We start from the raw sequence: 72,089 nt of genomic DNA, 5'->3' as shown, positions 1-72,089 counted from the left end.
CCTCAGAGGGAAAGCCAGCTTAAGATAAAACAAAAACAAGCAAAAACAGCCTATATTAAACCTATTCACTCTAGCTAAGAACCATGTCCTAATTCTCACCAGGGCACAAGTTTACACTGTCCTAGTTTTGTGCTTATAGTATCATCCAGGGCATATTTCATCAGCACCTCCACTGACTCTGTTTCTCATGGCTCAGCATCATACTTCCTTTGGCACGCCACAGAGGGCAGTTATAAATAATCTTCAGATTCTTTGATCATGCTCCCATAGGAGCAGCCAAAACCCCATATCACCCTGTGTTCTACATATCATATTTATGATTATGTTCAAGAGGTCTGACTCATAATGTGCATATGATCAAGCCAAAATCTTCTTTCTGTACAAAAATATTACACTTTCATAAAAAATAGAATTTTACATAAAAACTCAGATCGGCGTGGGGAGTGATGCAAAAATTTAGAAACCAGTGGTTAATTTCTGTTTTGTTTTGTTTCTGCCCGATTTTAACAGCCAGTTAGTGGAGATAATCTGTACTTTAATAGGCATAATAAATCACAGTAGTGATAAGAAATTTATATAAATAATAGTAGAGATATAGAGATATAAGTGACCTATTTATCTCCTTAAATTTAAATGTCATAACAACAATCACAGTAGGAATAAGAACAGCTACTGTTTACTGGTATTGGGTGTTTATAGTGCTCTGTGCACTCTAGTTTAATCCTCTTATTAAACATATGAGGTAGTAGAATCTATAAAAATATTAAAACATATATTGCATTTCTTAAAATACAAAACAACAGCAAGAAATATTAGCTGCACACATTTTGTAGTCAATCCATTTATTATTTTTTGAATATACTGATCCCTGTGTACACAGGAAAGAATAAAACATTCCTAGTGGCGTCTAGAAGGAGACTGATACACAAACAAACACCAAGCACGTTACAATAGAGTGCAATTCATACACATGTAAAAATCTGCAGACAAAAACAAGCCCCAAAAATGGTACAAAGATTTTGATTTTACTGAGAAGATGAATTAGAATAGTCATTGAGTGCTACCTGGAGTAGAAAAGTTTCATAAACCAGATCATGCTTCAAAATATATTCACTTTCTCCCTTACCCCTGACCTTCACATTGGATGGAGTGCACTTTCTGACCTCTTGACTTTGAGTCTGGCTAAACTGATCTGCTTTGGCCAGTGGTTTTTAGTACGGGTAATCCAAAGAGAAGAGAAATTAAGCTCTTGACTTTCATCAGGAGAAGAGCATGTCTTTGCTAACCCCTGATTTAAAGAGGATACGAGCTGTGTGGCACAGAACCAAATACAACCTGCATCTGGGAGGCAAGCCCAGCTAGTAGAGCCTGAATCAACCAAACCCTAGTGGACCAGCAAATGCATAAGAGACAGATAAATGCTCACAGTGTATGCCAGGTATGGAGCGAATGTTTGTGTTCCCTCAAAATTCATATGGTGAAGCCCTGATATCTAACGTGACGGTGTTTGGAGGTGGGGCCTTTGGAAGGTAATTAGGGTCAGTTTGGTCATGAAGGCAGGGACTTCATGATGAGATTAACACCCTTATAAAAAAAGAAAGATACACAAGATATCTTTCAATGTGTGTATACCAGGGAAAAGCCAGGTAAGGTCCTAAGATGATGGCCTTTTACAAAGACGGCTCTCACCAGATACCAGATGTACCAGCATATTTAACTTAGATTTCCCATCCTCCAGAACTCTGAGAAATTGATGATGTTTGTTAGTTAAGCCATCCAGTCTATGGCATTTTGTTATAACAGCCCAAGCTAAGACAATGCCAATTGGTATTTTTGTGGCTGCCTGTTTCATAGCAAAACCTGGCTGACAGAGTTAACCAGTAGATTAATCATCTTCTCCCAAAACACGTTTAATTTAATAAATCCTTTGTCTTCTAAAGGTATCAGCAGCACCCTTGTAATGCTTTTCATTCCATCTCCATTGTTGCTAATGGGTCCAGATCGTTCTCCTACTATGTAAATAACTCTTAGAATATGCAATGATTCCTTTCTTTTTAGGGTGAAGAAAGAGTTAAAAAAAAGATTCTTGCCCAGATGTAGGGTTGCATGTGTTTCCATCTATAATAAGCAGGGTTAATAAAAATATGGTAAAATATGTAAAGATACATAATCAACAAACGATCTTTTAAGTTAACTTATATAGAAAAGCTCAGCAACTGGCTCTTACAAGATCTGATCACTATGCATACTTTCCAGCTATCACCTCCGCCTAGTACAGAAAATACTTGAGGAAAAGGGGAAAAAAAATAACATTTTTCTAATGCAACTTATGTTTTTAGAGTGAACACATGCTATTTTAAAATTCTTCATTCCAACAGATTTTTATTTTTCAAAAGGCAACAAGAAGTGCCAAGGGACGTAATAAATGAATTTCCCTCCCTCCAACTCTCTTTTCCTGACCTTTATCAAAGTCCACTTTACTCTCCTTTGGGGAAGAAAAAGTGATTCATATCTTCTCCCTCAACCAAGAAAAAAATCTGAAGAAAGAACAAATAAAAGAACCTTTCATCTGGTCATAAAACAATAATTAATTGCACTATTAAGTAACCTATACAAACCTGGGGGAAGTGGGCAAAAAAAAAAAAAAAAGAAATCGCCTTGAGAAATATTCCCAAAGGACTGATGCTAATCAAAGCCTGTGTGATTCAGAGAAAGAATAAAGCAAGGCCTGGGGAAAGGCAGCCCATAAGGAGGCCTCTAGTGCAGTACTCCAAGGGGGTTGAAGGAGAACTTGTTTCAAGAATAGATTCTTTTGTATGGTGGATTTAGTTAATCAGGGCACATGGATGCCTTGTGAATTAACATCAAAATAAAGTTGGCTTGGAGCAATGATTTATTTATTTATTTCTGCTTACATAAGAGATTTGCTTTCAGGGTGAATAACAGAAGGAGTTCAGAAGGAAATGTGTGATTCAGTAGCTTGGAGAACATCACCCCTCTTCCTCATGGTGCATATTCTTAGGTGAATCATTCTGATTTCTGACCGAAGATTTGAGTAATCTGACCACAAACCAATTTGGTTTGGCTTGGTTCTCAGATAATATCCTAGCATTTGAACAGGGACTGGCACTTTGGAGCTACTCAGCATGCAGTGGTGAACTAAGGGATTGCATAGCTACTATTAAAGTGGATGATCTGTTGTTTTCTTCTGAATGATTCTTTTAGTAATAGGTTGAATAGAGAGTCAAGAAGCAGTGGAGACAAGTAAGAGGTTAACTGTAGAAATAAAGCCAAGAGAACCCCAACAATCCTTCAAGGCTTGTCAAAGGCACAAGCAGTGAGGATGGCAAGGAGCTGAGAAAAGGACCTTATAGAAACAGCCCTGTCACCTATCACTGACTTCTTCCTGACCCTTCCCCAGTCTCCTCTTGCTCCTAATAAAACATAAGGAATGCTTACTTGTTCATTTAACCAATGTTTATTGTCTTAGTTTGTGTCACCTCAGAACCAGACCTTGAGATAAATTTTTTATTTGGTGGGTGAAAGAATCACCAGTAAGGTGTTGGGGAAGGGAGGCCACTGTGCATTGTCAGCTTGGAGCCACAGTGGGTGACTGAGGCTGACACCCACTGGGGAATCAAATCATTTTTAAGACCATTTTTTTTTTACCCAAAGTTGAACATTTTATTGCTCTCTCGCTCCCCATCTCAAAATATGTCCAGCCACTTGTGCAATATCGGCTTTTAGAGGTTCCTCAATGAAATCAAATAATAGTATTTTGATTGCTCAATGATACTGACACAGGAAAAGTTCCAAATTTGAACACAAACTCATGCTCATTACGAAATCTCCATGAGCACCATAAAATCCAAAGATTAAATCCCCTTGTAAGTTAAAGCCCAAGATTTCAAAATATCAAAAAATTAAAACTCTAAATTAATGTCTTAGCCTTTTCAACTAAAGGTACAGAACAAAGTCCTCTCCAGTTTCTTGTTTTGCTTATATTCAGCCAAATGTGGATTTTCTGATGGTTGGGCCACCCCTTTCTGGAATGGCTATAGTTCTTTCACAGTATAAGAATTTGTTTTGATTTAATGCCAAGTATTACTTTTAAAACCAAATGAGGTTGTAACACATAGGAAATTATTGTGACCCTGAAGTCCTGATAATGTAATTTTAAAATAAGATGCTCTCCAGAAACTAGAGCAAAATTGTACTTTCAGAACCCAGTATTTGCTATTGCTAAATATCTTGTCAAAGAATTAGTGGTATTTGTGCAAAGCAGAATAGATAAAAGTTTTTTTGTTAGTTTGCTTTGGTCTTTTACCCTTGTCAGGATATTAGTCAATCTATTTCAGGTTTCCAAAATTTATAAACTATAGCCTCTAATTCACTTTTTAAAAATATCTCAGTAGGAGGTTGATTTGGACAGAATGCTCTTACCATATCTATATGGGGAAAGCAACTTAGGCATACTGTTTCTCTTAAACATTGGGAAACTATGGCCCTGCAGGACAACCACCTGTTTTTGTAAGCAAAGTTTTATTGAAACAGTCATATCCACTTATTTACACATTGTAGTTAAGTACTGTATTCAGAGACCTCATATTGTGGTAATACTTATTATCCATCCCTTCAAAAAAAGGTGTGCTGTCTTAATAGCATTAAAAATCTTATTTCTGCATTGAGAACATTGCAGTGTTAGGAGCTCAGGTCACTGAGACAACTGCCCAGATCAGATACTTTTATCTCACATCAAGATTATTTAACACATCGGTTTCCATTTCCTTCCATGTTCTGTGTTTCTCAGATCTCATTTCTTCATTGTGCATAGACTCTGGGTGATGGCATAACCTCTACAATGTTTGATGAGCTGTCTTAGGCCACTACCAGTAACTCTGACCGTAGAGTAGCATTGGCCCATGAAACTGCCTCATCACAAGTGGATTTCAGCTGGGGAACCTTGTTCGCTAGATTCCTGTACTGAACCTGCTAGGTATGTTCCTGAAGTGTGTGCCTTGAAGGGCCAATCAAAGAATAGATCTTCTAAACTCCCTTTAAGACACTGGCTGCCCTCTGTTTTTGGAAGTTCCAGGCATCAGGGAGTGTTTTTCTCCTGTTACATCTCTGTTTTTAACTTTATCATATCAGAATCTCTTCTTTCATTTTACTTCCCCTTTGCTTACTACCCATGGCATTTTAATTTTCACTATAGTCCTCAATTAATAAGTTCTGAGTCTTCCAAAGGAACTCATTGTTCAGACAGAGCCTATCTAGCAACCTGGGTTAGATAATCCAGGGAACGTTTTTTCCATTAGATAAACATCTAACCCAGGCCTGGACAGTTTATTATCAACCAGCATAGCTTGCCATGAATAATTTTCATCTTTGCTTCCTGTTCTAATTTCATAAAGTTTCTAGATGTAAGGATACGTCTGAATGTTAACCTATAACACAAAAGTTTCACTTTGAAGTTAGCCCATAATTCTATGAGGATTCTAAATCAAAATTCCTGATTCTAAACCAAAATTATTCCTTATACAGTTCTCACCTTGCCCTAAATGAAGAATGGAGTCATGGGCCGTCAACCTAGTGCTGCTTACTAAATCCTGGTGTTAATAATTTAAAATGAGACCCTCATGAGTGTTCTTGAGCAGAAGCAAAACTCAGCATCCTATATCTTCTAAGACTCCAAGGCAATACATGCATTAAGACAAGTCCCTGCATAGTTCAAGATCATTCTGTAGCAGCACGTACCCTAAAAACCTTACAATATAGCTAAAGCAAGACATTTTGTTTTTGCTAAAATGCCCTTATAAGCAAAAGTGATTACATACTTTATCAAACTAGAATATTTCCAAAGTGAAAAGCGGAATTGTTATTACTTATGCAGGAGTATTACATATAAACCAGGCTGACCTGGAAAACTAGGATAACTGCTTACTCTACCTGTTGTGGATGCTTTGCCTGAGGTTGAGGCCATTGCTGGGTCCTAAATCTTTGCTGATACCTACATGGTATAATATAAACCCTGATACTTGTAGTACTGTCTTTACAGAAGTAGCCTGATCCCAGTATAAAAAATAGCCTTAGCATTACCACCAATATAGGCATGTAATGTGAAAGGAGGGTGGACCACAGTATAATAAAGTGTCTCCCTGTAAATGTGTTTCATTTTTGATGGATGAACAAGAGTTAGAGGGAATGGTTATTGGGAATGGAATAACATATTCATTCATTAATTTCTTCAAGATAAAACTTGTGAGAAAGAAATTGAGATGAAGCTTAGGAGATGTGCCAACTCAGTCCTGAGTCTGAACTCTGGAGGGACAAGGGCAGACAGTGAAACATTTCTAAGCCTACAGTTGCTATAATTTGATCATAAACAATCTCACTGGCTACAGAGTGGAAAATAAATTGTGCTGGATGAGGCTGGGGCAGAGAAGGTAGTGGGAAAGCCATTGCAGTTGGAAAACTACGGCAGGCACACATTCACAGATAATAAGAGCTTGAATTAATGCAATTGCAGAAGACAGTTAGAAAATAGGGGAAGCTCTTATATCCTAGGAATGGATACAGATTAGTGATAGGATTACAAAGAAAGGATAAGAAATTTTGTTAGATTTCTGGCTTAGTATGCCTAACCGAGAGAAAATATAGGACAAAAATTGATTTTTTTCAGAAGCTGTCAGTGGAGGAATGGGGAAGATATAAAGAAAGAGAAAAAAACAGAGAGATACAAAAGAAATACCTCTTACACTTCATGATTTTGCTAGGTTCTGCCCAACCTAACTTCAATCGTGTAAATATGTGAAGTTCCACTAAGTGATTTCATTGTTCAAAGTGAAACAATATGATTTATTTTTCTGAACTGTTTCGTAGAAATGGGTTAAGATTTTCCTAAGAGCTGGGTTAAGGATTAAGGAAGAAACCTGGGTTTGACTTTTGCTTGACTTTGAAGAATTATTTCACCTATTTAATGTTAGGCTTGATGAGTAAATACTTATAAAGAGATGAGAAAGTGGTTCCAGTGTGTTCACCTTGCTGGTCTTTTGCAGTGTGCACTTCTTTTGACTAGCGTCCAGTGGCCATCAGCAGCAATGCTTCCCTATGGAGAGCTTCCCCCCATGCCAGAGGGAAATACACAACTCTCATTCGTATGACATCTCAGTAAATTTGTGAGCCATGTACATGTCATCTTCAAAGCAGTCTAAATAGCCTCCTAGACTGTTTCTTGATCTAAAAATAGGAAAAACTCTGTCTATTAACCAAAACATACCTGAATTTCCATAGTAGAAAATCAGAGAATCTGACCTAGTAAAACACAAGTTAATTCACAGGCCAAAAAAAAAAAAAATCCCTTGAATGAAGGATAGGACAAGTCCCATTAAGAAAGAATTTTGCACCATTGCCACAAATAAACAACTTAAACTATCCTCTAAATCTTCCCCAAAGGGATTTTTGGCCATTTACTAGAGTGATCATTCATTAAAAAAAGCCCAGATTTAAGGGGAAGTACTAGACACTGGCTCTGAAATCATATTAATGCCTGTGGATTCAAGATTACTTTATGTCCTGCTAATCAAAAGTGGGGCTTCTGGTAGTCAGGTAGTTGATGAAGTCTTACTCACAGTGAGCCCAGTTGGTGCAGAGACCCATCCTGTGGTTATCATCCAGGAATGAAAGAAGGGACATCACTACAGGGTCTACAGACACTGAGACTATAATAACAGAATATGATGAGTACTCTATGATGAAAATTTGAGCAAATTAAAGTCTTTAAGTTTCTTGAAGGTGCTAATTAACAAAATTGACAATAGATGATATTTTAGAATTTATAATAGCCCTGAGTCTATTAAAGAAATTGAAGTCATAATTGAAAACCATTTCACAATGAAACTCCCAGACCTAGATTGCTTCATTGATGGATTATATCAGCCATTTAAATTTGTTTATTTAGAAAAACAGAGAAATGGGAAAAACTTCTCCACTCATTTAATAAGGCCAGCATTATTCTTACAGCAAACCTGGCAAAAATATTGTAAGAAAATAATTCTATAAACCAATATTCTAAATAAACATAGATGCAAAAATCCTCATCAAAATACTGACAAACCTTACTTAGCATTATATTATAAGGGTAAAACACTATGCCTAAATGGGGATTATACCAAGAATAAGAGGTTACTGATAACATTCCAAAATGATTCATTGTAATGTAACATTTAATACAATCAAGGGGAAGATTATGTGATAATTTAAATAGATATAGGAAAGTCTTATAATAAGTTCATTATCTATTCGTGAGTAAAATACTCAACAATGTAGTCATAGAAGGAAATTTCTCACATTTTACTCTAAGCAGCAAGGGGAAACCAGGTTGCACTTTTAATATTTTGCTTAGATATCTCTTCAGCTAAATATCCAAATTCATTGCTTACAATTTCCACTTTGCACAAAACAGTGAACCACAGTTTGGCCAAGTTCTTTGCCACTTTATAACAAGGATTACCTTTCCTCCAGTTTCCAAGAACATGGTTCTCATTTTTACTTGACACCTCATCGAATCACCTTGAATGTTCATATTTCTATCAATAATCTCTTTAAGGTAATCTAGGCTTTTTCTGCTGTGCACCTGAAAGCTCTTCCAGCCATTACCCTGTTCCAAAGTCACCTCCATATATGTAGATATTTGTTAGAGCAGTAATCCACTTCTTTGAACCAAAATATTTAGTGTTCTCCAGAGAATAGGAACCAACAAGATATGTGTGTGCATAAAATTATATATATTATATATATATATATATATATATATGTATAAAGAGAGAGAGACAGAGGGAGATAGAGAGAGAAAGACAGACAGACAGAGAGATGGGGATAGAGATAGTGAGACAAAGAGAGAGATTTAAAGGAATTAGCTCATGTGATTTCGAAGACTTGGTGAGTCCAAAATCTGGTGAGGTACATGAAGGTGCAAGAGGTATATGCAAACTTTCCTTTGTTAAGTTGATCTGAAAATGACAATAATATCACTTACCTTGCAGGACTATTTGAATAATAAATGATTGTGGTGATATCAGCACAGTTTCTGATACACAGTACAAGCTTGCTTGATAGTTTATTGTATCTATATTTTTCTGGCTATGTAAGTAAATATGGATCCTTTAATTGGCTGTCTTTTTAATTCATAGTCTCCCTTTATGGCTTTATATTCTTAGAGGAAACTCAGTCTGTTTTCTCAGAGCTCATGAGGTTAATCAACTCAAATTATGGGTGGCAAATCCTCACGGATTCTAAGCATATTTACACAGCACGTGAGAATTTTGTATTCGTGAATGCATTAAATCAAGCCAAAGGTATGATATGATAAGCATTTGAAATTTCTTTTCTGGGATAGATTTTTTTTCAGATTTTCAGATTTAACTGCTGTCTCAGATTTAACAGCTAAAACCAAATGCATTTAAGAAAGAGCTCACCACCTACGTGCAGTTTGAACAGTCTCACCAAAACATAGAGGAAGAGAAATTTTAAGTAGCCAATAAATATTTGTTGAATATGACTTTTGAAGAGCTATTCTATGTTTCACTTCAGTTGAGAAACATTGCACCATTTTCTATATATTTGTTGCAGTATAATTCTTTCTGGCTGAGTTGGAACATATTCTTATATCAGAAATGGATCTCCCTTCAAAGAGCTTTTAGTCTCAGTGGGACAAAGACAAACGTCCTCATTTTCAGAATATACATAAACTGTAGAAGGCTTTATGTGAATAAGTAACAAAATGAGCACTAGAGAAAAATTCCAAAGATGTACAGGAAACAGAGATATCAGAGTGAGTTGTACTCAGAAGTTTTTTTAGTGAAGGTAGCACAAGTTTGATAAAAAAAAGCCAAGGTTATATAATCAACTCAAGTACCAAATAGAGATATCCTGCATTCAAGAAATATTTTAAATAAAATATACCTCTCTGGTTAGAAGAATTCCTCTGTCTAGATACACTTTCAAGAAATCTGTAATTCATTTTCTAATACTATGCACATTTGGGACATAATGATTTGGAGGATTCCAAGCTGTTTTTGTTAGGATCGCTAGATATTGCTCTAGTGGGCTATTGCAGGGAAAGTTTATTTTCATTATAGTAGGTATTCATTGCTGGCCAGTATTGATGGGAGAGGAGAGGACTCTGCTTCATTCACTCAGAGACCAGCTGATATATGATTTACCACTTTGTAACTGCATTAATGGAAATGCAAGAACATCTGGGATTTCATGATGGAGGGAGAGACAGCTAACTATATGATCATGCACTAGGCTCTTACATGCTTTGAGCACATTCTCAGTCTGATCACAACCCATCAATCAGCTATAGTCACATAGTCCTGTCTAACTGCAAAGAGGATGGAAAACTTAGGATGAGCAGATATAATGTGTGTTTAGAGTTATGTCTCTGGCACAGATTGTTCTTTTGGTCAAACATCCTTCCCTTCTTCCCACACATAGAGCATAGCTATCCCTTTCCAGACGAGGTCAGGCACGTTCAGGGTGGTATGGCCGTAGACAGCTACCCCTTTCCAAAGCAAGGCCAGTCAAGTTCAAAGTTCAAGCCAATAGGTTCATTATGGCCAAAGTCTGGAATCTCTAAATATTGCAAAATCATTGCTACTTTAAGTCCAGAAATTCTTCCCTTGGTCCAGAGACCTATGAACAAAAAGCCTAGTTATCACTCCCAGACTTGTAACACTGAACAAGGAAAGTATAAATGAAAGATGCACGTCAGTCACTGGTCCTTAGCAATTTTTAATTTCCATTGGGCAGACACTGAGTTTCCTCTACCCCTGGTATAGTCTTATTTCTTGATTAGGTTATGATTGTGTCCTCTGGAAAGTTCTTCTTCATCTATATTTCTTCATGGTCTTCATGGTCCTCAGCTCCATCTTCTTGCGGTGTTTTTGTTTTCCATTATCTTCCTTCATTACGTTTGAGGAGAGTCTTAGGGAATATTCTCTCCTTGAACTGTACTGCTTTTTCTTCTGTTCCCTTCCTGCTCAAGAATTGTGGAGCCTTAAGAATAATTTTTTATAAGAATTTTTCATCTAGGTTTCTTGGGTCTTGCCAGTACAATTCTCTTTTAAAAAAATAGTAGGTTTATTATATATTTGATTTTAGTCCGTTCCATGTTCCAGTAAGTGCTACCAGATTGTCCTTTTAAAGGAAAATTTCTCAACTCTGCTATATTTTATTGATTTTTTTCAACACATCTTTTTCCCTACTCTCCTCTCTCTTTTTCTCTCTCTCTCTTTTTCTCTCTCTCCAATATAGTTTCTGCAAAGTAACTTATTTTTCCTCTGATTTTAATCTGATTACTGCCCTTAATAATTCTTATCTAATAGAAAAACGTACTGGGTCAGGATACACTTAATCTGATTTTTGCCATGATGCACTCAACCAGTTGAGAGATTTTGGGTGTTATGGTGGCACTCATTCTAACTTTGCCTCAAAGCTGATTTAATTTTTTAAGTTTACTTACACTTTTTACTTAATGTATAATTATATACAGTATAATGTAGAGAGTATAGTTTACTGTTCTCTAACTTTTGACCAACATATATGGGCACCTAACCACTACCACATCACGATATAGAATATTTCCACTCCCCTACCCCCACCACATACACACACCAATTCCTGTTCTCTCTCTCTTTTTTTTTTTTTAATCGAATCTTTTAATTCCTAGCTCCTGGAAATAATAGATTCAGTCTCGGAAACAGTAGTGGTGTTTCCATAATGTTGTATAAAGTAAATTATACAGCCTCTAGTCTGTTAGGGCCGGTCTCTTCCATCTACCATAGTGCATTTAAGATTTATCTGTTTTGTTGCTTATATAAGTATTCTTTTTTTTTTGTTCTACTGCATGAGGGTGCCAGAGTCTATTTATTTATTTTTTTTAATTAAGACACCAGCTGAGTGACATTTGGTTTGTTTCCACTTTTTGGTGATTATGAATAAGTATTCCATAAACTTTCATGTACAGGTTTTTACATGAAAATAAGCTTTTCTTTCATTTAGAGTCCACCTGGGAGTGGAAATTCTGGGTTGCATGAGAAATGTATATTTACCTTGAGGAGAAATTGCCACACTCGCTCCCAAAGTGGCGGTCCCACTTTGCATCTGTATTAGCAATATGTGAGAATTGTAACTGAGCCACATCCTGTCACCACGTGAGAAGGTCAGGTTTTTATTTCTGTTTTTGTTTTGTTTCATTATATTTTGTTTTTTGTGTGGTTTTGTTTTTTTCCATTCTAACAAGTTTCAGTGGTATCTCGTGTTTTTAATTTGCATTTCCCTGATGACTAATTATGTTAAGCATATTTCCATGTACTTCTTTGCCTGCCATATGTTTTCTTTGGTGAAGTATCTGTTCACGTCATTTACCCATTTGTTACTGGACTATTTGTTTTCTCATTATTAAGTTTTGCATTCTGAGTTAGTTGGTATTCCCTCTTCCTCTATTTGTTTCAAGGCGAAATATTAGAGTAAAGCTTTTTTTAATCTGCTATATTTTAACTGGAAACTTTTCTATTGTATGATGGAAATGAGGCCAAGACTGAAAACTTTGCACAGTCCCCATTGTCCCCTTCTGCCTTAGAGATAGAGTACAAATTTTTTTTTTTAGATAGGCAAATGATAACCTGCAAAAATATACCAGGTTTTCATCCTTCCTTTCAGCTAGATATGACTTTGTGACTAAGTTCTAGCCAACAGAATGCATGTGGATGTGGTAAATGAACCTTGTGAAATATATTCTTCTAGAAAGAGAAGCTGCCCTCTGTTCTTTTTACCTTCATGGTGGCTAAAAGGTAGTCTTAATTAATAGGGCTCCAGCATCCATATTGGATTCTGAAGTTACCTTAAAATGCTAGCATCTCAAGGTAGAACCATAAGATAAAAAGTATGCAGCTACTAGTTTTGTATACTTAGCTTCCAACTTTAATAAGAGATACATTTTAGCTTAGTTTATTTTGGTTTTTTTGCCTCATGTAGCGGAGCCTAATCCAAACTGATAAAAGACCTCAAAACACCTATATTTCACATTTCAAGAAAGATCTAGGATCTCTTCAAAGATACATAAAACATTATAGACCAGAAAGATAAAAAAAAAAAGTAGCAGAATCATTCCAAAGAACAATAATTAAATACTGACTTCTTCATGCTATCCATCATTGAGGAGATAATGTCAAGGCTTGTTGTGAACACAAAGGATGAAAAATTAGTGAAAGTAGCATGTAGTGAAGGGAAAGGTATAGGATGAAACATTTTTGACATTTTTTTCTTGCCTACAAAATTTAGTTTAGTTATGCTTCAACATTTGAAGAATACACATAGCTAACCTTAGGTTTCCGAAATCTTAATACTTTTAACAGGTTCAAGTGGAGGAGGCAGGGCAGTTTCCTGACTCAAGGAAGGGCTTCACAGTGCTCACTGCTTGGACAAGAATGTGGAAGTAGCCATTCAAGCCACACATTCAGGGCTTCCAAAATGCTTATAATGTGCACTACCCTACCCTTCTGTCTTAGCCCCTATTTAAACTTTTCTTTGTTGACTCTTTGTTTGAACCTCCCCTTCAATACTGTTTTTACATTTTGAATTCCCAGTGCTTGGTGAGATCAGAAAAGGCTTGCAATAATATTTGTTCAATGAATGGAAAAATTACAGGACCCCCACATGCACAGCCAGACCTGGCTCTAACCTTGCAGTCCTTTAGGTATCTGTTTTATATTTGTTCATTCTCTCTATGTATCTCAGCATCAGATGAAGTGGGACTCACCCTTAATGCTTGGGCCAGGCACCCATAACAGAGTTCTGTCCAAGCTGCTCTGTATCCTTTACCCAACCAGAAAGTAAGAGAGCAAAGGAGATTCTGACATCAAGTGCCAGAGTGAGCTTTGTACGTGACAAAAGGATACACACAAATGTTCCAGCCATTGAGGACCTGGCCCACTGTCCCAGGAGACAAAGATAGAAGCATTTAGAAACCAAGGAAACTGTGACAGTGAGAAGAGTAAGCACACTGTGCTTTGGTCATGGAGAGAAAATTAATTTAGTGCAAGTGACATCAGTGAAAGTGAAAGGAAGAAGTTTACTCTTGGGTAGATGATTTAAAAGGAAAATATCAGGGCAATCTACATTCCAGAAAGGTGGACTAGGCTGATCAGAGAGGAAGAAAATTGCAAGACATGTTCCCATCTACTTTTTCAAAAATTATTTTGCTATGTCAGCCATACTTGTTCAAATGAAATTTGCCCATTCAAGAAGAGGTAGATGGCCATCTCAAAACCCCTGGGAGCTCCTTTCTGGTCACCAGTCACATCTTTCTTCTTCTCTGTCTTGACTCTTGGTAGCACTTTGGATACGTTTTCCCAGCTCCTGATCATTTTCATTATAAAACAATGTTGGATTGAACTCATCCTCTGGTTCTTATTGACTTTGGTTTCCTGCTAATATTATAGAGCCCATACAACTTCAGCACAAACAACTGCCTGACCTCCAAATGCAGCTCTTATATTTTTTTGCCTGAGAATTTCTCTTGGCTTCTGGGGCCAGTGGGGACTTTACCCATCTTACCTCATGAGGCAGCCCTCACTCATATATTGATGGGACTTGTTACATAAATACCTTGAATCCTTTGAAGCTCAGGTAGGATAACTCCAAGAAGCATGCTCTACACTAGCAGGATTGAACTCTAGTTAGTTGCTCACAGTGAAGCTAGCCTGATAATTTGGCCTATTCTGATATAGATATACAAATAATATATATAACATATTTTATATTATAAATATTGCATACTTATTTCTGTATATATGAATCTATATTCAGCTCATTCATGAAAGTGTAAGTAGTTCAAGGTAGAATCATATTATTGCTTCTAAGCATCTATCCTTTTGATCGTGTGCAAATTAAGTGAACCTACGTTTCACTCATCCGTGTCCCTAAATCGATTGAACACAAGTATAATCAAATTAGCATCCAATGCCAAAGGGATCAGATCTAAGTATACACATTAAATTTAAATTCTCACCATGTTGGAGACAAGTAACTTTTGCATTTTTTCTCACTTTACTCTTCTTGAAATTTCTGTAAGATCATTTGCTACCCTGCTGCTAAGTCAAATCGGTGTTTTTTTCATTAGCAATTCTGGTCCAAGTGAAGTAGTTTTCAGTATCTTTTGGGGGTTGTCTAATGTGTATTAGTAGAAGGCAGAAAATTTATGGAAGCTATGTGGATGGAAGAAGGTAGACTAAGTCTCAAAAGCTATATAGATAATCAGAGGATGATGAAAAGAATAATTGAAAGTAATGAAACAGCTGGGAAGGTGGTTTGCCTCCTGAAATCTATGTAATGGTTCAAAGTGATTAAATTAATTAATTCAAATGCACAAACTTTTTTAAAAAATAAATTTATTTATTTATTTATTTACTTATCTATGTATGTATGTATTTATGTATGTATGTATTTATTTATATTTTTGGCTGTGTTGTGTCTTCGTTGCTGTGCATGGGCTTTCTCTAAGTGAGGTGAACAGGGGCTACTCTTTGTTGCGGTGTGCACGCTTCTCAGTGAATGGCTTATCTTTTGTGGAGCACAGGCTCTAGGCGCATGGGCTTCAGTAGTTGTGGTGCAGAGGCTTAGCTGCTCTGTGGCATGTGGGATCTTCCTGGACCAGGGATCAAACCCATGTCCCCTGCATTAGCAGGCAGATTCTTAGCCACTGTACCACCTGGGAAGTCCTCAAATGCACAAACTTGTATTTTATTCTTACACCATGTTAGTGTTGTAGGAAGTAAACATACTCAGAAATATCACTGGATTTTGGCTTCACTGTGGATTAGGGAATCACTTGTTCCTTGTAAGTAGTGAGATTTCTTTCTGAACTATACCAGAATGAATGGCAAAAAAGATGATGTGACATAATTCTGCAGTTCCCACTTTACCTCAGTGACTCCAGAAAGTGTGTTTCCCCCAGTGGGAAGAAGGTCATGTGTTAACAAGAGGTAGTTGCTGGGAAACGAATGCCTCTGTGATTAGTTGTTTTATCTTTCAATTTCACCATGATGCCTTTCAAAGTCCCAATTCACTTTTTCTTGTCAAGGCTAAACAACCACATTTCCTCCACTTATTATTATCTTGTGTTTTCCAGATCATCAAAATCGGATCACTTCTTTATGTACCCTGGTCTACCACTCAAAAAGGAATGCTAATTTCTGATGGTTATGGTCATAGTCTGATGGCAGGGTCTGATGACAAAGCAGGACTTGACTTTATATTATCTAGCCTCCCTGTCTAGCACTAAGAGGAGCTGCAGATTCTGTCAGTGATTTTTGAGGAATCATGGGTCACATAAGAGATTCCACAGGGGAAAGATATCAACAGAGAAATAGAAATCCAATTCTCATAAGATGATGTGTTACCCCATAAGTAGAATTCTAAGATGCTCCCTGAGATTCCCAACCCCTATTGAATGTACATCTTCTCCCAGTCACTCAATCAAGCACTAATCTAGGTGCTGCTGACAAGGGATTTTGCAGATATAATTAAGTTCCCAAATAGTTTGGCTTTAAAATAAAGATATTATCCTTGGTGGACCTAATCAGGTAAGACCTTCAAAGAGACAGGAATTCTCCAGGAAAAAAAGATATTTGAAAGGTGAGGAGGGTCTGAGAAAAGGCAGATTCTTCACTGCTGACTGTGAAGATGGCAGGAATCCTGGGGTAAATAATGGTGAGTGGTCTCTAGGAGCTGATGATGACCTTCACCCAAGAGCCAGTGAGAGCACTTGGGTCTCAGTTTCACATTTGTAAGAAACTGGATTCTGCCAAAAACTAATGAGCTTAGAAGCAGAGCCTCCAGATAAAAATGAAAGCTGGCCAACACGGTGAGTCTGAGACCCTGAGAAGAGAGCCTAGCTTAGACTCGATTCAACTTCTGCCCTACAGACATATGAGATGATAAACGGTATTATTGCAAGCTGTTAAATTTGTGATAACTTGTTTCAAAGCAATAAAAATACATACACTCCCACATCCAGTGACAGAGAGCTACTCCCCCTCCTAGACCAGCAAGGCACGTGTCACTTGGTGCGATTGAGGTGGTGTGCCTGTGTGCTGATCGTCCTGGCTAAATCCTGAGGGATCCCATGCATATGAAATGCACAATAGCATAGCTATGAACAGTCAGAACCTAGCATTGGACACTTTGATTCTGAATCTTGAAAACTTGGAAAAATTGCATAATGACCGCTCTGATCCTCAATCAGCCTGTTTCGAAATAAATAGTAGTACTCATGCCCAACATGTTGTTTCCATTATACACATACAGTGCTTAGCAGACATTCTTGCACATATTAGGTAGCTGTATGAGGCCTAATATAAAAATATGTTATACATTTAAATATAAATATAAATTAATACACAACTTAGTAGAGTCTAGATTTCAAATCATTGAACCTTTAATAAACATTTTCTTTCTGCCAGGCTGTAGGACTAAAAATGATAGAATGGAAAAATGTCACAACTTTTACCTAAAAAGATTTTCCAGATAAGTGGGAAAAACTGACACGTAAGCAAAGATATCACTGTTATCTTTTAATGTCGCCAGTAAAAGAGTAACCAGAGGACAGTGATAGCATGGAGGAAGGAATGATTAACTCTCAGCTTAAATGGAGGGCAGAAAGGGGAAGAAAATGCTTTCTCAGACATGTTGACACTTTATTTGCGTTTTGAAGAATGAATAGAAATTGATCAAATAGTCAAAGACTGAAAAAGCATTCTAAGCAGAGCGAGGAGATTGCACAATTGCTCTGAGATAATAAATGTTATAGACTATATTAGGCCTCATATAGGTTCTAATGTCAGAAAGAAAGCTTAACCAGATTAAGCTTACAGGTATTTTATTAAATCACATTTAAAGGCAATTAGAGGGAGAATTTAGGCATGATGAATCCAGGGTCTCATGCAATGTTGTCAGCAATTTCATCTTTCTCTCTTTCTCTTTCTCTCTCTGTATCTATCATCTATCTACCTATCTATCTATCTATACCTATTATCTATCTATCTATCTATCTATCTATCTATCTATCTATCTATCATCTATCTATCTATCTATCTATCTATCATCTATCCATCCATCCATCTATCCCCTCCCTCTCTCTTTCTTGGCCCTTCTCTCACTATTTTGGCTTTATTCTCAAAAAAGGAGGATTAGCTCATCTGATGAAAAATACGATTTGTTCCTCTAAGCCTGTATTCTAATGGTGGCCAAGCTAAAAAAAGAAAGATTCTATGTTTACAAAACCATGTGCCAGTTTTCATCGATATCTTTGACCCTCATGCACCCACCTTGAATCAAGCCCATAGTCTACTTAGGCCAATGCTTCTCTTTGTAGTGGAACAGGCAGGACATTGAGATTGATGATCCCCCCAAAAAACAAATTAAATGAGAGGTTCCTTTTGCCAAAGGAAATATAAGTGGTTTTTACCAGAAGAAATGGGAAGAACTGTTGGCTAAGTTAAAACAAATAAGATACTCGGTATCACAAGAACATAAAATGAAATGGGTTAAATTCTGATGCATCTTTTTCACCATGCCAAAGAGTTTCAACTTTGTCTTGCAGGTAATGAGGAATCTATGAGAGACTTTAGTCAATGGAAAGGCTTGGTTGAATTGCGTGCTTTCATGATATCACGTTGATGTCATGGACGATGTGTGGCCATGAAGAAAATGGTGGGTGGACCCCAGGGTTTCTAGAAGCCAACCAATGCAGATGGCTATCTCTCAATACACTCAAAGGTAGCAGCACCCTGCTATAAAAACCCCAAAACAAACCCAGCCTTTCTACTTGCTGTTCATAATCTTCAAATGCTTGATGGTCAGTAGCCACGTCTTCTAATACAAAGGTCAACATGAAATAGCATCTCAAGTAGCAAGTTAAAACACCTTTTGTGATTTGGCAGAATTACTTACTTGGGTGCTTCTTTATTACATTATCTCATTTTCATAAGTCCGATGTTGCTACCAATTCTCTCTGTTTTCAATTTACTTTCTAAAATTCTGCTACTTTCTAATAGCTGAGGATTTCCTGCATGTGAGGCAGCCTCCAGACTGTCATTATTTTAGTGTTTTGATTTCAGGATCTAAGCATAATTTTATACCTCAAAAAAAAAAAAAAAGTAACATCATTCAGGGTAAAAAAGTCTTCATGAGTTAGAACCCTATGTTCATTTTTCTGTTAGTTTGTTAATACGGTCAGCCACTAATTTATTCAGTATGCACTCAGTAAGTACAATGCATTGAAAAAAGTGGTATGATATCAGAGATGGAAAAAGCATGAACCTATCTTTTTATGAATGTAGAGTATATTGGAAGAGTGGTAATGTGTTCTTAGCAAACTTCTATAAAGGAGAAAGAATCAGGAGGAAACCCTAATAAAGTGTAAATCCTCAACAAAATACTAGGAAACAGAATCCAACAACACATTAAAAGGATCATACACCATGATCAAGTGGGATTTGTCCCAGGGATGCAAGAATTCTTCAATATACCCAAATCAATTAATGTGATACATTACTTCAACAAACTGAAGAATAAAAACCATATGATCATCTCAATAGATGAAGAAAAAGCTTTTGATAAAATTCAACACCTATTTATGATAAAAACTCTCCAGAAAGTGAGCATAGAGGGAACCTACCTCAGCATAATAAAGGCTATATATGACAAACCCACAGCAAATATCATTCTCAATGGTGAAAAAACTGAAAGCATTCCCTCTAAGATCCAGAACAAGACAAGGATGTCCACTCTCACCACTACTATTCAACATAGTTTTGGAAGTCCTTGCCACAGAAATTAGAATAGAAAAAGAAATAAAGGAATCCATATAGGAAAAGAAGAAGTAAAATTGTCACTGTTTGCAGATGATATGATACTATATATAGAAAATCCTAAAGATGCCACCAAAAAACTGCTACAGCTAATCAATGAATTTGTTAAAGTTGCAGGATGCAAAATTAACACACAGAATGAAACTAACAATGAGAGATCAGAAAGAAAAATCAGGGAAACATCCCATTCACCATTTCAACAAAAAGAATAAAATTCCTAGGAATAAACCTAACCAAGGAGGTAAAAGACCTGTATGCAGAAAACTATAAAACACTGATGAAAGAAATCAAAGATGACACAAACAGATAGAGAGAAGTGCCATGTTCTTGGATTAGAAGAACCAATATTGTGAAAATGACTATGCTACCCAAAGCAATCTACAGATTCAATGCAATCCCTTTGAAATTACCAATGGCATTTTTTACAGAACTAGAACAAAAAAATCTTAAAGTTTGTATGGAGACACAAAAGACCCCAAATAGCCAAAGCAATCTTGAGGGAAAAAAACAAAACAAAACAAACAAAAAACCCACAGAGCTGGAGGGATCAGGCTCCCTGACTTCAGACTATACTACAAAGCAACAGTAATCAAGACAGTATGGTCCTGACACAAAAACAGAAATAGAGATCAATGGAACAGGATAGAATGTCCAGAGATAAACCCACACACCTATGGTCAACTAATCTATGACAAAGGAGGCAAGCACATACAATGGAGAAAAGACAGTCTCTTCAATAAGTGGTGCTGGGAAAACTGGACAGCTACATGTAAAGCAATGAAATTAGAACACTCCCTAATACCATACACAGAAATAAACTCAAAATGGATTAAAGAGCTAAATGTAAGGCCAGACACTATAAAACTCTTAGAGGAAAACATAAGAAGAACAGCCTTTGGCATAAATCACAGCAAGATCTTTTTTGACCCACATCTTAGAGTAATGATAATAAAAACAAAAATAAACAAGTGGGACCTAATGAAACTTAAAACCTTTTTCACAGCAAAGGAAATCATAAATAAGACAAAAACACAACTCTTAGAATGGGAGAAAATATTTGTAAACGAAGCAACTGACAAGGATCAATCTCCAAACTATACAAACAGTTCATGAAGCTCAATATCAAAAAAACAAACTCAGTCAAAAAATGGGCAGAAGGCCTAAATAGGCATTTCTCCAAAGAAGACATACAGATGGCCAGCAGGCCCATGAAAAGCTGCTAAACATCACTAATAATTAGAGAAATGCAAATCAAAACTACAATGTGGTATCACCTCACACCTGTCAGAATGGCCATCATCAGAAAATCTACACACAATAAAGGCTGGAGAGGGTGTGGAGAAAAGGGAACCCTCTTGCACTGTCAGTGGGAATGTAAGTTGATGCAGCCACTATGGAGAACAATATGAAGGTTCCTTAAAAAGTAGAATTACTGCATGACCCAGCAATCCCACTACTGGGCATATACACAGAGAAAACCATAATTCAAAAAGACACATGCACCTCAATGTTCTTCACAGCACTATTTACAGGTCATGGAAGAAACCTAAATGTCTATCAACAGATGAATGGATAAAGAAAATGTGGTACATGTATACAATGGAATATTACTTGGCCATAAAATGCAATGAAATTGGGTCATTTGTAGACACATGGATGGACCTAGAGACTGTCATACAGAGTGAAGTAAGTCAGAAAGGGAAAAACAAATATTGTATATTAACGCATATATGTGGAATCTAGGAAAACAGTACAGATCAACTGGTTTGCAAGGCATAAATAAAGACACAAATATAGAGAACAAACTTATGGACACCAAGGGTGGAAAGTAGGGGGAGGGGGTTGGAGTGGGATGAATTGGGAGATTGGGATTGCCATATATAAATTAATATGTATAAAATAGATGACATAAGAAAGAAATATCAAATTGTATGCTTTATGTGCAGTTTATTGTATGTCAATTATATCTCAATAAAATTCTTTTTAAAAGGAAAAAAGTATAATATGCAAAAGCTACTTGAAGGAAGCTTTTTTTTTCATGATTAGGTGAACACTGTAGATAAAAACAGGCAATAAAAAAAACTTGTGCTTCAAACTTGTTGCTTGTAGCACTGTGTAGACTCCAGACTCTCACTCAAGATGGTCCATTGAGTTTTCATACAATATTTTGCAGATGGGGTTCACCAGGAAGCTGACTCTGAGATGGAAATTTGGGTTCAGGAGTTTTATTGGAGGTCCTCTTGACATCAATATCTGTGGAAAGTAGAGAACAAAAGAAAAATTGTGGAGGGAGAGGGAAATTTGTGATGCAGTTTCAGTGGAAGACTTAGTCAACCCTATGAGCAGTTCTGTAGAAGAGACAACACTGAAGAGTTATTCCATGTTGGAGTAGGAAGGCCAGGTCTTTATATACCTGTTTTGATTAGTCATTGGATTCTGGCCACACAAGAGAGACTGTGACATTGGCAAGCAGCTCTCTTCAGATGAGATGGTTCCCAGGGAGAGTTGCCAGCTTAGGGTTATTGGCTGGAAGTTCCCCTAGAAGCTGGGTGTGTGGTTCTTAGTTTCTGAATGAGGGTCTGGATATGCAATTATGTTGTCCACTACAACACCACTGTCTTAAAGACTGTAGATATTAAATGGAAATATTACCTCTTACATAGACTGGGATCAATTTTCACTGAGCATTTGTTCTGGCTAGACTACAGGTTAGATCCACAGAGGAAAAATACTCTTGATTAGAAACACTTGTGCTGTTATGTGAACAGGATTTAATCTTTCATTATGCTTAGCTACTAAAATTAGAATTTGGTATAGGAAGCAAATTTTATTCTAATACACACTTCAATACTCCCTATATATCATCCATAATTTAATTCAAAATCTAATTCTTGAGGCTCAACTCTAAGCAAAAATACTGCTGCTGTTACTACTACTACCACCACTAAAAATAACTAAATTTATTAAGCATTTTCTTTGTGCCATGCACTATTTTGAGAAATTTGCATGTAATAACAAATTTCTTCCTTACAATGAACCTATGTAATGTGTGATATTATCTCCATTCTATAAATGAGAAAACCAAGACATAGAGGGGTAAGTAACTCATCCAAAGTTGCACAGCTTTTATATACAGGAGCTGGGATTTGTGCCCAGGTAGTGTGGCTCCAAAGTCTGTGCTTAAATATTTACATTCTGTGCCATTGATGACCTCATCATTAATGGAGACTTGCAATTGACCGATTGCATTAATTATTCACTCATCTCTGCATTCATGCCCTTTGCCATGTGACCCTGAAGTCACATGACTGCCTTACCCTTGACTCTAGATTCAGCCATATCACTATGTTTGGCCAAAGAATCTTCAAAAGTATGATGCAAGGAGAGACTTGAGAAGTGTTTGCCTGATTGCGGTTGTTCTTTCTCTTCCTTCTGCCACAGATATGAGAATGTGTTTCAAATTGCCTGCTCATGCTAGAAGATGAAATGCGAGGAAAAAGTTATCTCAGTTTTTCAGGCAAAGGCCATTCTAGATACGCTAACAGGTGGTCAACCTCCAATCAGGATCAGCACAGCCTCCTAGCCTACCTGAACCTGACCACAAATGCAAGAGTGAGTCCATGCAGATCAGATAAATCTTGCAGATTGTGAGATAAATAAATGTTCACTGTTGCATTCCAATGAGAATTTGAGGTTGTTATGCAATAATTGTGTGGCAATGTAAATTTCAAATCAGATGGAGTTATAGAAGAGAATTAAATTTGATATAAATGCAGTGAGAATGGGAACATGGGGCAGTGGCTAGGGAGATGTGACAGACAACTTATTCCAGATGCCATACTCAGTGAAGAGCTCTTGGAAGAACTAATATTAAAATGTCTAGAAAGATAACTTTAAAAAAGAAAAGGGATATATGTCAGGAAAATGTTTCTTATGTCCTGGGACAGCAAGTACTACTGGACCATTTTATTTGCAATCGCTATGTTTTTGAAAAGTTACATGTAAATCAAATGGAATACATTAATCTCACCCTTAATAGAGTGAGTTCACTAACTAAAACAAATGCAAAGATGAAGGGTTTTTTAATGGAAAGAAAAAACATCCATAAAGTGAATGATTTCCAAAAATATCTGTTGACTCTGAGTAGATGTACCTGTATAAAACATAAATCTTTGTGTCACTGAAATTTTAAACAAGACAAGTTACTTTGGTTGAATCCTATTTCACACATGTCTATATTTTGTGTTAGCTTCACATATTTCTGATAAAAATATTAATTATAACTATAGCATTCAAAATATTATTCCACTTCTGTATGATTTTTTACCTTTATAAACCTTATTTTTCTCCTGAAAATATTTTCCTGGGAAAAATGCCCAAATCTTCCTTTCAGGACTGGACAGTTTCCCAAAAGCCTAAACTCTTCACCAATTGACCAGGCGACAGGCTTTGGAGAGGAAAGCAATCACATAGAATCAGGAGAATGCCTGTGTAATCTTTATTATTATTAAATAAATTATTTATAGTGACTGAATACTTTATCTTTTTATACCAACACAGGGCATGAGCTCCACTAAATTCCCTCTTGCTATTGGTCAAGAAATGTGTGCTTCCTAAAAATCCCTGATTAAGTAAGGATTTATTGATTTATTTCACCTTGCAGTGTGAATTCATCCAATAAGCAAACATGGCCAAAGCACCTGCAATGTGATGTGGGCACTGTGTTAGGCTCTGTGGATTCAGATGTAAAAACCATACCATCTCTGCCCCCAAGAATTTCATGGTCTATTAGAGGAGACAGATGAGTAACAGGCTAATTAGAATAAAATGACAAATACTGGTGGTATCTGAAAAGTACTTTGAGAACAGGGAAATGGGGGTGAGGGAGAAATTAATTCTGAAGTAGACATCAGTAAAATAGCTACAAAGGGATTTTATATTATCCTTGAACATCTCTGAAATCTCTTTATTTACATCCCATCTACATCAGTGTTTGGCAAGTTTTTCTGTAAAAGTCAGATAAACATTTTAGGTTTTGTGGGCTATAAAGTCTCTGTTTTAACTATTCAGTTCTTCCATTGTAGGATGTAAAAAAAATGAATGTTACTTTGTGTCAATACAGTTTTATTTACAAAAACCAGCAGCATTCTGGATTTCTTACAGGTAGGCTGTAGTGTGCCTACCCTGTTCCACATGATTTTTAAATGTTGATGTTCTCAATCTTGAGATTCTTCTCACTCCCTATTCTCTTCATGGGTGTTACCATCTATTTTCATGGTCTTGAAACCAAGCAGGACCCTGTGTGGCTCCTGGGCACCGAAGACTTTCTGTCCTTCGTTTCTTGTTTGTAGGGAACAGCCTCCAGCCTCCATGACCTTCCCTGAGTTCCAAAGGGCAGATTGAAACAGTGGCTAATCAAGGGAGGAGCAGCCAAGACAGCAGCTGAGGCAAGATTTAAAGGGACCAGAGAAACTCATCAAGAAGATTACCTGAGACCAGATTAGAGGAGTGCAGGCCCTGCACGCACCCAAGCAACACCACCTCATCACATCATCCCAGATTGGGACACACAGTTTTTCAAGGCAGGATCCCATTGTGTCTTCCTTTGCCTGGCAAAGCACTAAAGCTATTCCTTTCTACTTCAGTCTCTGAGATTTGATTCAGCACTGGTGCACAGAGGCCAAGCTTTCCGCATCCGTCTCAAGTGCCATCTGTTTGCCAAATTTTGCTCCCAGACTTGATTGTTCTTTTAAAGTCAAGACCCACTTACAAGGTACCCTTCAACATTTTTCCCTTAGCTATTTACCAGCTTTATCAAAATTAATAGAGTTTACCTCGTGGTCTCCCCTAAGCCTCTAGGTCAGATTTAATCCTAAGCAGATTTCTCTCTTTCCACAAATAGTAATTCTATCCACCTATTTGTTCAAGGCAGAAAAATGGGAATCAAATCTAGTACCTTCTTTTCCATTATACCATGTATCTACAGCCATTCCCTAAATTCAGTTAATATAGTCTTTAAGTGCCCTCACTGTGACTACTTCTCTCTGTCACCACTGCCACCCCTTGGTCCTGTCACCATCACTTCTGGCAGGGACCACTCTATTTAATGCCTTTGTAACAGGCCTCCTGGGATCCATGCATGTACTCTTCTAATCCATTTTCCATCCACTACACAGAATGGACATTTTAATCAGAACTCCAATCACGTCATCCCTGCTTTAAACCTTCTGAAGAATTCCTTGGGCCCTGCAGACAACATCCCCACCCCTGCTCTTCCCAGAGTTCTTACTATTACTCTTGTGTGATGGACTCAGCTGATACCCATGTGTATCAGTTTCCTATTGCTGCTGTAACAAATTACCACAAATTCGGAAATTCAAAACAGCACAACTGTATCATCTTACTGTTCAGGAGTTCAGGAGTTTGAAAGAGGTCTCAGGAAGCTAAAGTCAATATAGTGGTGGGGCTGTGTTCTTTCTGAAGGCTCTAGGTGATAATTCACTTCTGTGTCTTTTCCAGTCTCAAGAGATTGCCCACATTCCTTGCCTTGTGGCAATTCCTCATCTCCTTAACATATGAACATACATTTTCCTTTTTCAGAGAAACTCTATTTGACCGCCTCCTCCAACTCCTTTTAAATTAAGTTAACCCTGATTTGTCCTCTTACATGCTATATTTTTCTGTTTTAATACTTTTCACTGTTGAACTTGAATAAATCATGACATGATTGTTTCTTTGATGTCTGGGTGCTCCAGCAGACTGTGAGCTTACTCCGGACACTTGCAGTTTTATATTCTTCACTCTATTCTGAACACCTATCACACTGACTAAACCATTATATGTGTTCACTAACAATGTGTTGAATAAGTTAATGGGTTTGTGAGTAAACAGATACATTAATAAAAAATTACCCTTTGATTAAAATTTTAAAGAATGAATGACAGGTTGCAGATGATCAGAGTGATCAAGATATATGTCAGGGGAGGGAAACATATTTTATCTTTTATATAAATCCAGGTGTGTGAACTTGATATGTTCAGGCATTACAAATAATTTGAAAAGACTAAAAGGTACACTTTTATAGTTGGCAAAGGTGAAAGTGAGACAAAGAAATAAATAGAGGTTAGATCATACACTGCCTTCATCATTTAAGATGCCATCAGTGGCAAGTAATAGACAGCTAAACTAATAAGGTCTTAAGAAACACAGGCTTCTAATTAGTGTCTGAAAGTAAGTAGTTTCAGATCTGGTTCGACAGCTCAAAGACATTAGGGCACTGGGTTCGAATGTTTGACATTCTCTTGGCTTCTTCCTCATTATTGCAAGATGGCTGCCATAGCAACAAGCATCATTAGAGTGCCCCAGGACAATGTCCCATACATGGAGGGCAAGAGTGGGAGTAAACAGATTTTTGCCATTCTCTCCTTTTTTTTTTTCAAGGGAGATAAAATATATCCATAAGTCCTCAGAATATTTCTCCTTTTGTTCACAATTGGCACATTTAGCAAATAAAAACACAAGATAGTTAAATATGAATTTCAGATAAATAATAAACAATGTTTAGTATAATATTTGGGACATACATATACTAAAAAAAATTGTTATTTATCTGAAATTAGGGTTTAACTGGGCACCATGTATTTCATCTAAAAACCCTACTCTTGTTTCATTAGCAGGAAGAGGGTTACCTGCTAATCCCCAGACTAGTTACAGGTAATTACTAATCCAATAACATGATTGTCATTAACTGATTGAGTTTAGTTTCCTGGGCCTGGGCACATTCCCCAAATGAAGGTCCTCTTTGTAAGGATGGGAAGGATTGTTACATGAGCAACTGACTGTGTTAGTCACGGGGTCTAAATAAATTGGAAAGGCAGTTTTATTTTATTCTGTAGATAATACAGAAGTATTGAAGAATTTGAGTGAAGGTATGATTTAATTAATTTAGAAATTTTTATGAAGATCGTTGTTCTAGTTATATGCAGAATGGCAAAATTAGAGAAAGGGATATCAGATATGAGACTATTACATTAGCTTTGTCAAAGAATGACAAAGGGGTATGAACTGAAACAACAGCAGAAGGAATTTAGAAGCATGTAAGAGAACTATATATGTATATTTATATGCAACAGCTGTCAAGATTTCAGACTTTGGAATTGAAATGGTTGGTGTTACATCCCAACTTTGTTATAAAACGTCTATGTCACCTTGAGCAAGTTTCTTTATCTCACTGGCCTTAGTTTTCTTTATTTGTATGTAGATACTAAAACAAAGTGATTTATTATCAGCATTGAAGGAGGTCATTCAAATAGAATGCTTAGCAAAGAAAAGAAATATAATACGCTTTAAGTGAATGCTAGATGCTTTTATTATTTGCATGTTTTTGTTAGTTTTCTTATTTTTGTGGATTATGACTGATTAGATATGATGTGGAAGAAAAAGATCAGGGATCCCCCCAAATCTGCTTCACATATCCTTGCCCATCTCAGATGAAGATAATCCCTTGCTTCTAGATGCTCAGACCAAAACATTTAGCATCACCACTGACTACAGTTTCTCACCCTATATTCAGCTCTCCAGGAATTCCCTTTGGCACTACATTCTAAACACACCCAAAACTCTTCGGTCATCACTTCCTTTACTGCTGGCTCTGGTCTGAGCCACCATCATCTCTCATTGGGTTACTGCAAACACTGCTGTAATTGGCCTCCTGGCTTTAACTATTGCCCCCAGCAATCCATTCTCAACATGATGTCAAAAACTCAACCTCTGTGCACCCATGTTGAATTGAATCTCAAAGACAGAATTTTGGGTGAAGTAGAAAAGAATAGCTTTATTGCTGTGCCAGGCAAGGGGGTCACAGCAGGTTCATGCCTCGAAAACTGTGTCCCAACAGAGGAGGATTTGTTGAGGAGTTTTATATCAATGCTTCAAGGGTGGGACCATTGATATGGATCAAGGTGTGTGCAGGGCCTGCAGTCCTTTAGTCTGGCCTAGGCAATCTCCTGATGAGCTTCTCACGGTTATCAAACTGTGACCTTCTCTGTAATGAAGAATGCTAACATCTTCCATTTGTTGGGGGTTTTAGTTCTGCAGAAGAGCTCCAAGACAGTTGTGTGCATCCCTTGAGGTGGAACCAGGACCCTGTCCCAAGACTGCACTATTGTTTCTCTGTGCTCCTCCCTGTCTCTCCCTCCCTTCCCTTTCTGGATTAGCAACTGTTTGAATCTGCCCTTTGGGATGCAGGGAAGGTCATGGAGGCTGGAGTCTATTTCCTATAAACAAGAAATAGGGAACACAGAAAGGTTTCCGTGTCCAGGAGCCCCACAGGGTCTTGTTGAGTTTCAAGCACAGCAGCCAGAGTGATTAATGATCAGATTAATGGCATGATCAGATCATGTCATTTTTTTATCCCAAACCTTACAATGGCTTTTCATTTTGTCTTTGAACCCAAGTTCATGGGCCTGATGCACAGTGAGGCCAAACAAACTGAAACATTAGAGTTTGGAGTGAAGAAAGGTTTATTGCAGGGCCAAGCAATAAGAATGGGCAGCTTGTGCTCGAAAAACCCAAACTCTGCAGCGTGTATTGGGGAAGAGTTTTATAGGCAAAGTTTGGGAGGAGGGCTTCAGTGTGTGTATGACACTCCTCAGATTGGTTGATAGGGAGGTTACAGGGTGGCTTTCCAGGAATCTCCATCATCAGCTTCCCGATTCCAACCAAAAGGGGTACATGGGCTTGTGCTCAGCCTGAAGTTACGATCCTCCATCTGGGTGGGGCCCTCAGTCCCTATAGTAGAACTCAGAAATATGTATCACATTGTTATGTATATCCCTTGGGCAGGAACCAGAACCCTGCTTTATTGCTGCACCATTGTTTCTTTTTTTTTTTTTTGTAATAAATTTATTTATTTATTTATTGGCTGCCCTGGATCTTCAATGCTGCACACAGGCTTTCTCTAGTTGTGGTGAGCAACTACTCTTCATTGTGGTGCATGGGCTCCTCATTGCAGTGGCTTCTCCTGTTGTGGAGCATGGGCTCTAGGCATGTGGGCTTCGGTAGCTGCAGCACAGAGACTCAATAGTTGTGGCTCATGGGCTCTAGAGTGCAGGCTCAGTGGTTGTGGCACATGGGCTGAGTTGCTCCACGGCATGTGGGATCTTCCTGGAGTAGGGATTGAACTCTGCATTGACAGGTGGATTCTTAACCACTGCACCACCTAGGAAGTCCTGCACCATTGTTTCTTGACTGCCTTTCCTTTGTTTTTGCATTCCCTCTCTCCTCTAATTAGTTACTGTTTGAATCTGCGCTTTGGAACTCAGCGAAGGTCTAGGAGACTGAAACTTTTCCCCACAAACAAGAAACTAGGAACACTGAAACAGTTTTTTACCCTCTAGGTCTCCATAAGGTGGTTCTGCTTGGATTCAATTTTACTAAAAATAACAGCCAAAGTGCTTAAACTCTACATGTCTGTCTCTCTGTGACCTCACCTATTTACCAGCTACCACTCTCCTAGGCTCACTCCTCTTCAGATCCCTCAGTTTTCTTTATTCTAACACCTCTGCTTAGAGCTTTGTCCTGGCTGATCTGTCTGCTTGGAACACTCTCCTACAAGTATCTAAATCCCAAATTTTCTAATCTTCGTCAGCCTCTGCTCAGATCAGACCCAAATATTACCCTTTATATAATTGCAAACTAGCACTCACCCACCAGCAACCTGGCATTCAGGATTGTCTCTATACAACTGCAGTTTGTGCTTTTTTTCTATAGCTCTTACTGCATCCTAACAAACAATATAATTTATTCACTTAATTATTATTTGCTTTGGGATCATTCCTCTTTCACTAGAATGTTAGCCATGCAACAGCCGGCATCTTTATATCTTTTGTTCTCTGATATAGCAAAGCACCCAAAACAATGCCCGACATATATTTGATATTCAATAAATATATGTTAAAATATATATATATATATTAAGGTTTTGCTTTGTCTGCCTACATAGATGTTATTTATTCTTCTTTATGTATTAGAAACGAATAGCTATTAAATGCTTGTTCTATACCAGACACAGGTCTGATTGCTGTACATGTACCATCTTATTAAATCTTTGCAAGAACCTTGTAGTCTGCATATTTCTGTAGCAGTACGGCATAGTAGATCAAAGCATAGTTAGTCAGCAGAGAATATCTCAGGACCTTAAGCCATAAATCACGGCTTTGAATCTAGACCCTGCCCCTTACTGGGTGTGATGATTTGAATAAATGATTTGACCCTCTCTCTCCCCCTCCCCTCCCCACCTCAGTACCAAGATTTTCTCATTTTTGAAACCGGATATAATTTTAGTACTGCCTCGATATTGTTATAATAATAAAAGAGTTAACACATGAAAAAGTATTAGAATGGCATCTGGAACAGAGTATACACTAAACAATGTTAGCTATTATCATTAAAATAAATATTTTATCAATTCTACATACACATTGTGAACCTGGGGCTCAGAAAGCCAATTAACTTGGCCAAGGTCAAGTAGGTAGTAAGTGGCATTCAGGCCACTGACTCCCAAACTGTGTTTTTAACCACCACGCAACAAGGACACAAAAGGAGGAACCCTTTGGGGGAAAATATAATGAGTTGAAATGTGGATTTCTGTATCTTCACCCCAGGATATTTTCTACCTAAATTTAGACTTCCTAGAGAATATCGAATCTCTGGCTATATATTTAATTTTCTCTCCAAGCTGGCATGGAAGCAGACTTGATCTTTGGAAGACAGCAGGGTTCATGTGATTATTTTCCTGGCCTTTGCCAAAAGTCAGTCATTTAAAAGTCTTTGTGGCACACGACCAACTGCTTTGTACATCAGCTGCTCTGTGAAAAAGTTGAAAATGTGTGATAGATTTGCTGACAAGCACATTTTATGTTTGATGTGCATAAATGTTTTTCTTTTGCAACGATAAAAATAGAAGCAGTTAAGAGTTACTGAGTGGCTTGTTTTTCCTTCTGTCTCTTGAATATTTTGATCTTAAGATAGAGCAGGTGTCTTGCTTGTTTTCACCTGTATTTTCCAGCTGTAACTTCCTCATCCTATGTTACTTCATTATAAGAAAGTAGTCATACCTACTATGTGCAAGCACGAGTGCTTGTTGTCTTGGGGGCAAATAAAAAAGTAACAAACATTGCATCGCAATTTAGTAGAAGAAATGGCAAATCGTGTATTTGTCAAATCTAGTATTTAAACCTAGGACATGCCATGGTCATTCTGCAGATGAAATATTTTCATAGCCTCCCAGATTCTCTAAGCTATTCTGTACCCACTAGCCAGAGTGACTTTATCTCACTGTAAATCTAACCATGTTTATCTCCCACACAAAGCCCTTTAATGGCTTCCCATTGAAGTAAAATCTGAAATCATCAGCATGATCAGGGATGCTGTGTATCATCTTGCCTCTTTCTGTCTCTCCTAGCACACCTCTCACTAATCTCCACCCTTCTCCTCACCCCATGCCACCATGCTAGACATTTTCCCTATCTCTCAAACATTCCAAGTTAGTCTTTGACTCAGAACATTTGCACTTACTGCTTCTCTACATTGTCCAGTCTTCTCACAGATTTCCATACAGCTAACTGCTTCTTATTATTTAGAAGTCAGCTCTAGTGCCTTCTTTTTGAGGCTGTCCCATAGAGCACATTTTAACTGATAGGCAGGGATTTTGTCCCTCTTAATCTCTATTGCATCCTCTTTGTCCAAAGTATCAACCACATAGTAGGTGTCCCCTAAATGACTATTGCTGACTGGTTGACTGAATAATTTGCTGACTATGAATAAATCTGCAATCCTATAACAGGGAAGAGCTAAATTGGACTCCAGGTTGGACCTGTTTCTTTGACTTTTGCTTTTCATTACTTTTGTTATTATAATTATACATAATGCACTACCTCAGGGAACCCTAAGGACCTGTGACTGGCTACAGAAAAGAAGAAATTAACATATCCTTTCCCCCAGGCTAGTCATCCCAGGAGTTGTTGTGCAAGACTGATAACACTTGTTACTTTACTTCCCATCCCTCCCTCTCTGACACTGAAAAAGAAACTGGCATCCAGAGCCCAATAAGATGGCTTTTTGGAGACACTACTCTGCCATCTTCTTGGTCTACTGGCTTTCTGAATAAAGTCGTATTCCTTGCCTCAACACCCAGTCTCTGATTCATTGGTCTGCCGTGTGGCAAGCAGAGTGAGCTTGGATTCGGTAACAATCCCAGGTGAGGGATCCTCAGTGCCAAAAAAAAAAGTCATACAGAAAATTCTATGAGGGCTTCCCTGATGGCACAGTGGTTGAGAATCCACCTGCCAATGCAGGGGACATGCGTCCGAGCCCTGTTCTAGGAAGATCCTACATGCCACAGAGCCCGTGTGCCACAACTACTGAGCCTGTGCTATAGAGCCCAGGAGCCACAGCTATTGAGTCCATGTGCCACAACTATTGTAGCCTGTGTGCCTAGAGCACATGGTCAGCAACAAGAGAAGCCACCACAATGAGAAGCCCATATACTGCAAGGAAGAGGAGCCCCCACTCACCTCAACTAGAGAAAGCCCTTGCACAGCAATTTATTAAATGCAGCCAATAAATTAAAAAAAAAAAAGTTCTATGAGATGTCATGAAAGGGAGCAATCATGCTAGAACGGCGATCATGAACTGGCCCAATGAGCAAGAGTTGGTTCTCAAATAATGATTTATAATTGTTGTTATTATAAATAATTATTTAGTGTCTACCATGTGTGAAACAATATTCTAAGTATGTTCTATAGATAATGTTATTTAATTTTTATAAAAACGCAGTGAATAGATACTCACTTTGTAAGTGAGGGCACTTGACTTAGTTCATTTGGGCTGATGTAATAAAATACCAGACACTGGGTGGTTTATACACAGCAAATCTGATTTCTCACAGCTCTGGAGGGTGGAAGACTGAGATCAGGGTGCCAGCATGATCAAGTGAGAGCCCTCTCCTGGGCCACAGACCTCTGGTTGTATCTTCACATGGTGGAAGGGGCAAGGGAGCCCTGGGGTGGGGGGCGGGGGGAGTCCCTTCTGTAAGGACACTAATCCTACTTATGAGGGTCTCACCCTTATGATCTAATCACATCCCAAAGTCCCGACCTCCTAACACCACCACAAAAAGCATTAGGATTTTAACATATGAATTTTGGAGGGACACAAACATCAGACCACAGGACTGAAGCTAAAAGATATTAGTAACATATATGCACGGTTACACAGCTAGTGAGCAGGTGAGCAGGAATTTGGACCTAGACAGACCATAGAACACATGTATTCCATTGTAACACTGTATTGAATGTGGTGAACAAAGGGAAAGCCACCCACTTTGAGGGAAAAGTGTGATCAAAGATAAGGAAGAGGGAACATGCAAATAATACATTGGGAGTCATGTTAGCCTAGAACCCAGTGCATGAGCAAAAGCAATAAACATGAAGTTTAAAAGCAGTTTGAGATCAGGTCATGGAGAGGTGTGCATGGTGGGGAATATTGTCTGCAGTGATTTATTTTTTAAAAAATTGAAAACTTTTCGAGGAGGGATTGGCATGACTTGATCTTGGCTTTACGATGATGGGGAGAACAATTAGGAACAATGAAGAAATACAAGTTCTAATGAGAAGTCATTGGTGTTTATTATACTATTAATAAAATATCTCCTAAAGTATTTTGATTCAAAAATATCCTATTTGATTATCAATAATTACTGTGTTATCAGTGTTATTAATTCTATTTTACAGATAAGAATAAGTTAAATTAAAAGTAATGATGCTCAGGGACTTCCCTAGCAGTTCAGTGCTTAAGACTCCGCACACCCACTGCAGGAGGCATGTGTTCAGTCCCTGGTTAGGGAACTAAGATCCCGCATGCCATGCTGCAGTTCATGGCAAGAAAAATAAATAAATAAAAATTAAAGTAGAGTAAAGTAAAAAAATATTATGATGCTCAGAAAGGGCAAGTGATTTAAAATATCCAAGATTAAATGGCAAACATGCCTAAAAGTATAGAGATTTTCAAAAAGTCTTTATGTAAAGTCTAGAATGTTCATCCACAGAGAGAAGTGTAGTTGTCACAGCTGTTACATCTCATGAAGTGGCCCCAGTGTGAGGCCCCTTTACATGTGTTGTTTCGATTTACAAAGAGGCAACATTGCCAAGAACTGAAGAGCAAGGACATCAGAGTCAAACTCTGGGCTTTGAATATTAGCTCTGGCCTTGCTAGCTATTTGTCTCTAGAGAATTTATTTAACTTTGCTTTGTCTCCACTGCAAAGGATTCTGTAAATCAAATGAACTAAAAAGTATAAAGTGCTTAGACCAATGCCTGGTATTAAGTGAACTCAACTATTTTGTCATGTACGATCCTCGTAATACTTCTGTGGATGCTGCCATTTCCTTTTAATACACAAGAGGACTGAAGTCCAGTCTAAGGACACTGTACCCCAGGAAAAAGAATGCCAGGGAATAGGAAAGGTTTGGGGCTTTATGATGACCTAAAGGCATGGAGTTGGGAGGGTGGGAGGGAGGCTCAAGAGGGAGAGGATATGGGGTTATATGTGTACATATAGCTGATTCACTTTGTTGTACAGTAGAAACCAACACAACATTGTAAAGCAATTATACTCCAATAAAGATGTACAAAAAAAGAATAATAAATACATGATCACTCTTTCTGGAGAATTTGCATGTTATCACAAATATGGAAGATTGGCAACAATTAAGCCATCGAACAAGAAAATGTGAGAAAGTCACGTTTCTCCTTCACTGAGAAAAAGGTAGGACGATGGATGATGAAGACGAGGTTGGCAATATCCTAGCAACAATGAATTCACTGAAAATTTGATGGTCAAGCCCAGTTAAACCCCTGCTCTTTGGAAAAAATTCCCCATTGTCCAATCTAAATATCTGCCTCTTCTGATCTCCTTCACCTCCCACTGCCCATTTGATCTGATTCGGGCAAGATTCAAGAGTACTTCTGGACACCAGATCAAAATTCCAGTATTTCTTTCCTAGTCCTGTGAGCCTAGAAAAGCTATTTAACCTCTCTGCATTTGTATTTCCTCATATATAAAATGAATATGATTCTTATATTCGAATTAAAAATTTACCATATAAATGCATGGTGTACAGTCAGAATTTAATAATGACTACAAGGATACTAGCAGATACTATTTGTGGGTACATACAGGGGTTCCAAATGCTTTGCTCCAAACAAGTATTATTAATTTTTTGGAAGTGGATGGATTACTTTGACACATTGTTAATACAGTTATGGTATTTCCTTTCTTACTGGTTTCCAATGTTTATTGGTTTTCTATTCTTTTATAAAATTCTGTCTTTAATCTTTCTCCCTGGTTGCTTCATCCACCTGCCCCAAAGGGTGTTGCCAAGATTCAGGAAGATATATGTGTCAAGCAAGGTGTATAGCACCTAACGATCATTAACCAGTAGTTCTGGCTTCCAACAGGTCATGTAAACTTGCTGGACCTCAATATTCTAACCTGAACAATGAGGGTAGTATATTGCTTGCAATGATGTAGCAAAGTTTAAAAATCAGTGGCTAGAAAACTGCCTGGTACATAATACAAGTTCTTAATTCCCTCTTCCTTCTCTTGTGTCTTCTGCCTCTAGATTATCAGGAAAGAATGTCTCTTTAGTGCTCTCAGCAGATATTTCTAAATGTTTTGGAGGCTCAATGCGTAACCTGGAGAGAAATCAACAGATCCAAGAGTTAACGGATGAGATGAGCTGGGCCGGGTTGAGCTTTCCTAAAACCTTCAGGATTCCCTTAGAACTGGGCACCAACTTAGTGTGTATTCACTAGTTGGCACTATTCATGCATTCAGTGCCTCCCCTTCTCATTCAAAGTAAAAGTAGTTGCAAGAACCCAAGCAATCTGCCTCCACCGCCTCTCCCAAATCCACATCCCTGCACTCATCAAATGTCCCCCTCATTTGCTCTGTTGCAGCCTCCTTGCCTCCTTACCCTCCAGGCTTCTTCCACTTCTGCCAGGAATTCCCTCGCCACCCAGGGGTTCCCATACCCTGCCTGCCTCTAGAATGTCCTTTGCCTTTTCTTTTATCTTTCTTACTTTTCTCCACAGTACATTTTACCATCTGACCTATTGCATAGACATAATTATTTTTCTGTTATCTTTCCCCCTCCTCTAACCTGTAAGGTCCATGAGAACAGGGACTTGGTCTGCTTCCTTTTCTCTGGCTGGTATGTAGCAGTTGCTCAATACCTAGTGAATGGACAGACCTATACATTCAAAACTGTTCATTCAATGACTGCTTTGTACAAATGTGGATACCATGGTGAACACAAATAGACATAGTCCATGGCAAACCCCATAGCTGAAGAGACTGATATTAAATAAAACAGTTACTGAAATAAACATTTATAACAATCTCTGCTAATAATGGGACTTGGTCCCCTTGCATCCAGGCTTTGTCCCTCCTCTGGTCTGCTGTAGGCTTCTGGCTCAGTTTGGGCTGATAGGAGCCAGTAGCATGAGTTTAGAAGGCTAGGAGAAAGGAGGAATGGGGCAATTATCCTCCTTCTCTACCCCAGGCAGTGGCTGCATCTCCTCTGTGAAGTAAAAGCATCTCTTCTCCTTGTCTCTCCCATTAGGGTTAGTAGTTCCTTGCTGGTAATAATATTTGAGTTGCCTCACTTTCTACTGTTTTGTTTCTAAGTTCCTCCATTAATCATGGAACTAATAACCTTCATTATATTTGCTCCTTTGAAACCTGAAGGCAAACCATGGGGAAGGGTTTAAACTTGGACCATCCTATTTGAAGCCTTTGCTCTTTCTATAACCCCCACAACTGGAGCTACCAAGAACATGAGGTTGGGAGCCCATACTGGGATCCCAGTCTGATGACGACTTCTCTGTTTTGTTAGCTGTGTGATGCCAGGCAAACAGCTGGCCTCTCTGAACCTTAATCTTCTTTGTTAATAATAGGAAGAATTCTACAAGATACAGAGCAGAGATTACATTTAGAAAACACCTAATCCACCAGCTCCACTTGGTTCCCTGCTCAGTTCTTCAGCATTCCACATACACCAATTCCAGCCCTGCCTCCTAACAAGCTGTGTAACTTTAAATATGTCTTTGAAAACCTTTGAGTCTCACATATATGGAGTGGGACAAAATCTGACTTACCTATAGTTTTTATAAATAAGATTAAATAGGAAAAATATGATACAGAGCAACCTACGCATAATAGGTGTTTATTTTTTTTCTCTCCTTGGGTAAGCCTTATTGTTCTTTCTGTTTAAAATATTTAAGTAGTAAGTGCTTTATCTTCCTTATTGTATCAAATGAGGTTATCCTTTTGATATACTTCTTTTGTACTGGAACAAAACACAAGAATACTACATAAAAGCTAAAGCTTACTATCACTACTTAATGATTTTAATTCTATAAATAATTATAAAGAATGAGCAATTAACATCATGCACTCAGTTGCCTAGTGCTTTTCAATTTCACTTGATTTTTCCAGGGCCCCTAATTTTATTATCCATTAATTTTATTTTTAACAAATTGGAGAACTGTGTGCCTCTTGTCTAGTCTGTTTCTAAGAATTGTTGCTCCGAACAGAGAGAAGATATTTTTTTTTAAATGAGCTGTAACCAGTGGATATGAACACTGATTCAAAAACTCTAATACTCTTGTGGTATCTTTTCTTCATCATTTCACTTTTATTATTCCATGTGCTGATGATCAATTCCCCCATTTCCTGGTGATTGCCCTATTAATGACAGAGTGATGAGAATGGAATTAAATATTTGCACTAGGGGCTATGCTTAATTAAGTTCCTTCTCTGCTTATTGCAAGATTTGGGTTTTGAAATTAAAGCCAACAAAAATGATGCCATTTGGAAATATGGCTAAAATTAGAAGTCTTTTAAATATGATAAAAATTCTGCAGAGACTAGGATTTAAAAAATTTTATGTTCAGACATATGGTGTAATTTTAGAAACAAAGTACAATTTTTTTCTAATTTTTTAAAAAATATGTCCAGATTATATCAAGCACTCACATTGTTCCAGAAACTGTCAAACATTCAGGAGTGAAATAGAAGACAATACAAATCCTTAAATAGTTCAATATGCAAAATTATCTCATTTAACTTACAATGCACCTTGAGGAAGAGACTGTCATTATCCTCATTGGCAGAGACAAAACTGAAACTCACGCATTCATTCAAGTACAAATACTTATTTGAGATCTGGGTTATTGGATATTGGGATCTTTTGTTTGGCAGGCATGATACCTGGCACCTGGGATATGTCTGTGAACAGAATATACAAGACCTCTATTCTCACTCTGCTATTATTCTACAAGAGCAAACAGCTCATAAAAATTTTTTTAAAATGGTCAGAAATCTGTTAATTGTGTCAAATACTGAGGTTGAAAATAAACCCACTATGGGAAGGTTCTTCAGAAGAGCATTCTAGAGGGAAAAACCAGAGCAAAGACCTAGAAATGGGAGAGAAGCAACAAAGTAAACAAGCAAGTGAACAAGGAGAGTGTGGTGGGGGGAGTTCAGACAGGTGGTGTGTAGAGCTAGATCCTGTACAACTTTGTATATGATGGCAAAAACTCGTATTTCATTCCAAGAATAGGGGGGAAGCATTGAAAGTTTTGAAGCAGAATGGTTATGTAATTAACTTAAAATTTATTTGACTATCATTCTCTGGAAAATGGACAACAGAGGGCAAGAGTAGAGACAGGGAAACCAGTTATGATGCTGTTAAGAGTGGCCCAGAAGGAAGATGATGTGAACTTGTACTAGGATACTTGTACTTGTACTAGTAATAAGATTCATGAGAATTTGATTTACTGATATATAAAAAAAAATGTGAACATAATAGTTTTGTGTTTGTTTTTGTTTTATTTTAATATGGTAGAGGAGATACTAATTGTTCAACTTGGGCATGTTGTTTGAAATACAAAACTGAAGATACCACGTGGACAGTTGAGCATATATGGTTGACGCTCAAGATGTTTGTCTTGCAGATACAAATTTGGGTTTTTGGCTTATGAATTCTATTTAAAGCAAGGGCTAGTGTGAGATCAACTAAGGAAGAGTTTATGTAGGGAACATAAACCTAAGCTGGGGGCTTATTCTCTTAGAGAAGATACATAACTTGTTTACATTTCAGGGCTGGTAAGTGGCAAAGTTAAATTCTGTATGGCTCCAAAGTCCATGCTTTTATGTTTTATCGCCTATTAGATGGTATTTTAAGTGAGCTTTAAAAAATGAATAGATTTTTGATATCCAGGAATGCTGAGAAGGGTACTACAAGCTAAGGATACTGTAGTATTTATGGCTTGAAAGTGGAAGAGGACACAGAGTGTACTGCGGGAGGTTTTGTTGTTCAGCGTGATTTCTGTATAAGACCTGGGGAGAAACATATCAAGAAATGAATTCAACTAATATGTAAGGCAAGAGAGAGAAACAGCTAGTAGTCTTTTCTTCTCCACTGATGAGGGATTCATGAATGGAGATGATGTTCTAATATGCTGATTCTGAAAATAGATGATCATATATCTGGATGATTTATCGTTATTACATATAAATTACTATGTGGAAGGGGTTTAGTGGTTATTCTCTGTGACTTCCAAAGATAGAATTAACAAGAGACATTTTTCAGAGTCAGGTTTGCACTCAATTAATAAAACAGTTCCAAAACGGTCTGACCTCTCTAAAGAGCGTTGCTTCAAGAAGTTCTCAATTATCACAAGTGTTCAAATACACCTTAGATTCAGCATTCAGTAAGAATGGTTCTTATTTGTCGCTTATGTATTTTTTCCCTTTCCACTTTCCAGTACATAACCCATGTCTTAGTCTGTTTGGGCTGCCATAACAAGAATAATATAGACTGGGTGGCTTTAGCAGCAAACATTCATTTCTCATAGTTCTGAAGACCTGGAAGTCTAAGATCAAAGTACTGGCTTATTCAGTCTAGTGAGGGCCCACATTCTGGTTCATAGATGGCAGCCTTCTCACCGTGTCCTCACATGGTAGAAGGGTTGGGAAACTTCTCTTGGGTCTCTTTTTTAAGGACATTAATCCCACTTATTGGGGCTCCACTCTCATGACCTAATCATCCCCCAAAGGCCCCACCACCAAATACCATCAACTTGGGATTAGGATTTCAACATGTGAATTTGGGAGAGGGACACATACATAAAGTCCATAACAACTAGCTTTAATCCAAAATGTTCAAGCTGTTTCTTCTTGTGCAAGTTCTTTTTGGAAGCATTTGTTATTCCCCATTCCTTATCCAGCTCTATATTTAGACCAATTTCTGACATATGTGAATAGAATAAAATAAAATAAATTTCCGTCTTTACTTCAGTGTTGTATTCCTGACTTTGTAGATAAAGACTTGCTAAAAGAGAATCAGCATAAATCACAAAGGTTCACAACAATCAGAAAAGAAATGGGGCAGAAAGGTAAAGACAGTGTAAAGTAGAGAAAAAGGAAAATGAGGAAGATTTAAGTTTACTATAATTATCATAGATTTGATATGCAATCAGTGCGTTATTGTTATCTATATTTTAGGTTGGATCAAGACTGTGGTAGATGTAGATGTGATATTAATTACAATCATTGCTCTGAAGTGTTTAACTTATTCCTATTTGTTATGCCACAAAATTAAGAAAAAACACTATTTGTAAACTAGACTAACTTGATTGTAAATTTTACTTGACCACATACAGCTCTGTTAAGAGCTTCTTAGATGTCAGATTAATATTGGAAAATAGGCAGCAGCTCTGAAGGAAAAAAAAATAATTTTTTGAGCTCCCATATTTAGAAATCCCCAGCTATATTGTCCTCAACAAATAGACCAACCTTCCTGAGCCCTCAGGTCCCGATTTGTAAACTTGGAATGATAATGCAGTCTTATTTGATCATTTAAGGATCAAGTGAGGTAATAAATGTAAACAATTATGATGCTTCATAATCAATCAGTAAAAATCACCCCCTTTTTGTTAGAATGGGATGGGATGAGAGAAGGCAACCTCACTGAGATGTTGGATACATTAGGGATGAATAGCTTTAGAGAACTATGTCTGGAGTGAGTTTTTGCACATGAGTCTTGGAATTGGAAGTCAGGTAAATAAAGAACAAACCCACCAAATTCAGCCTTTATCAGCAAAGCAATAAACTTCAACCTTGTGAGTTGGAACTAATATTTGACACTGAAGGCAGCATAGAGGACTGGAAAAACAGGGCAAGATTGGGTGTGAGTTTGTGTGTGTGTGTGTATGTGTGTCTGTAGGAGTGAGGATGTGAGTGGATGTGGATGTGGTTGTGGTTGTTTATGTGACTGTTCATGTGTATGTTTGGGGAAGGGAAGGAGAGATAACGCCCTCTGAGCACAGAAATAACGTGATGAGTAAGCACGTGCAGTTGAAGGGTAATTACATAGCATAACTAGCACCATAGAAGGAGGGGAATAAAAATATAGTTGTGGTATGTTAAGATGGCATAGTTCTCACCCCTTTATACCTTTGAAGTTGAGAGAGGTTTCTTGGACAAGCTCAGATGAAGCTGGGATGAAATACCTACATCCAGTGATGGTGCATATGCTTGGCACACGTTTTGCCAACTGCATACATACCTAGATGGGAATGAATGGGGGATAAAGTTCAGCCTACAGCCTGCTTGTCAAGCCATGGGCCCACCATGGAGCTGCCTCCTCAGAGGAAAACAATGTTCTATTTTATCTCATTTGCGTAAAGATGCTTTATGGGAACCTTGTGGTCCTGCCTACACCAGTATCTCCAGACCACACTAGAGAAATGGGAAATAGGATGTGCTGTCAGAATAGATAGCACTGTACTTCTGTTACACATCAGGAGGCCTGAGTATTGACTCACAATACAAAGGAAATAACAGGTTAAGAGGAAATAATGGTGGACTTTTAGAGAGAAGATAGCTTCCAAAAAAGTATTGCTTTCTTGAGAAGAATAATTCCCTTAAAATCATTAAAAGGTGAGTCCTGAAGTGTTATAGACTGAGAGGTATTCCTCAAATTCACATGTTGAAGCCCTAATCTCCAATGTGACTGTATTTGGAGATTGAGCCTGCAAGGAGTGATAAAGGTTAAATTAGATTTTAAACTTAGGGCCCTGTAGGGCTGGTGCCTTATAGGAAGAGAAAGAGACACTAGACGTCTCTCTCAGCCATGTAAGGACACAGCAAGAAGCTGGCTGTCTGGAGGACAATTCTTCCAGAACTTTGAGGAAATAAAGTTCTGTTGTTTAAATGACCCAGGCTGTATTATTTTGTTATTTTAGGCAGGCCAATTTGACTTATACAGGTGGCTTCTCCATAAGAGCACATGTATGACTACTTCCTGAATACTTTCCTATAATATACTCAAAATTCCACATATAACTATGATCCAAGTCCTGTGTTCTTTGCTGATAGACTCAGGATAAATGTATTTGGTAGATTAACCACATATACCTCAGAATGGCCCAGTTTTATTTTCTTTCTTAAAATGCATCTGTCTTAGTTAGCTTAAGCTGCTACAACAAAACATCATTGACTGGGTACCTTAAACAACAGACATTTATTTCTCACAGTTGCTGGGGGATGAGATTCTGAGATCCGGGTACCCACAAGGTTTGGGTGTGGGCCCTCTTCCTATATGTTCACATGGCCTTTCCTCCAAGCATATGCATGGAGATATAGATGGCACCTTCTCTTAAGGTTCTTATAAGGACACTAATCCCATGATGAGGGTCCCACTCTCATGGCCTAACCTAATCCTAAATACCTCCTAAAGGCTCCACCTCCAAATATCATCACATTGTGAATTAGAGCTTCAATGTATGAATTCTGCAAGGAAGTGAATGGTCAGCCCATTATATCAGATGTGAATTAGATGGTCATTTTTATACCCTAGGTAGCATGTGCAAAAGACCTGAATAATTCTGAGAGATGTAAATTCTACTGGAACTAAAATCTTATGATCCTGATGACTGGCTTTGACAAGCAGCATTTGATTTTTGCCAACTTGTATCACCTTCCTGGTCTGCATTTTTTCATTTTTTGCAAACAGTACATTCTTACAGAAAAGTATGGGAATGTAAGGTGTGTGGTCAACCTCAAGTGTGTAAATGTATGAATAAAATGGTATTTTATATTCAGATCATTGAATTTTAAACCAAAAAAACTTAGATGGCGTCTACAATAGCAATTTTATTTTACAAATTAAAAAATTGAGGGTAAGAAAATTTGTATTTATTTTTGCTTTTCTTAATACCTAAAGTGTGCTTTTTGGGACACTGAAACTAGAACCAGATCCCCTATCACCCAGTTCAGGTCACAGTCATTAAATCTTTCAACAAGTACATTTGTATATATAAAGCCCATCATATGCAAAATATGCCCTCAATGCTACAAGAGCAACTGTCTCTAAGAAAACATGCCAGTAGATATACCAAGATCAAGACTGGAAAAAAGTGATGGTAGCAGAATAGTGATGAAAGGTATCTGGAAAGTTGAACATGAGGTACCTCCCTGCTATTTCAAGGCATGAAATTCCTCACATGCTTCTGAGAGAATGATATACCAGGAAAGGCTTCAGGTTAGGATTTAAAAATATATTCTATATTTATAAGCACATTGGTGATATGAGGGGTATGCAATTTTGACTTTATAAGGAAAAAGAGTTTAGACTAAAGAATTAATGTAGTTAGAGGCAGTATTCCACAGACATTAGAATTCTGGGTTAAAAGTTTTGAACTTTTTGTTCCAAAATGTGTATAGAAATATATCATCCATTGAGCATAACAGTTTCAGAGCTTCTTCACAGAGGGCAGCACCCACTGCCTTGCTTCTCCACAGATCTGATTCCATTGTTTCAGCTTTGTTTTGAGCTCTGAGATCCAACCCATGGATCAGAGGGTATTTAAGGAGCAGGAGTTTAGTCACTAAGGAAATTTGGTGACAAAGCTGTGCATTTTCCTGTTCCGGTGTTTGCATTGGCTCCAGCCTTTTGACTTAGGGCTTGTAACACTGCTCAATATATTATCAAAATCATAACGGGAGATTTTATAATTTGACTGTCAGGGGGGAAGTCTAGACCCCCATGACTAAGGATTAGGTCTGAATCTCCTAGCACATAGGAGATAGCAACTGATAAATGTAGTGTCAACCAAATGCTAGACTATGTTTTAAGTCAGAGGCAAACTACAGCTCTCAGGTGAAATCCAGCCCACCATCGATTTTTGTAAATAAAGTTTTATTGGAATACATCATTTACCTGTTTACACATTTTCTATGGCTGTTTTTGCCATAATCATTCTGTGTATGATCTGTTTTCTTTTGCAGGTGCTAATATAAATGGCATTGTGTTTTTAATTTCAAATTCCACTTGTTTATTGTTGGTATTCAGGAAAGCAATTGACTTTTGTATATTTAACCTTATATTCAGCAACCTTGCTATAATCACTTCTTAGTCTTGAGATTTTTTGTTGTTGTTGATTCTTTCCAATTTTCTACATAGATACTTACGTCATCTCCAAACAAAGAGAGTTTTAAGTCTTTCCTCCCAATCCATATACTTTTTATTTACTTTTCTTGCTTTACTGCATTAGCAAAATCTTCCAGTATGATGTTGAAAAGATGTGATGAGAAAAGATAATCTTGCCTTACACCTAATCTAATGAAAGCTTCAAGTTTCTCACCATTGAGTAGAATGTTAGCTGAAGACTTTTCGTAGATAGTCTTTTTCATATTGGAAAAATTCCTATCTTTTGATAGTTTACTGAGAATTTTTATCAAGGATGGGTGTTGGATTCTTTCAAATACTTTCTTGGCATCTAAAGATATGATCATGCAATTTTTCTTTTTTAGTCAATTGATGTGATGGGTGACATTAATTGATTTTCAAATATTGAACAAATCTTACATACCTAGGAAAAATTCCACTTGATTGTGGTATATAGTTCTTTTCATAATTTGTAGATTTGATTTGCTAATATTTTATTGAGGATTTTTGCATATATTTTCCTGAGAGTTATTGGTCTGCGGTTTTCTTTTCTTGTAATATCTTTGTCTGGTTTTAGTATTAAGGTAATGCTAGCTTTATAGAATGAGTTAGGAAGTATTCCCTCTGTTTCTCTCCTCTGAAAGAGATCGTAGAGAATAAGTATAATTTCTTTCTTAAATATTTGGTAGAATTCATGAGTGAACTCATTTGGGCCTTGCAATTTCTCTTTCAGAAGGTCATTAGCTATTGATTCAATTCTTCTAATTGATATAGCCATATTCAGATTGCCTGTTTCTCCTTATGTGAGTTTTGGAACACTGTATAGTTCAAAGAAGTGGCCCATTTCATCTACACTATCAAATTTGTGGGCAAAGAGTTATTTATAATATTTCTTTAGTATCCATCTAATTTCCATGGAATCTGTAGTGTTGTCTTCTCTTTCATTTCTGATGTTAGAATTTTTTTCTTAGTTACCCTGGCTAGAAGGTTGTCAATTTTATCGATCTTTTCAAAGAACCAGCTTTTGGTTTCATTGACTTTTCTCTATTCATTTCCTGATTTAAAATTCTTTGATTTCTGCTCTCTTTTTATTTTCTCATACTTTGGATTTAATTTGCTATGCTTTTTCTAGTTGCCTCAAGTGGAAACTTAGTTTATTGATTTTAAATATCTTCTCTTTTCTAATATGTGCACTCAATGCTTTAAGTTTCCTTCTAAGTGCTGCTTTCTCCTATCTTAGAAAGCCAGACATTAGGCTTTTTTTTTTATTATAATAAAAATGCATGACATTAAGCTTTTGATTGCTGAGACATCCATTTCAAAGATATCCATCTTCAACAAACATATCGACAACTGTATGACACATCTACTAGCAAAGCAACTAGAGAAGGAAAAAGGGGAGACTCCACCCATGAGTTTTCCCTTTTAGAAAGCCCTGGGTAGCCTAGATACCTAACCACTTGAATGGACTTGCTTCTCCTTTACCACACCCTACTTTCTGCTCTTCTGTTTTAAATTTTCCAATGAAGAGCGAACATGCAAAATCCTAGGTAACCCACTCAAGTCTGCCCTCCCTCCCTCTTCCTCTATGTGTGACCTCACTGTGTGACCTTCAAGCATACTGTGTATCCTCCACAACCTGTGAGTGATAAATTGTCTTCTTCAAAGTTCCCTGCTGGTTTCTTGCTGAAGGGTGTCCTCCTGCAATCATAATAAGAACCACAAGAGGTTGTCAAGACACAACACTGACTCCAACCTGGAAAATGTCTGTGCAGCTCACCACGAGTGATGTGGCCATTCCTAGCCAACACGTCACTAACGTAATGATGATGCAACCCACAGATTTTGATGTCTTATATATATTTTTAATTTAGTTTAAGATATTGTCACGTACAAATAGTTTTATTTTTCAGTATCCAATTTTTATACTTTTAATTTTTATTTTTATGTAATTTTTCTGGCTAGACTCTCAGGTATGATGTTGAATAGAGATAGTAAGAATGTACATTCTTAATAGCCTCTAATCTTAAGACAAAACCATCCATTATTCTGGCAGTTAGTGTGATGGTATCTGTGGGGTTTTTGTTTTTGTTTTTTAAATGTCATTTCTCAGGATGAGAACATTTCCTACTATTCGTAGTTTCTTGAGTGTTGTTATTATAAAACACATGTTGGATTTTACAAAAGTTTTTCCTATATCAGTAGAGATGATCATGTTTTTTCTTTTTTTTTCTCTTATTCTATTGATATGGTGTATTACATGAATTGATTTTCTGATGTTAAACTAACTTTGAATTCCTAGGATAAATTTCACTTGGTCATGGTGAATATTTTTTGCAATATGCTTCTGGTATTTTGTTTGCTGGTATTTTGTTAAGGATCTTTGTCTCTATATTCATAAAAGATATTGTTCTGCAGTTTTCTTTTTAATGATGTTTTGTCTTCCTCCTTTCTTACTGAGATTTAGTAAATTTCTTGAATTAAAAAAAATTGTGTGACCTTAGGATAATTTCCAGACATTTTAAATAGGTTTTTTTCCAAATATATAATTTTTACCAGCTACGTTCTTTTCATTGGTGAGATCCTTATGCCAGGAGTCCATGGGAATAAGGTATTTGAGCCTATGTTCCTGAACCAATATGCTGTACAGCCCAGTTTTCTCTGGATGCATGATTGCTGACTTCAGATATAAGTGAATAAATGTTGTTAGGGAGTCTCAAAATAATAGTGCACATTAAAAGAATTTTTAGCTATGATGGCGGTAGAGAGTTGGACATTTTTCTTAAAATATATAGAACTCACTGATCTCAATTCTTTTTGAGGAGCTATGTCACAGGAGTCAATCAGAGATGAATGCTTGTTATAAATTTGGACACATCCAAGTATGTCTAGAGTAGAACCATTTTACATTAAGAAACACGGCAGAACAGAGGCTTAGGTGAACAAATTTTTACTAAAGGAAAAGAGGGTCATTCAACAAATATTACTGGGATCCTTTCCATGGGCCATGACTTTGTGGTGTATTGTGCACACCGGGACAATTTTTTTTTGGAATAAAATGTTTCATTATTTACTGCCAATTTTTAGAATGTTAGAAATAAAAGGGGTGTCGGAAAGCACTTATTTGAATATTCTCATTTTAAAGACAAGAGAATGGAGGCTCAAACAAGGATCAAGATCACAGAATTGATGAGAACTGTCCTGTGGATGAATCATTATGCAAGGGTGTGGGACCAGAGAAGGTTTCCCAAAGATGGTGATAACCTGTAACTTCCCACTCGCTTTAACCCTTCTGTGTTCCTCACTCTATCATCCCACACTGACTGCTGTGCACAGTTAGCGTTCTTTTCAGTACACACATTTCATCTTCCCAAGACGAGACACTTATTAATGACTCATGTAAAGTGTCTAACACAATGAACATTGTAGGCCTTCAAATACATTTCCTTCTCTTGACTGTTTTGTACCATTTCGTGTCCTCCATCTGATTGAATTTCTGATTAGTATTCTGTTTCAAAAATGAAGTTAGGCTAAATTAAATAAACATAAATGGAAATCTAGTTATACTCACTGATCATACCATAATGAAACCATCAGGATAGGGCTAGTTTCTGGAAATAAATTTGAGTACACTTTGCTTCAAAGAGTACCTCATAAATTCTCCAAGATGCGTTGAGAAGTTGCAAACCATCTTATCTATTCTTTTTTTGGCAGTTTTTTAATTTTTTTGTAATTGGGGTATAGGTGATTTACAGTGTTGTGTTAGTCTCTGCTATACAGCAAAGTGAATTAGCTATGTGTATACATATACCCCCTCTTTTTTGGATTTTCTTCACATTTAGGTCACCGCGGAGCACTGAGTAGAACTCCGTATGCTACACAGTAGGTTCTCATTAATTATCTGTTTTGTACATAGTAGTGTATATATGTCAATCCCAATATCCCAATTCATCCCACACTCCCTATCCCCACTTGGTGTCCATAAGTTTGTTCCCTACATCTGTGTCTCTATTTCTGCTTTACAAATAGGTTCATCTGTACCATTTTTCTAGATTCCACATATATGTGTTAATATATGATATTTTTCTCTTTCTGACTTACTTCACTCTGTATGACAGTCCCTAGGTCTATCCATGTGTCTACAAATGACCCAATTTGGTTACTTTTTATGGCTGAGTAATATTCTTTTGTATATATATACCACACCTTCTTTATCCATTCATCTGTTGATGGATATTTATGTTGCTTCCATGTTCTGGGTATTGTAAATAGTGTTGCAGTGAACTTTGGGATGCATGTGTCTTTTTGAATTATGGTTTTCTCTGCATATATATGCCCAGGAGTGGGATTGCTGGGTCATATGGTAATTCTATTTTCACTTTTTTAAGGAACCTCCATACTCTTCTCCATAGTGGCTGTATTAATTTACATTCCCACCAACAGTGCAAGAGGGTTCCCTTTTCTCCATACCCTCCCCAGCATTTACTGTTTATAGATGTTTTTTTGATGGCCGTGCTGATGTGTATGAGGTGATACATCAATGTAGTTTTGATTTACGTTTCTCTAATCATTAGTGATGTTTAGCAGCTTTGCATGTGCCTCTTGGCCATCTGTATGTCTTCTCTGGAGAAATGTCTATTTAGGGCTTCTGCCCATTTTTTGATTGGGTTATTTGTCTTTATGATATTGAGCTGTGTGAGCTGCTTGTATATTTTGGAGATTAATCCTTGTCAGTTGCTTCATTTGCAAATATTGTCTCCCATTCTGAGGGTTGTCTTTTGTCTTGATTATAGTTTCCTTTGCTGTGAAAAAGCCACTAAGTTTCATTAGGTCCCATTTGTTTATTTTTGTTTTTATTTGCATTACTCTAGGATATGGGTCAAAAAAGATCTTGCTGTGATTTATGTCAAAGAGTGTTCTTCCTATGTTTTCCTCTAAGAGTTTTATAGTGTCGTCTTATACTTAGGTTTTTAATCCATTTTGAGTTTATTTTTATGTATGGTTTTAGGGAGTGTTCTAATTTCATTCTTTTATACGTAGCTGTCCAGTTTTCCCAGCACAACTCATTGAAGAGACTGCCTTTTCTCCACTGTATATTCTTGCCTCCTTTGTCATAGATTAGATGACCATGGATGTGTGGGTTTATCTCTGGGCTTTCTATCCTGTTCCATTGATCTATATTTCTGTTTTTGTGTCAGTACCATACTATCTTGATTACTGTAGCTTTGTAGTATAGTCTGAAGTCAGGAGGCCTGATCCCTCCAGCTCCGTTTTTCTTTCTCAAGATTGCTTTTGCTATCCTGGGTCTTTGATGTTTCCATACAAATTATACAATTTTTGTTCTACTTCTGTGAAAAATGCCATTGGTAATTTGATAGGAATTGCATTGAATCTGTAGATTGCTTTGGGTAGTATAGTCATTTTCACAATACTGATTTTTCCAATCCAAGAACTTGGTGTATCTCTCCATCTGTTTGTGTCATCTTCGATTTCTTTCATCAGTATCTTATAGTTTTCTTAGTACAGGACAAGTTTAAGAATAATAGAGAGTACTATTAGTAATTATACCTGACAATATGCACAAAATATGACTATTTTGGGTGAACCAGAATGTGTATTCATCACACTTATATAAGCAGGTCTCATACTAAGCTTTGCTTATAAAATAGTAATTTGCCATTAGAGCAAGTTCATGTAGATCTTATAGCAGAGTGGAGGAGAATATGTTAATCAAGTAATTATATAAAAACATAATTACCAACTCTGAGGAGGACTCTGAAGGAAATGGACCAGAAGCAACGAGAATGTTTACCAGGGAAATCCAATATAGGCTGGGGATTCAGGGAAATTTTTTCTTCAGAGTTTTGTACTAAGAGCAACAATGTGAATAGGCATTAATTAGATGAACAGAGAGGATGAAAAGAGCTTGAAGCAAGAGGAGAAAAGGCCCCAGGAAGAAGGGAACTTGACAGGTTCAAGATTAGGGGTAAAAGGATATCAGATGAAGACAAAGGCAAAGACCAGATTCTAAAAACTCGTTTACACCATGTTAGAGCTCCAGCAAGCTATCTAGGTGTTTTATTTACAACTCTGTGTGTGTGTGTGTGTGTGTGTGTGTGTGTATGTGTGTGTGTGTGTGTGTGTGTGTTGCAATAAAATCAAGGTCTTAAAGCAGAGCTCTGAAGACTAGACTTTGTACAAGAATAAAATGAAGTGGTTAAAATATAATTTACCATCATCTGTTTTATATCCAATTACATAGACAACAAAGCATTGCTTCCAGGAACTGAAAATGTCTTTCAGAGTTCTAATAACAGGGTTCCTTTTGTTACAGCCTCCATTCAACTGAAGTGAGAGAGAGACAGGGCATAACCTTGACCCCTTTTTACTCTTTATCTGACCATTGTCATTGAGCAATTTGCTTGTGCTAAGGGCATTATCATTAATATGCATTATTTTCTAGGAAGTTACTTTGTCCCTAATGCCTCATAACACAGGACCAATGGATGTATCTGGACATGTGTGAATCAACAAAGAATTAACTATAGAGTTCTTCTTAGGAACTGTCATTTCACTAAGTTTTATATAACAGTATATAGTTTTACCTGAAAATACCCTGGCCTTTGTGGATTAGAGAAGGAAGAACGACTGGGACAAAATGGAGAGAGAAGTACAGCAAATATCCTAATTAATTTAGAAAAGATTGTATTAGTTATTGACACAATAATGCTGCAAAACTAGCCATCCCCAAATTCAGCAGCTTTCAATAACAAACTTTTGTTCTCATGTCCATGGATATTTGTGTCAACTATGGTTTGGCTGTTCTAGACAAAGTGATTCCTTTTCAGACTGTGGTTCACTTGGGCTTGATTCCAGGCCATGGACTTTGTTTGGGTCCACTTTAGGATTTTCCTATTTTCTTTGGATCAGTGGGGAGAACAAGGAACATTCTTGTCATAGACAATTACCTGAGCCCAAAATTTCAACATCAGTGGGTAGAAAAGATTGCTTTGCTCACAATAAAGGAGAAAGGAAGTAAGTACTTGCTGAGCAATAACCCAAATTCTCATCTAGCCTAAATTAGTTAATTCCGTAGGTGGTCCTTTTAACTTCAAAGCGAACACAGATGTCAATCACATCAAGATCTTTTCCGCTTGCAGTTAATGTGCCTTAGTCTTTATGCTCACCTGGCCCATCCAAATTTTCTTTTTTTTTCCTTCTCTTTATTTTTTATAAATTTATTTATTTATTGGCTGTGTTGGGTGTTCATTGCTGCACTCTGGCTTTCTCTAGTTGTGGAGAGCAGGGGCTACTCTTCATTGCGGTGCACAGGCTTCTCTTGTTGTGGAGCACAGGCTCTAGGTGTGTGGGCTTCAGTAGTTGCAGCATGTGGGCTCAGTAGTTGTGGCACGCAGGCTTAGTTACTCTGCAGCATTTGGGATCTTCCCAGACCAGGGATGGAACCTGTGTCCCCTACATTGGCAGGAGAATTCTTAACCACTGAGCCACCAGGGAAGTTCCTGGACCCAAGTTTTCTAAATTTGAATTTGAGAGGCATCTTGCAAAATCCATCTTTGGAAATCCAAAGTGCAAAATGATAAAGAATTGGCATTGCAGCTAAGATCCATTAATCTCATCCTTCATTTCCTCATATCCTGAATTTCTTTCAGGTACTCAAAATTGCCAGGTTGTTTCACAATCCATGCCTTGGCTTATAATGTGCCTTTTTCCTGAAATGCAGTCCTTGCCCCCAACTTTGTCATTTTGACAAATACATTCTCTTCTCTCAAGATTCAGATCAAGGGACTCTTTTCTTGGCATATTTCCGGTGTTTGGCAGTCAGTAAGCGGCTAATAGATTTTGTTGTTGTTGAATAAATAATCACATCTCAATCTATGCATCTACATTGAATTAAACTGAGGCCCAGAAAGTAAAAGTAACTTATACCAAATCACACAGCATGCAGTCCTCTTAAAAAGTTATTCATTCAGAAGCAGAGACAGATGTAAACTGCAGGTCACCAGTCATCAGCAATTTGCATCTGTTTGAGTCATTTTAATGGTCAGCACACAGACTTTCAAATTAGCTCTTAGAAAATCAATTGACTTGAAAGGTCTTGATTTTAATATCATTTCTTTAATAATTTAAGACCATGATACTTTTAGAGTCACCTCTCTCCTTTTCAAGCCATTAACTTGGAGTTGGTTTTCCTCTTCTTGGTCTTTAGCTCTACCAAAAAGCATTCAGCAAAGGACACATCGAAATAAGCTCAAGAGAAGAAGTAAAGCAGAACTTTCTTTCAGAGAAGGTTTATGATATGACTGGGATATTTGGGACATTTGAATGAAACTGCCATAGTAGGAAATGCCTGAGAGCAGGACAAAGCAAACCCAGTCTCATGGACATATGTTTTTTTGGCCTCCCTTATTCATCCTTATTCTGCCTTCATTACTCTACATTTCCTTATGTAGACTTCTCCTCCACCTCTCTAAGACCCCATAGTTTAAATGGGCTCATTTTCCATAGAACTAAGCCCCAGGAGTGGTGTGGGATTTCAGTCCAGGCAATAAGTATGTCTACCCCCAGCCAAGAAAGGAAGAATGCTTACTATAAACCATTACAAAAAGATTCAATTCCATGGCTTTTCCTGGAACTCTTGGAATAAAGAATTATCCTTTCTGTTGATTTTGAACATAGAAGGATACACGTTTAACAGTGCACATGCCTTCTTTTCTGCCACCATATTAGTCCATCAGAACTGATAGTTGGAAAAGAACTGTCTTTTAAATCCACTGGATATGGTGATATCTGACAGGAATTCTCATGCATGTGACCTATAATTTCCCACTTTTTCATACACTAGCTTGAATTAGCTTTCAGACACTTTCAAATGTGAGTGAGGTCTCATCCTGCATCTGGGAGCTCTGCAAGGTCTCAGAAGCTGATGATAGGGGAATCAGGGCAAGCAGGGTGATTATGTGCCAAGCCTGGCAGCAGGTATATGGGGAAGGACCAGCAGGGCAGATGGATAAGGGAGCGCTTCAGCTAGGGAGTCATCAGGGAGATATAATGTTGATTCTCCCCGTCCTCTAGCATAGTGCTTTAGTATTTATATGCAATCTTGCATACATTGCATACAAGTTTCTATCTGTCACTGAGATAGCTATCAACAGCCAACTCTGTAGTCAATACTCAAGAGAGGCTGGGATTTTTCCTTAGATAGTGCAACAAGGAAATTGTATATCCAGGAGTCTATCCCACATCTTTTTGCTATGGATTGATACCATATTCTTCATTATATAACGGACAGTGAGTCTGAAGGCAGATAGTGACACTCCAAACCCTACAGTTATAATCCTACAGAAAACATGATTGGCCCAATGGTGGACTTATATTGAAAGATTATGGCAGATACCTAATCATCGAAACTGAGAAAAAAGGTGAGAAATTACATTTTTAAAAGTTGTTGAATTACTAGGGACTCAGAGCCAATATTTTTCAGAACTAAAATGTTCAAGATAAGGTAAAGTACCTGTAAAGAATAGACACTCAATAAATGCTAATCATTTTTCCTGTAGACATAAACAAAGGGGAAATGAAAGGATAATCATATGTAAAGTTTCAGAAGTAGAAAGTAATATGCTGTGTCTGGGGAATAAGAAGTACTTTTGGTATAATTAGGGTAAAGCACACGAGAGAGGATGTGATGAGTTATGATGAAATGCCAATTGAGGCCAGGTTGTGAGGGTACATGGAAACCTTATTAAGACAGATGCACTATGTTCTTGGGGAAAATGAAAAGACATTAGAGTTAATTATATTTGTTTTTTTTTTTTTTTTTCTTTCTCACTCCTTCTCAAGTTTAACTCAGGGCTTATCCACATCAAATATAAATTGTGCTGAACCCTAGGTCAGAACTCTCACTTTCTACCTGGTAGGAAATAGAGTTGGGTCATAATAATACGTGGACAGCTTTTCTTTTAATCATTTGCTTAATATAATGTGTTTTAGTCATTCATCAAAGGGAACTGTGGAAGTCATTTTCTAACTTGGAGTCTATATGAGACTTGCTAGGGGAAATCTGTCACTTTTCATGGGAAAATTTTGAAGTTAATTTTTCTATCTTGTTTAGTTCAGATCTGCTACTGATTTGTTATGTGATCTTGGGATAGTAATTTTCTTCATCTGGACTTAAATCTCATTACACCTAAAATAAAGGACTTGGATTCAAACTCAACCAAGATAAATGGTCTGTTTTATGTCTAATAACCTGAGTGTCATCGTAGTAAGGAGTAAATGGAACTTTTGTTCTTAGTGTGCAAGTCTTGTGAAGGTGGGGAGGCACAGAAACAACCCCAGGGCCCCTGGGAGTTGAAGTTAGAACCGTGCAGACTCCTCTCTACGAAGCAGGCAGTGCCATGCTTGTGTGACTAAAACAACTGGCTCGTGAGGATCTTAGACCATGGACTTCACTCACAGCTGATTCTTAGTGAAGATGTGTCTTTGTTTAATTTTTGTTTGGTTGGTTGTTTTGTTGACTGATTATATTGTTCATATGAAGAAACATAGACTTTCTAGAACCAGGCTATCTGACCAATATCTCATGCTATTTTGATTTACCTGTGCTGCTTTCCTTATTCTAATTAGGTAACCCTCAGCTGAATTAATAACTACACACATACACACACACTGATGTATCTACGTGCAAATTGACTTATTAACAGGAAGTATATTTAAAGAGGTGATATGTGAAGGTCTTCAAGTCCAGTGTTAAGGGCTAGTTGCCACTGCATATTTCCTGCCTACCGTCTTAGGAAAATGCTACCTTACAGTCTTTTGATTTGGTGAAAAACTGGATGTGTGAGCTTCTCCACTGAAAAGGTATTTGGAGTACCTGTAGCACAGAACAAGAATAGACTGATCTAGTTTCTGTAGACAACCCCAAACTCTCTTTTATGTAACATTTACTCCAATCATTTAGTTTATCTGATTGATTTTTTGGCACTTTATTTTAGCATTTTATACAAATTGAGCCTGGCAACTTAGACACAGGGCACATGTGTTTACATGTGTTTCACTGTTTACATAAGATAGCATAGCATATTTACAAATCTCCTTAGGAAGTTTTCTCAGGACTTGTATTATCAGTCCACTATCAACTCTTTTCCCTGCTGTTATGGGCTGAATTATGTCCTCCCAAATTTAAAGGTTCAGATCCTAATCCCCAGTATCTCAAAATGTGCCTGTGTGCATTTGGAATAGAACCTTTAAAGTGGTAATCAAAATAAAAGGCGGTCACATGGATATACCGTAATCCAACGTGACTGGTGCCCTTGTAAAAAGAGAAGATTGATGCACAGGTATGTACAGAGGATAGACAGTGTGAAGATGTAGGGAGAAGGAGGCCATCTGCAAGGAAAGGAAAGAGACCTCAGAAGAAATGGGATGTGCTGATATCTTGATCATGGATGTCGAATCTCTAAAATTGGGAAAAGATGAATTTCTTTTGTTTAAGTCCCCCATTATGTGATATTTTGTCATGTCAGTCTTAGCGAAAATAATATACCTACCCAAATGGGTTGCACAGAAACCAATCTTGCAGGAGCACACCAGTGTTTCTGTAACACAAGTATAACCAAAGTCACATGAAACGCTGTTCCTGCAGAGTACATATTCAAAGAAACATCTGTCAAAAAGCAAATGAGAGAGAGAGACAGAGAAGGAGGGCAAGAAGAAGAAGAAGAAGAAGAAGCAGGAGGAGGAAAAGGAGGAGGAGGAGAAAGGGAAGGGGGATAAGAGGAGGAAAAAGATAAAGAAGGAGGAGAAGAATTTTTTTTTTCTTTCTTTTTTTTTTTTTTTGAGGATAAATATGTAGGTTTGTTTGGTTTCTAAGAGGCAACCTGCCTTGATGCATTTTATTAATGATCGCATGCATACAGTATTTAGAAAAAAAAAAAACTTCTATCAGTTTCCTGTAATAAATCTTTTGTGTTTTCTTTTGAATCATTTGTTTCTTTTTTACAGTGCCCATTCCATCTCTGTTTTTGCATGATTTTCTCTTGCTCTTCAGTGCACCCTGGACCCATGTTTGCAAATAGGCCAGGGCCAACAGTACGACCACTTGTAACCCCAGTGACCACACATCCTGTTCTGCCAACTCAGACCAATTTACTTCTGTTTCACAGCATCCTGTAGAATTTGTCTCAGATGTTTGTTTTTAGTGGGGTATTAGTATTAATATTTACATGGACATAAACTCCTGTCTGTTTTATAAATACTTACTTTATATTTTTAACTTATGTCACAGTCTCCTCCAAATGCATGTGAGGTGCATGTAGCATGAAGGCAGTTCTTGCTCAGTTAAACAAATGATAACTCATTCTCCTTTTTTCACCTTTTCCAGATAAGGCAAAATTAACACACCCCCTCCTCTTCAAGGAAAGTTTTCAGGGTGCTTGGTGACTTGGCTAGTGACAGTTCTCATTCCCTGTTTAAGGGGGTAAGAGCAGTATTCAAGATGAGTACTTTTGTTACCACTTGGAGTATCAGGAGATATTCATTGCCTTGACCTTCACTGTGGTTGGTGAGAAGCATAAAGTTGTCAAGCCACCATCCCATGCACCCTATAGCACATGGGTACAGTTATAAGTTACCTGTATGTGAAATAAGTACAGAAAATAAAGGCCAAGAATTCCTGCCCTAGAGTATATAGACCATGTTTTGAATGTTCTTGCTACAGTGGTTTTTTTCCTTTATTATATGATACAAATCTAACAATATTAATCAATTAACAATGTTAATGAGTTAATTGATAGTACTTCTTTCGCATTTCAACAAGCTGCTTTGGCAGCACTGAGTGGAAAAGTTAAAGTCCACTTGTAATAAAAAATTAATTTCTTAGTTACCATTTTTCCAAAAAGTTGACAATGAACCCATAATTTGTACAACATACTTATGAAAAATCACCCCCATACAGTCACGGTGCATCTTTGTTCACATAAAAGCTGGGAGATATGTCAGCATCGACTTCAAATAATAGTTTTTCTTTTATGAAAACTTCATTTAAAAGCTTCAAATGAAAAAACTCAGTTAACTCTATTTTGACAGGTTCTGTCTATTACAGAATCAAGTAAAGTTTTTGAAATACTTATTTTGTTTAATATCAACATTTGACAATTTTGTGAGTGCCATTGTAAATTCAGGTAAAAATTCAGTGCTGAAAATGGCATTATTTATTTTCATGGTGGTAATATAAATTTCGGTAGGACACAACATCACAGGAAAACAATGTTGTTGCTTAATCCAGACACCTGTGAAGCAGAAATGTAGTTGGAAATGTTTGTAGTCCATATATAAATTATAATTGCATTCAAACCAACAACACCATACTCCTGATTGAAATAAAAGCTGCACTTGTCAAAAATATAAATAGCGTTAGGTGTACACATTTATAGTAGTACTACAAAATATTTGTTATGAAACTGGTGTGGAATAAAACAAATATATGCTTAAGTATAGTATATGTGGTTTCTCCCTGCTGCTCATCTTCCTTCTCATTTTAAAAATGTTTGACTCCAGTTTGTGAATATCTCTAAGTATCAAAAGGTGAAAGTGGAGATGTTTAAAATAAATTCTTTAAACACTCTTCACATGCTTTTCAAAATCAATTAGAAATTTTTATCTCAGTATTTAGTGATTGGAACTTAAAAATAAAAACTTCAGTTTTTGAAAGTTTTGGCCAATTGTTACCTTGCAAACAAGAAAACTTTAGATTTATTTTTACAATAGCAAGCGAAGGACTGAACAAAATAAACTGTTGAGTCCAATATTTAATTTTGATATTAAATAATTGCATCCTGGATATTTAAACTCAAGGGAAAAATGTCTTGATAGGACCCCTATGTTTTATTGGATAAATTTATATTCTATCAAGTGGAATGAAATTGAGAAGGCCTATGATTTTGCTGCAGCTAAATTTGTTGAAACAAAAAGATATAGGGGCAATTCAGTTGACAAGTTTCTTATAAAAACATCTGCCAAATAACTGATTTCTGCCTGAGGCAGGGGAAAAAAAGATGGTATCTTTGAAGATGAACATATTTAGAATAAAATATTTAAATAAAAATTTTAAATTGAAAATTTATTCAATTTAATGAAGTTATTCTCAACTTACTAGGTATCTTAGTGGTTTACTTAATTCAAAATACTCTGTCCTACAGAGAAGAATTAATTAGAAGTGTCAACTATTTCAAATTTATTAACCATAAAATGCAACTTTGTACATATATAACTATTTTATAAGTCCACCAATGTAATAAAACTTATCAATTAAAATATATAAAACATATTTTGCATTCACTTTCAATATTACAAGTGACTCATTTTGAACAATAGTTACTCACACACGTAATTCTTTCATTGTCCACTTAGACATTGGGAAATGGTCTTGTGTTGATGAAAAACTGCAGAGTAGGATGGATTCTCCACTGCCTATCAGGCATTCATCCTGTTACTCTCTGTACTGAAGTAAAATTTATCTTTTGCCAAATTTGTGTATCTTAAGGCATCACTCAAGTAAACACCTGCTGTCCAACATCTGAATTATGTGAGAATCATTATGATTCTAGACTCAGATATACAGAATAAAAATTAGGGTGGAGGGCAAAGAATTAGCATTTTTAACACTATATCAAAGGGTATCTAAAATTTGAGGCACTGCAGAGAATCTGAAGTGAACTCAAACTCTTGTCCATTATTCAGGTGTGGCATATTAAATGCAACAGGCTACTGTACGCACAGTCCCAGGGCTTTTACCCTCTTCATCAAAAAGCTGAACTTTCTCTAGGATATGGAGTCTATCTTTGTAGCCCAGACATTGTATGGCTTGAGAATTGGTTTTATGATTGTCAAAAAAATAGAACACAATGAAAAGAGAGAGGAGTAGAGGGGAAGAGAAGATGTCTATTAATGTATTAGGTTAGAGAGTCATTCCTCATTCCCACCTACACAAAAAGGTGTTTCCTCATTACCTAGTCAACACAGTTCCTATGTCTCTAAACTAGGGCCAGAGAGTAAAGTCAAAATGTAGCATTTTGATATCTCTGTTCTGAGCAGTGTTGCTGTTTCAAGCCAGAATGAAGTATAGACATAGTTCAGAGTCATAGTTCATCAATCAACTCCATTCTACTTGTATTCGGCAGAAATCTCCCTGGACTCTGGTTATGATCCTTGGTTACCACTAGAAGAGCTTTTATACAAACACTCTTAGTTTAAAATACATCTTGCCTTGACCTTACAGTTAGATGCTTGTTGGTTCAAAGAGTTTCAAATGATGGTTTCATGCTTCTCGCTTAAATAGTGTTCTATAAGCTGGTCTCTCCGACGGAGAGAGCATGAAAAAAGAGAGGGAGAAAAGAATCAGGCATGATTTATATATATTTGACTGAAAACACATTAGAGCTATTTCCTGAAAGGGAAAATTGAGAATGAGTATTCTGGGGTATGAATGAGATTTTATTTTATTTTATTTTATTTATTAAGCTTTTAGACCATTCGATTTTTGGTAAGGTATTCAGGCTGATATGTCCATGAAGTAGTTGATAATAGACACCCTGATCTTAAGAAATCCAAAGACAGAGATGAGTCTTCCACTTTGAAGACAGGGATGAGGTCATGTGATCGAAAGCACCCCTCTTCCTAATCATCAAACATAAGTGATCATAAGAAGCATTGTTCACCATTTTATATCAAGGAATTAAAATAAAACAGTGGACTCTGAGAAAAAAACAAAACAAAAAACACAACAAAACTGGGTAATAAAAGAAAAGAACAGCAGGGAAGGCCACAGAGGCAGGGCAAAGCACTGACATGAAGGCTAATGGAGGGAAAGATTTCAAGCAGCCAAAGCTTGATTTTTTTCAAGGAGGGAGAGAACTGATGAAATGGTCATTTGGGAATTATCAACGAGCATTTTCTAACTCAATTTTTATTGATTTCTCAAGAAAATAGCCAGATCGCAAGAGGTTAAAAAGCCTCTTGCATTCCCCAAGATACAAATTCTTGTGTTGTCAGTGGCTTTCCAGTTAGAACTCTGGTGGGTTTTCATTCTTTGAATTGACCACCCAGGTCCGTATAGGATCTCAAGGATCATTGATCACAAATGGCACCAGACCATCCTCTGTTCCTTATCTTACGACAGAACGGAGAACAGTCCTTAGTACATCCACAACAGAAAAAGCCTGAAATTCAAATTGCAGAGTGCCTTGAGGAGGGGAGGAAAAAAATCTTGAAATGCCTTTTATTTTATTTTTTTAAAAACGTCTACACGTAAGGGGAAAAAACAGATCTTCTGCTGTAAGCGTTTCTTTGGGCAGTTTTTCAAATTAATGCGGTTTAACTATTACATTAACTTAATGGCTATTTTCCCCTACTTTAACCATGTTAAATGTGCCGGCAATAATGAGCTTCTAATGCTGTCTCTTTTAAGTCTCAGAGGCATCTTTAGAGCTGCTGCTTATCTCCTGGATCATAAAGCTGCATGATTTAGTATTCAAACAATTCATTTAAAACTGAAGCCCTCAGAATTACCGTAAAATTAATCAGAACAAAGTCATCTTCACCCATCAGTTTGGTTTATCTCTAGTTAGCAAATTTGCAGATGAAAGTGAGATAAATAAGAACATGGACTGAACTCCAATTTTCTCCTTTGGGTAGAGTCCTCTACTCCCAGGGATACCGATAAAATTTTGATGAAGGTATGGGTCGCAGTTGCAATGATCCTTTCGTAATTGTAATAAATCAGGACTTTAATCTTACTTCATGTTGTTAACTCCAGAGCTTCTCTTACCTAGCTATGTATTATTTTACTCTTGCTTTATTTTATTATATTTTTAATTAACTCATTCATTCATTAATTTCAAATTTAACAACTAGGGGAAATTTTGCCTAAGGTTGAAGGGACCAATATGTTCTAAATGTATCTTAATTTTTTTTCTTAAATTTCTAAGTTGGCTTTAAAAAGTTTCAAATTATTTTGAGGAAGCTTTCCAGTTGCTAAGGTTTTCCTGTTGACTCAGGGACTTCAATTTCCAGAATATTCAATTAGTAAAAGAAACTGTAGGCATACTAGAACTTTCTGAATCTCTAAGATGTTCTAAACTGTCCTAGAAAGTTGTTGTCCTAATGGAATTTTCCAGTTTCTCAAGAATACCTATAGTTCATATTTAGGAACAATTGATCTTTTTCAACGAATGTTAATATTTTATTCTGGAGTATGAGAAACAGTCCAGCTATGAGTTACATCTACATGGTGGGGAAGAAGGCTGATCTCTTCATATAAGCCCCGTAGCTCAGAGTGGCATTTCTCAAAGTGTAGACTTCAGTGGAGATGTTACAAAAATAAAGGAGAGCTACATGCACAGATGTAGAAATGATGTGTTGAACTTATTTTTCTAAGAATACTTTGGCCCTGTTAGGTCCTTGAAGAGTCTAGAGCAGAGATTAACAAACTTGTCTAAGTAAAGGATCAAATAGAAAGTATTTTAGACTTGGCAGGCCGTCTGTTCTCTGTTGCAACTCAACTCTCTGAACTCTGCCACCGTAGTACTAAAGCAGCCAAAGATGACATTCAAAAGAAGGGGCATGGCTGTGGTCCAATAATACTTAATGCATTAAAAAAGGTGGCAGTTTGCCAAGACCTGGGCTGGAGAGCATGGAACTCTGATAGGAAAAATCTACTGCGATTTAACCACTTTTTTTACCATGAAATCTTTGGTTTCTTTTGTTTAAGAATCATCTTGAAAATCGACTGTGTTAAACAATACCCATTGGGATATAGTAGCATAATGGGAAGAGTCGGCTTTAGGATCTAAGTGAAATACGCCACAGTCTTAGTGCTTCTACTTGATAACTCCAGGACTTCTGACAAATCACTTAATTTTTTTCAGCCACAGTGGAACCATTTGTGAGGTAGGAATCATTCATACTTTATACAGTCAGTGTGCAGGTTAAAAGGAAATGTATATATCAAGTTTACGGCATGCGGTGCCTTTGAAAAACACGAATCCCCTCCCTGATGGCTACTCATCTTCTTTCAAAGACTATTCGTCCCGGACTTAGTGCATTTTATTTCATTTGTGGTAACTACTCTTTCAGTGGCCAACAAGTGAATGTGAAGTCTCTTAACGTGTGCTTTGTAAGGGTGCAGTGAGTGAATTCACTCTTGCTCTAGTCACGGGTCATTTGGTGTTTCTCAGTGTGGCTGGATTTCTGTTTGAGCAGTGTGGCTGATTTTAAAGCCTGGGGGGTTTCTTTCAAGTGGTTTTCTTAGTAAGTGCTAAAGAGAGGGTGCTGGGGGCTCATCTTGGGGCTCACACAGGTCACTCAGACTTTTCCACTGTTATTTTCCTAATCATATCAAACATCTCTTGAGGGTTCACACTATGACAAGTTCTGTTCTCAGCTCTTTCTAGGTATCAGTTCATTTAATCTTCAAAATATTCCTATGGGGTTGTTACTAATTTACATCCTTTTTAGAAATAAAGAAGTGGAGACACAGAGTCACTGCCCAGCTGCCCAAGGCCATACTGCTGACAAGCGGAAGATCCAGAATTCAGAAGCAGGTGATCTGCTCGAGAGCCAGCTCTGGAAAATTCACCAACTTTCTTCAGAAAATGCTTTTTGAGCATCTGCTAAACCATTTTGGCTCTTAAATGAGATGGTTTTGTTTCTCAGAGGCAGCATTGTAGTATAAAGAACACAGGCTTGAAAGGCAGATGAATCTTGATTGAATCTGACTTTACCACTTAGTGCCTAAGCGACCTTGCACCATTTAGCATTTCAAAGCTTCAGTTTCTGCAACCAAGAAAGAAAAAAAGAAAATAATTATACCTACCTCATACATCTATTTTGAAAATAAAAGATTAGTTATAAAATCACAGTCCCAGGTACTTAAGAGGTCTCCTAAGTGCTCTTTCCTTTCCAGCTCTCTCCTCACTATTACCTGAGGGGTCTCAAATGGACCCGGGCCAGCCAGTAACTGTTTGTTATTCAAGGGTTGCACTTGAGAAAAGAAGCCTGCCTCTAGCACACCTTCCCCTTCGTTTATTCCCAGTGATTCAGTGTTCTTATGCCAATTCTTTTTCAGCAAATAGTAATATTTTCTTGCACATGATGAGTATTGAACTTACAAATACGTTTTGTAATGCCATTTTATTCCAGCCTCCCAAAAATCCTGTGAAGGAAAACATTACTACCCTATGTGTAAATAAGAAACCTGACTCTTCTTGTGGAAGTTACTTGCGTAACCAACCACTAAGGAGAGGTGATATATCAGAGTTTGAATGTTCTCATCCTGTTTTTGAACAGCAGCCACTATACCAAAATGGCTCTACCATTGTCTTTGCCTTCCAGGGACTGTGCTAGGTGTTACAGTGAACACAAAGCTAGGCAGGCAGTCTTCCTTTATTAAGTTTAAGAAGTTGTCCTATTCGTTAATGTGAGATTCCCCTTCCTCCTTACCAACTCTCCTGGGGTAGCTTTTGATCTTTGAGCCCTTTTCCAATTTGCATAGAATAAAGAGAAGAAGAAACATACATGCACTCACATACATGCAGGAAGAAAAAAGAATGACAACACATCTACAAAATGAAAGACACAAAAAACCTGGCAACTTTTCTTTTTGGTAGCCTTTTACAAAGCATATTCACCTTTGTTAATTTCTTGGACTGTGTACAACAATCTGGTAAAATGACAAAGGTGTATATTTTCCTAGTCTCTCCTAGGGAGAGAAATAGAGATTGTGTTTCTATCCAAAATCTCAACTATTCATTCTAAAAGGAAAAGCTGAAACTGGAATTGGCAAAGGAAAAATTGAGGATCGGCTCGCTCATCGTCCATTCTATCTTCTTTCAAGCTGGAAAGGCTGGAAAACTATAAATTTCATTTGCACAGCTTCCTTTGCTACCAGGTGAACTCAGGAGATATTTGGGAGATAGGAGTGGGTCAGAGGCCATGTCCTAAGGCCCAGGCTATGAGTGCTAACAAGATAGTGGATGCATGAGGTCTTCTCGAAGCAGCTTTTCAGTGTTTATTCTCCAGATTTCTCAGTGTTGAGAAGCTGAAGCCATGGGAGTTTCCTGATCCCAGGATTTGAGCTCTAACAACCATGTCTAAACGTTTGCGCCTCCTTCCAGAATAGCTGGTGGAGCTCACCGAGGCAGGAGCTCCCCTAGTGGAAGAGTTTGGTATTGCTCTGGAACTCACTCCAAAACTTGCTTTCTCGGCCTTCCCAGGTTTGAAAGCACCTAATTCCCTACATTGAATCCTTTCCTGGCAAACACTTTAGTACTTTCTGTTTCCTACACTGAAATCATATACGCTCCCAGGTAAGAGATCAAATTTTTGCCAGAACTTCTGGAGGCAATGCTTTATTTCAAACAAAAGGAAAGCTAATACCTAAGTATATTGAGAAGAAACAACCTACTTTGCATTTTCTTAAAATTAGTTCAGTTCCTGTTAACTTGCCTGGAGAATGTAAGGCCTTCTTAGGAGTATTAAAAAATCAGGGGTTAGAAAATAAAGAAAAATATACAGATTGTTTCTTTCTGCCTTTGGGTAAAGTACACTCAACACAATGCTTTAGATATTATATGTTTTATGAAGCATTCATAACATCTCTTTCAGTTCATGAAGCAGACCTCTGAGGTAAGCATGACAGCAATTCTAAGTCACATTCGACCCATTAGAAAACAAGGAACTTTATGAAGCTTAGGCTATATTGTTATTTTCCTTTCTGGGGCTGTGTATTTAGCACTTGTGGTGTCTAGCACAGAATAAGCACTTAATAAAATCTTAATGGATTATTGAATCTGTGAATTAAATTCTGTGAGGTTAGGGATCTTGCCATGGTCACAAAGACAGTGACAGAACCAAGGCCTCAGAAGCCAAACCCTATGCAATTATACCAGAGCAAATGAATGAATAACATTCACGTGATCCCCCAAGATCCTGCATAATGCTTGCCTGACAGAAGAAATCTGCTATGGGGTCAGGTTCAATGATCCCATTAAAATCACTACACTTAGATTCAAGTCCTGGCTCGGTGACTTTTTAGCCTGTGACAATTTCACTGAGTCTCAGTTTCTATATGTATAAATTGAAAATGTTAATTGCTCCTTTATACTTAGTAAGGAAGAGACCATGTATGGATAGGCTCATTGTTACCCACAGATGAACCCCGCAATGCATATAGGTTGCTTTTTAAAAAAGCAAAGGTACAGAGCATAGATTGTAATGGGCTGAGTGCTGATTTGGATGCAATGGCATTCTTCCAAAGTCGTCATTTACTGTTTATAATTTATGTAGCGCACAGGACACCCACACCATTTTGACGCTTATGCAAATATATTTTAAATGTATCTGGTATATTGAGGAGACTGCTGTCTCCCACACGTCTGTCTTGCTGTCACAGGGAAAATCACTTTTCCTTGCCAACATCCTGAATTAGAGCCTCTGTTGAGTGCCACCCACATTGTAGGGGAAAGTAAACAAATAGGTCAAGTGACAGACACTTGAGTCAGGCCCTGGGATAGATCTGCTTGGTGTCTCCAAATGCCTCATTGAGTCAAGATTTCATTCTTTGTAAAATGAGGAAATTGGAATTGATCTCTAAGCTTGTGTTTGGCTCTGAAAATCTTAGATTTCAGGTTTGCGTGTATGTGTTGTTTGTTTTTTGTTTGTTTTTTAGGTGTACTTTCCAGAGGTCTTCATACAAAATTTCTTTGGCAATCCCCGGTATTAGCTGAATTTTAAAGCGAAGTGGATATTCTCACCAAAAGAGGGACTGGAAAAGGTCTCTGAAAATCACTGAAACAACGGTGATGAACACTGTTCCTATACACAGGAGCACACAGGTAAAAGACCAGCCTCTGCTCTCTGACATTTCAAAGCCCTATGTTATTGCTGGGAAAAAAAAACTACTGGCAGGACATGGCTTTCAAATGACTGTACAAGTAAAAGCTAAACTAGACTTCCAGACTCAGTTGCAACCAATACAGCACCAAATCCCAAATAAAAGAGTAGGGAAAAATTCTAAGATCATCAAACTCAGTGGAGTCAAAATTTTGATGTTATAAATTTCAGCTTTTTCTCTTTTCAAAGACTTATTTCAAGAAAAATTCAACACTGGGTATTCTCAATTCCCTACTTCACCTAGGATCTCATTTTGATTACCAGGGGGATGAGAGGGAGGTGCGTACACTTCTGTATTTACATCTGCTTTCCTGTCTCAGGATGCATGTTGATGTCCTCAACGGGGATCACCTTGTTCCATTCACAACGCCCCTGAAAGGCCACAGACGTCCTCTCTCTGCATGCTCCCCAAAGACCTACAAAGGCCAGCTGTGGTCTTATACTTCCTGGGGATGCAGGTTGCTGAGTACAGCTGCCTCTTTGCCTCAGCCTGGTCTGCTCCAAGGCCATGATGGGAAGGTGACCTCTGTAAGAATCTCTGGTGAAAAATTGGTATTGGTGCTTTCCACTTCCAGATCCCCAAAACATTACCATTTCCCAGCCTTGGAGCTGCGCTGGGAGTGGGGGTAAAATGGGAGGGAGTGAGGGACCCACCTGTAATCTCCCCATGAATATCTGACCCTGTAGTTCTTTGATCTGGCTGTATCCTTTTTCTGAAAAGGTTTTATTTCTTCTTAAGCAAGAAGGGAAAAGCTGGCTCAGGAAATATTCCAATACTGTTGTATAAGCCAGAAATGCCTGCTTTAGGAATGCAAAAGCCAATAATTGAACTATTTTGTTCTTAGAGAACAAATTCTCAAGACAATGGATACAGTAAAAGGAAAGAAGGGATAGGGGACAAAAGATGGTTATTACTTCTCAGTGATATCCTGCTGTACAAATAACTGTACAACTTTTCTTCTGATCCTTTGGCAAAATGAGCTTGGCAATGGTTGGGGATGAAAAGAGTAGTTGTGAAAGTTCTTTTACCTCCCTGAGCTATTAGGGCGAAATCTGTCTCAAGGATAAAAAACATTGAATAGTACACTTTAGGTGGCTGAACTGTATAATTATGTATTTTATAACAACATATAAATTATTATTAATATTAAACAATTAATAAATAAAATAGTACATTAATAATAAAAACCAAAAATGTATTATTTGCTAAATCCTCACTAAATTCACACATCCTATCTCTTGTCTCACAATGATCCTTTGTAGCTACCATTGTTTGTATTTGAGAATTAAATATGATAAATACAGATAACACAAGTTCACAAAGTTTAAATGTTTTAACCAAAATCACACAAGTAATAAGAAATTGAGAAAGCTGAGATTTTGCAACTAGGTCTGTGTGACCCCCAAGCCAGCTTTCTTTCCTGCCACCTCAGGTGCTGCCCGCAAATTTGGAAGAGAGATAAGACCCACAATTTAGAATCCTGAAAAAGGATCTATAGAAATAGCACTGCTTTTCTGTTCTGCAAAAGAGGACAGTGACATTAAGTTTGAACCATGTTTTCCTGGTGAGATTTTATGTATGTTTAAAACCCTTGGACTTCCCTGGTGGCGGAGAGGTTAAGAATTCACCTGCCAATGCAAGGGACACAGGTTCAAGCCCTGTTCCGGGAAGATTCCATATGCCGCGGAGAAACTAAGCCCATGCGCCACAACTATTGAGCCCACGTGCTATAACTACTGAAGAGCTGTGTTCTGCAACAAGAGAAGCCACAGCAATGAGGAGCCTCCTCCTTGCCTCTGCTTGCCACAACTAGAGAAAGCCTGTGCACAGCAACAAAGACCCAACACAGCTGTAAATAAATAAATAAATATTGATAGATAAATAAATAAATAGATAAATAAATAAATAAAAATAAATATTTTAAGAAAAGAAAGAAAGCTCTGTGCCTCCATATAGCACCATTGGTGGTAAAGTGTTCTCATGAGCTGGCACAGGCCTTGGGGATACCCAGTGGATAGTGCTTTCGGGGTTCACTCCTCTACCTAACTTCTCACTGTGCCCACCAGGGATTTGGCATAGGGTGGGGGCCTTTCCCTCAGCACCCCCAATCTTGAAAAGGTCTCCAGCCTTTTATTTCAGTGACGTTGAGCTCAGTTCGCACTGGACCCTCTTCCTCCCCACTGCAGTAGTTATTGTGAATAAAATCTATCTTTACTGCTTTAAGCAGCAGCCAGCTTTGTCTATTTCTGATACATAACTAGAGAAAGGTAGAGAGGATCCTGTTCTGAATCTCCTGTATATGCCAACCTTCATGACCACTTTATCACGTAAATATCATGGTCCATGGTTTACCTAAGAGGAAACTAGGGCACAGAAAAGCTAAATAATTTGCCCAGGATTACACATTAAGGGACACCTGGGAACTGAGTTACACAGCTGGCTTCCCAGTCTGCATACTTTCTGACATTTTGTCCTCGTGCCTTAACCCAAATGCTGCTTTGGTTCCCAACAGCCATGTAAGGATTTTAAATCTGGAGCTAAATTCTCTACCATGAGAGCACTGGCTTCTACAGAAAGCAAGATATGGACAAAAACTGTGCTAATAAACATTTGATGCAAAGAGAGAAACCCCATGGTGGCTATAGATGTCAGGGATGCCAGGTGAAAGGAAGGCTAATTTATTCATTTACATTCAAGAAAGGATAGACATCCTATGACATAAAGACCATTAAATGCCAGTGTATCTATCTGACAGATGAGAGGGGTGTAGTCAAGACAGATGCAGCTGGGGTGCGCTGCTGAGGACAAACTGGGTATAGAGCAAGTAGGCAATATCCTGATTTATTAGGAATTTGAGGAGGAAGGAAAGAATCAGTTACTTAATAATGAACCAAACTAGTAAGGAGATAAAGGTAAACTGCTAAAGAAAAGAACTGAAGTTGAAATTTGAGAGCTTTAGGCATCTTTCACCTGTTTCAAGACTCCCAGATGCATTTTTAACTTGAATCATATTACACTATCACTCTGCCTTTTTTCTTTTTCTTCTTTTGTTTTTTATTTTCTTGTTTTTGTTTTTTGTTTTTTTTGTTTTCTTTCTCGCTGGTCATAGATCAGCAATTTCTAGTGTCACTAGGAATTCTATGAAAAAAATAACCCTTCTATTTTAATTTCCAATAAATTCTTGCCTACAAAACCATTATATAAAATATATGAAAATGAAGCTTTTTTCCATATTTGAAGACAGGTGGCAGTGAGTTCTGAGAACCCAAATGATTTGTGCCCTGTCATTTTCCTAATGCATCATGGTGTCACTTTGACAGATCTAGTCTGAAAGACTACTGCTGTTGGGAGTGGGAGTGAGGAGTCTGGGGATGAGGAAGTCTGGGTCCTAGATGTCTGTGTTCCACTATAACTGGGTCCCAAGAACAATTCCTTATTCAAGTCTTCTTTGTATAAGATGAGAAGGGTTTGGGCTTCCCTGGTGGCACAGTGGTTAAGAATCTGCCTGCCACTGCAGGGGACATGAGTTTGAATTCTGGGCTGGGAAGAGCCCACATGCCACGGAGCAACTAAGCCCATGCACCACAAATACTGAGCCTGAGCTCTAGAGACTGAGAGCCACAACTACTGAGCCCATGAGCTGCAACTACTGAAGCCCGTGTGCCTAGAGCCGGTGCTCCGCAACAAGAGAAGCCACCACAATGAGAAACCCACGCACCACAACAAAGAGTAGCCCCCGCTTATCACAACTAGAGAAAGATTATGCACAGCAATGAAGATGCAATGCAGCCAAAAATAAATACATAATACATACATAATAAAATAAATCTTTCAAAAAAATGAGAAGGGTTGATAAGTTGAATTCTAGGATCCTTTTCAGCTTCAAAAAATGTCTTTAGAGCATGTCCCAAGACTGAATCAAAATCCTGCCCTGTATATGGGTTTGCCTCACTCTTGTGTAGATTATCTTTGGATATTTCCTCTTAACCTGGTTTGACAGATTGCAAATGTCCAAGAACATCAGACTTCTGCAGAAACTGATTTCAAACCAGATATATGAACTTTCATCCATCTGAGCCTGGGACCTTTCCTGGTGTTCATGATTGTTTGTATCCCCTGAAATTGGGAAAGGCTAAAGGGAGAAATTCTTACACATTTCTTGCAATTGTACAATTTCACCACCTTATATTCCTTTCCTTCATCTGTCTAAAATCCCTTGCACCTCCAGGCAGAGTTAAGGTATTGATCCCTTTGCCTTTTAATTCTCATAAAACAGAAGGTGATTCATGTGTTTTTTGATCCTGCTTCATGAAAATCCTTAACATCAATTATTGAAATGCTTTTCTGTAAAAAGTAAAGGAAAAAAAAAAAAAAAAACAACAACCTTTCTCTTTTAACTTTCCACACTACATTTGGCAAGTAAAAGCATGTTTTATAGGAGGAAAAACTTTATGTCACTGATCTCAAATCAAATGTGGACCCAGTTAAAGCTGTTAACCCCACCACCCAGACAGATTAAGGAGTGGGCGGGGAACTTTTAATGAATAATATGTACCTGAGACTCATTTTCAGTTCTGGGCCTGTAAACACTCATTTGTACAAATGC

Source organism: Hippopotamus amphibius, chromosome 13 (assembly GCF_030028045.1).
Source record: "Hippopotamus amphibius kiboko isolate mHipAmp2 chromosome 13, mHipAmp2.hap2, whole genome shotgun sequence".
Taxonomy (NCBI): Eukaryota; Metazoa; Chordata; class Mammalia; order Artiodactyla; family Hippopotamidae; genus Hippopotamus; species Hippopotamus amphibius.
This window is presented reverse-complemented; position numbering follows the sequence as displayed.